This window comes from Neltuma alba, unplaced genomic scaffold (assembly GCF_004799145.2).
Source record: "Neltuma alba isolate B1F8T4 unplaced genomic scaffold, ASM479914v2 tig00005612_pilon, whole genome shotgun sequence".
Classification (NCBI taxonomy): Eukaryota; Viridiplantae; Streptophyta; class Magnoliopsida; order Fabales; family Fabaceae; genus Neltuma; species Neltuma alba.
Window position 1 is genome coordinate 18308 of NW_021634173.1, and position 72089 is coordinate 90396.

Genomic DNA, 72089 nt, shown 5'->3' on the forward strand with positions numbered 1-72089 from the left:
ATGCCTCACAAAATATTTCAGGGTGCTGGATGCACCTCAAAAAACACTTTGGGGTACTGGATACATATGAACCCTTTGTTTTTCAATATTTACACAATTCTTAAAGTCTCTTTTTTCGTACAATATAATGTAATTTTCCTAAAGGAACATGATGCTACTTTAGTTTACAATTATTCAAAGAGTAACCATCAAATAAGGTAACTTCATTGTAAGACATCACCAACTCTATAGTAGGGAGTTATTCACTGCCAAAAAAAAAATGAAATTAGTGACCAAAATTTGGAGACGAAATTTTATTCCATTACTAATCTATCCTAATCCGTCGCTAATTTTGTTGTTAAAATTGTGACAGAATTTAGTGATAAAAATTTTTTTCACTAAATTAACAATGAAGTAGTGACAAAATTTTCTAAATTAGCTACAGATTAGTGGCTCTTTTCCTAATCTATTATTGATTTTATTGTAAAAAAATTAGTGACGGAATTTTTTTATCATTAATTTTTGTCGCTAATCCATCCCTAATGCTCTTCACAAAACATTTCGTGATAGAATTAGTGATAGAACAATTCTGTCACTATTTTCTGTCGCTATTCATCACAAAAATTGTAATATAGATATATAAAAATTATTTTTGAATATTTATTATTAAAGTTAAAGCATAATATATTATAAATACAAATATATTATTTTTCAATAATATATTATATATAAATAAAAATAAAATATTATAAATACAAATAAACAATGAAATATGTTATATGCTTATTACTTTATTAATTTTTGAATAAAAATATTAATTGTTAATATTTTTTTACTTTTTTTTACCAGCCATAAATTTTTACTTAAAAAATATATTGAAATATATAATACTATATTAAATTATATATAATATTTTATTTGAAATATAATTTACATTTAATTTTGCACTAATAGATTGCAAGTGCTTTTGAGCTTAACTAACAAAGGTTTTAGTACATGTGCACGAGGTCAAGGGTTCAAAGTTCGAACTACCACTCCCTCACAAACACTACTAGAAAAAAAACCATTTAAGGGTGTCACATCCCAAAAATTTTCACCTGGCTATAAGAGATTAAAAATTGGGATGAGGGTTAGTACAGGGACTAGACAGGGAGATGAAACAACTTTTGATGTGAGACCCCGAAAAAGTTCGGATTGACATTTTCGTAATGATTGGTTTAGGAAGGGCAAAACAGAAAAATTTGAAAAAAAAATTCTAAAAAATTCCTGAAAAGTGAGAAAAGTATAAATTGGAATTTTTGGAAACTCGATTAAGGACCAAAAGGTGAATTTTTGGTGAAAGCAAATTATTACATAATTTCTCGTAAACAGAGGTTTTTCGGGAAAATATTAGAAAATCGGAGGAAAATAATTATTTTAAATATTTGGAGGCCTCAATAAATTTTTGAGAAATATGAATAATTCATCTAAATATTTATTTAAATTTATAAAATTGGTTTCAGGCTTTGGAAGCTCAGGAACTAATTTTAGGGAATTTATTTTCCCTCAAATTTACCGATAAAGGCCTAATTGGAGAAAATTTAAAATAAATATCTAGAGTTGACAAAAAATTATGAAAATTTTCATATCCTATTACCATATTAAAAGGTGAATTATCATGGAGAGAAATGAATTTTTGGAAGTCTGAAAAAATTATACAATATTACTAGTGAATAGTAACTCATAAAGTTTCAAATTGGTTTAAGATAGTGATTTGGTTTGTGAGCTATCTTTTTGGACCAACCCAAACCATTTGTGGGGCCCACATTGAGCCCAATAAGGGCCAATTTAGTGCAGCTTCCGGATCTCTCTATTTTTATTAAATAAAATGTGAAATTAAGGGATATTTGTGTGGAAAAATCTAAAGAAAAGCTACATGGTGAGATTTGAAAGTTTGAGACACTTGATGGCTGCCAACTCATCCCATTTTCTTGCCATTTGGTTGTCCTAAATCAGAGGGGGAGGCAGCTTAATTTTTTCTATAAATACCCCCTTGGAAAATACAAAAAATATTGGAAAAATGGAAAAACAAGGGGAGGTTCTGTCATTTTGTTTTCAGCCCCCATCAACCGAAATTTCTACGTATTTTGGGAAAGGAATTACTCATTTTTTATTAAGAGAACATCAAGGTATGTATGAGCCTCCTTATCCCTAAGTGTTACACTATTTTGGTTGGAGTTTTGAGTTGTAAAATAAAAGGTTTGATGCTATCAAATTTTGGTCCATTCATAGAAGGTTTAGGGAAGGATAGAAACCTTAATAATCAAGTAGAATAAGGAAGATTAAGTGGTGTATGGATTGATTTTTGGATGAAATCAAAGTTAGGGTTGAGGGGAGGAGTTTCGGCTAGCTACTATTCATGTAGGATCTGATTGTTTTGGCTTGATTTGGTGATTCCAATAGTTTTAAGACATGTTTTTATGTAGGGATATATTATTGGAAATTGTTTAAAATCATTGGAATCAAAAATAGAATTTTTGGAGATATATAACCCCCTATTCGGCCAATCACTGTTCATGGAAGAGGAGTTTGAATTTCAAAAATCTGATTGCACCATTAGATTCCTCATGAAAAATTGTGTAGGATTGAACCATGAAGTTATAGATTCTAAAGGAGGAATCATATGGTTAAAAATCAAAGAAAAAGAGGGGAATTATTGAGTTAAAGTTTAAAGTGTTGTGTTTAAGTGTTTAGGGATTAATGTGGCCTATGCTTATGCTTGGTTTAATAGGCATTGTGAGGAGGAACCAAGAGGAAGCTTTGTTCTTGAAGTAACCAATTGGACAAGTATTAAAAAGGTAGCTTTGGATTATAATTTGATTGTTTATCTTGCTCGTTTAATGTGATTTGTTGTTTGTTTGGATTGAGGAACTTGTGTTATGATATTGGTTGGTTAGATAACCTTGGTTTATGCTTTTGCCAAATGCATTGAATTGTGTTAATATGGAAGTGTCAATGTTCCTCTTCTAGCATGGCATTAAGCCTGATTTTATGTGGTTTAATTAAGCCTTCAGGTTTGATAACATAACACATGTGAACTTGCTTGATTTATATGACAATTATAATTCATATGCTACTGGGATTTCTTTGAAATCTCATTCCTCCTATGTTAAATTATGTTTCAATAGGGAATGATTCATCCGATAGCAAGGGCAAGGAAATGATTTTGGGATAGAGGAGCATTATGGAATCGATGCTATTATGTTATGCTATGAAATGTAATGAATTATGAATGACATGTAATGTGAATTATGTTCGTATGACATGCCCTCATGCTAAAATTATGAATGATGCAATGTTAAAAGAGTGTAGGAAAAAGAAAAATGGGAGATAAATGAAAGAAAGTGGCATTAGGGAATAAAATCTCCCTAAATAGTGCTAATTTTGTGACACATGAAATAATAAGCAATTGTTGGAATTTGGCCATGAAATTTTACAAGCTTATATATCTCATTTTTAGCTTTAAAGTGGTAAATCATAAAATTTAGAATTTTTTGCTAAGAGTTATATCCTTCCAAACTTGGACAAAAATACTGAAAATTCGAAGATTTGCCATATAAACAGTGTATTTTGTTGATTTTTCTGGTACTGTTTTGGATGGAATTGAGTCCAATAAATATTTTTTATCTATAGAAATCTTAGCAATCTTCATGTGGAAATTGGAACCACCTTGTTTTGATTTTTCTAGAATTAGTTATGAATTTTCAAAATTGGCCCATTTTCGGATGAACAGTGTACGGACAGAATTAAAGGCAAAATTTTAAGGTTGAAATTTTTCATCCGGAAATGCTGTGAAACATGTTATAATGGTTCCAATTGACATATTATGAGTTATAAAGAGAGGTGTGACAAAAGACGGTTAAAATAGGCTTTCCGCGGTGGTCTTGAAGCCGCAGTGTATTCCGTTGACGTTGTAAAGCAAAATTTCACGGTGGTTTTTCCACGGTGATTTTTATTAAAAAAAAGTCATGGAAAGTATGATTTCAATGGCTATTATAGTAAGTAACCATAGCTCAAAAATCATTTCACAGTGGTTATCCAAATAACCACCAAGAAATGGTTTGTGAATTTTTTTTTTTTTACAACTTGCAATCGATTTCTTACACAACTTCCTTGCAATGCCAATTACAGACCAATTCCAACTAGTATAGTAGAAGAATGCAAAACCATTTCAAGACATAAACTCAATCCTAACACTAACATAACTAATATTTCTAATTCTTATTCAATCAACTACACTTAGTAATCAACAACTTAACTAGTTAATAATAAAACAATGAATTTAAATGTGAATGACTTAACTGTTTCACATTTTCAAAACTCTCAAGCAATATTGTTAACAAAGTATCCCTTATTATATTGATTTCTTCGGGGTTAAATGGCACACTATCTCGGAATGCTTGTAAATTAAAAATAACATAATTATTAATCAGCTTGATCAAAAATATGAAAAGAATTGAAGAATTACAATGTAACTTATACTTATCTCGTCTAACCTCTCAGTAACCCCTATCTCAATGATGTCATTCATATGGCGGATGACATAATGTTCGTATTCAATACTCTGGGGTTGATAACGGTACTAACAAAATGAAATATAAAATTGAAAATCTAGCTTTGATCATCTAAAAAAATTTATTAACATTAACTTTGATTATTTAAAAAATTTATAAACATATACTTAGCTCAAAACAACATACTTGTGGGAGAATCCATGTTGGTGGTGGCTTATTTTTCTGCTTGGCCATAATGTTGAAACTATGAAAAGCCCTATCAGCAATCAGAAAAAAATAATATTAGAGCATGTTTTTGTAAACTTTACATGTAATAAATATATAAACATAAACTCACATGTCAATGACATCTTCGGTTTCATCTTGTGGAGTTCCAAGGAGGGAATCAAACCAGTAGACATTGTTATCAAGGGGAGCAAAAACAACGAGGATCCAATGATAACTGCAAAATATAGACCATATTAATTATAATCATATATATAATTTGTGTCTCAAGTACAATAATATACTTATTCTTCAACGTAAGGTGCAAAATATATTTTTTTGTTGTTTGAGTCATTATGGTCATCATATAGATCAATCTTGCTTCTGCAGTATTTATTACTTTCTGCACCTTTTGAGGGCACATAAAGCCATATGTGCCCTCAAATCCTCTATCCTGGCAGACGAGGGTAAAATGTCTGTTGTTCAAATAAGAAACATTAGGACATGCATAAGTATAACATGAAATAAGAAAATGATATTGTAACTTACAAAATAGTCAAGTGGATGAAGGCTATATCTAGCTCCTCAAAGTTGAGAAACTGAATGAGGTTCTTCTTGTTAATGGTGAAGTCATATTTAAATCTAAACCCACAACCCCAAGTAGCATTTTGAAAGTAAGTGGCTGCTCTATATTTTGCACCATAGAATAAAGAATCGTCAAACTTCCATACATAACCTTAATATTGGTAGTAAGAGGCTTGAGGACAAGAACTGCACTCTTTGTTACCTTCTTCGCTGTCTCTTTCTTTGCCGTTACTACTACCTTTGCAACAAGTCTTCTTAGCCACAAAATAAAATTTCCTTTAGCCTGGGCCACTAGTCAAACCTCATCAATAGGGTTGATCACTGATGTACCACCTTGACCGTTACAAACTTTATCTACTGTTACCCTCACTTGATCGTTCGAAACTTTCTTGCCATGGATTGTTATGCCCAAGAATGCTCGACCACTAGCGACATGGCGACATGGCGAGATGAACTTTCAAGGTCCACATAAAGAGCATATGGTAGTCCATTGTCTTGGACAGGATCAGGGCTAGGGTCAAAGTCAGACACTATCAGCTATTGCATCTGATTATTACTACCCTTCCTACTTTTAATCTTAGATAAACCCTGAAACATAAGAAATTATTTAAGGCACATTAAATAAACGTAAATGGACAAAATAAACCTTCAAAAGCTTTGAGAAGATGTGTGATTATTAGTTGCAACGGTCCAGACACTCGAGGCATCTGGAATCTGATTGTGCTCATCATCATCATAGCCTGTTAAAACTTGGTATCGAACTCCTCACGCATCTTTTGCATCTTTGCCTTATGTTCTTGACTGAGTTGAGCTTGAACTCTCTGTTTCTTCTTGTAGTCAATGGTCAAGCTCCTTTTTAGATACTATATCAGTAGAAAATAAACCAGTGCTTCTTCATGAACCAGGCTAAAGAACTGTTTAATACCAATCCCTTTAGGGGCCGCTCTAACTCTACTGGGATGGTCAGTCTTTCTAATTGCAGTCGCTAAGATATCTATTCGTCTATAAGAAATGAATGTACCTTACGATACTTGCTCCTTAAATGTATCCTGTAACATAAAAGCAACAAATTCAATTTAAGATAAATGAAAAAGCACTTAATGAAGCATAGTGTTTGATATTACTTACAATCCTCTTAGCAACAGCAAGGGCCTTTAAAGTGATATATTGACCCTCCTTAACCCTCATCACCTTCTATTTTTCTTGGTGAGTAGGACATTGGATGGGTGGAATGACTCTAGTAGGGTCTAAAACAACAGCCATCTGTGTAGCCTGTAACTGCTCCTCCATCATACTTCTTTCCAACCCACTGTATCCTCCGTGAGACATGATATGGGGATACACATTTAGCTCAGATATTTGCTTATTCTTCATACTTAATGCCTATGACAATGAAACAAATTCAACAAAATTAGTTTAGTTAAATAAAATATAAATTCATTAATAACCAAGTTTGAAGAAATCAAACCTGAAATACAAGGTCTTCCTGTTGCTTGACAAACTTCTCCCATGCCTCGTCACCAATAAAAGAGAATTGATTCTCAGGATGCTCGTCCTTTCTTTTCTCATGAAAATACTCTCTTGTAAGTATGAATTAGAAATCTCTCCATAGTTCATCAAGTTACTTTAATATACAATATTTCATCTCTTTTGTTACAGGAATATCAAATGTGAGCTGCAACATAATATAATAAAGTTAGAAGTAAATAATCAATTATAATTGAAACAAGTATAGGAAAGATAAAATTCATAATGTACCAAAACATCATCCTAAAACTGTCCTTCACATTTTCTCTATCATCCTCTAATTAGGAATGTCAATTACAATCTTACTACGTGCTAGATAACCTACATAACTGTTAAACTTAGTCCCTTCAGGACCTATTCCCTTCAAATAATCATCGAACTATACTGTTATCCTTATAGACCATGTGGTGTCATCACACAAAGCTAATTCTTCATACGGGTCGACTCTTTACCCCTTTTCTTGCTAGTAAGGGAGCTATTGTCACCAGAACCTTGTTGACCATAACCTTACTAACCAGATTTGTCCATTTCCTGGTCAAAAAACAACCAACAAATATAAGAATAAGAAACATCAAGTAAATTTAATAAGAAATATCACATTATGAATAAATAATAGAAAGAGAATAAATGATAAATGTCAAATAAATCTAATAAGAAACATGAAATAATTTATTTAGGCCTTACAATGATTATCCTCCCGAATTCCTTCATAATGATTATCCCTAACAACATAGTCATCATCTAACAAATCTAATTCAACTGTTTTAAGTCGAGTAGCTGTGAAAGGCGGGGTTTCATCAAGATTGACCTCTGAGTCACCATCATCTCCACCAACTACTTGCCTCTTACCTTAGAGCATGATAGATAGTTTTTTCTTTGTTAGATTAGTAACATAAAAAAACATTTGTTTCGCTTGATTTGCTAAAATATATGGCTTATCTCTATAACTAACCTCCCATATCTCTTCTATTACTCTATAATAGGACATAGATGCCAACATTGGGTTTTTATCTTTTGAACTAACAAAATGTATGGTTTCGGCTACTATCATCATCCCACTATTATGCATAATACTCTTATTATCTTGGACTTTTGTGTAAAAATAAATAATCATTTATGTCATATCTGCCCCAACACACAACCTCAAAATGAGGCCCTGCAGCTAGTATTTGTATTGTCTTAGAAAGATTACCATCCTTTAACACTTATAGCTTGAACCACTCTGGAAATGACTTGTTATGCTCATTAGCTAGTTACATATCGTTCTTTCTTAGATTCATGTTCTTCAGCATGTTCTTTTGAGTATCCAAGTAAGGCAATACTTCATCCATGTTGTTTAAAATGTATGGATGTGCCTGCATTACAACTTCTTGAGACATAGACTTTACTATGACACCCCGTGTTTCCTTGCTTCTCCCTTGATCATGTCAAGATTGAGGAAGTCCAACTGCCTTTACTCTATCAAGATATGTGTTATAAAACTCACCTACCTCTTTAACTATATATCTCTCAACAATAGATGACTTAGGTCAATAAGGATTCTTAGAGTACTCTTTTAGGATTTTCATGTATCTGTCCAATGGGTACATCTACCTTAAACACACAAGATCACAAAGTATTATCTCTTGTACAAGATGAGTTATCAAATGCACCATAATGTCAAAAAATAATGGAGGAAAGTGCATTTCCAATTAGGAGAGGATAATATAACCTTTATTTTCTTATTCATCTAACTCAACAGGATTAATGACTTTGCTGCCAATAATATTGAAAAACATACAAAGTTTCATAATAGTGCTTCTCACATCATTTTTCATAATACCTCGAATATTAACTGGAAGTAATTATTGTATCAACATGTGATAATCATGAGACTTCATCTCCGTTATCTCCAAATCTTGCATTGAAACAAGTTTTCTCAAATTAGAAGAATAACCTTGTAGCACCTTAATACCATTTAAAAAACTCTATAAGCTCGTTTTCTCTTCCTTTGATAAGTATGCACAGTTAGATGCAATAAGCCCTCTTACCCTCTCTTTCTTGTGGGTGAAAGAGTTTTCTTATTCCAATTTCAACTAAATCCTGTCTCATATTGATTCAATTCTTAGTCTTTTCATTTATGTGTAAAAGTGTACTAATAAGGCTCTCACACACATTTTTCTCCATATGCATCACATCTAGACTGTGCCTCACATCAAAACTCCACCAATATGGAAGATCAAAGAAGATAGATCTTTTCTTCTATATATTCCTCTCACCTGCAATCTTCTTCTTTTTTTTTAATCAAAGATCATATTAACTCCTTCCACCTGTTGATAAACTTTTTCTCTAATTAATAGTATTAGAGCCATTTGATATTCTTGTGAGCTGTTAAATGCCTTCTTCAACCTACGGTAAGGGTATTGTCGACTAAGAAATCTTCTGTGACCAAGATGGACCGTCTTACTTTCATGTTTGAGTTGCATGTAGTGAGTGCCTTCTTCGCATATCGAACATGCTTTATGCCCCTTAACACTGTATCTTGACAAATTTTCATATGTCGAAAATTAATTTATCATGGTAAAGATCATAGCACGTAAATTGATGGTCTCTTGTTTATATGCATCAAACACTTCAACACCTTCCTCCTATAATTTCTTCAAGTCCTTAATCAAAGTAGCTAAATACACATCGATATCATTTCCTGGCTATTTTGGTATTGAGATCACTAAAGATAACATGATATACTTTTTTTTTCCATACATAACCAAGGAGGCAAGTTGTAAATTACTAGAAGAACCGACCAAGCACTGTGTACTACTAAGATTACCGTATGGATTAATTATGTCCGTAAGAGCTCAAGCCAAAGTTTTCTTGGCTTACCACTGAATTGAGAAAATTTTTTATCTATTGCTTTCTATTGAGGAGAATCCAAGGGGTGATGAAGTTTTTTATCACATATGTTCTTATCGGATTGCCATCTCAAGTTTTTTGCTTCTGTTGCATTAGCAAATAAATGCTTAAATCGTGGTATTATTAGAAGATGCCACAATACCTTTAAAGAAAAACCTTTGGTTATCTCATCATAATCACCACCGCCTTTCTTCACTTTGTATCTTGAAATGCCACATTTAGGACACTTATTCTACCCTTTATACTTATTTCTAAACAATATGTAGTCATTAGGGCATGCATGAATCTTCTTATATTCCCAACCTATTAGACACAAAATTTTCTTTGCCTCATACATTCCTTTTGAAAGTGAATTCCCTTTTGGAAGAATATCACTCAATAATTTGAGCAATTTTGTGAAACTAGCATCGGTCCAACCATTTCTTGCCTTCAAGTTCATCGACTTCAACACGGTTATCAATCTTGTGTAATCATCTTTACACCCCAGGTACAAAGGCATCTATGCATCACCACACAAGTTTCCACATATGGGAGAGAACCATGCAAAGGACTCAAACCTTACGTCACAAAACATATATAAAATTCTATCACCAAAGTTATCATTCACAATCTTTTCCTTTCTAGACAACATAGTCTTTCTAATTTTGCTATGTCATATCCAATTTGTATACATCAAATTTATCCCATCATAGATAAGATGCTCTCTTATCTCAAGAATATTCCGTCAACTATTATTTAAATATTTGACATAAGGATAACAATACAAGCTATCTCTTTTACTAGGGGCATCTCTCTGAGCAAACTCAAAGAACTTTTCAATCCCATCCTCATATTCTTTGCTAATTCTCTTAGTTTTCATCCAACTACAATCCATTGTTCTATAGAGTTAATGAGCATAGTTGTGAAGCTCAATTCTAACGGCTTAATAATTAAAATATTTAAATAAATCAAATAATTAAATGTTAGTCAATAAATTAACATTAACTAATACTTAATTACAAATTAAAGGGAATGTATTTTTTATTTTATAAAAATTTTGATAGAATTTCTCTTTAAATATAATGAATCCCAAATTATTTAAACAATGGACAAATCAATCAATCAACCAACTAACTAATAATATAGGAAACAAACACAAGATAAATTTGAATAAATATAACTAACAAAACAAAAGCAACTATCTCAAACTAATTTAATGAATAAAAATTTTTAAAGCTAAAACTTCTGAATGCAAAACAGGAATATAAATGATATCCGTTTGTCATAAAATTTTAAATAACACTTTATTATCAAGCAAAGTTCATAACAAATAAAAAAATTGGCCAAAACACTTAACAGATTATTTATTGATAAATTCTCAAAGTTTATTACAAAAATTTGACAAAAATTCAAAATAGAATATCAAAAAATTATAAAAAATTACAAACTTAAGAACTAATCAACTTTGAAGATTTAAACATATTTTTAATACCATGTATAGGAAGTAATTACAATTTTCTAATTCCAAATATCACCAACCAACTCTCCAAACATAAAAGATATTTTCTTAAAGCTAAAACTTATGAATCCAAAAAGGAAAAACAAATGATATTCATTTCTCATGAAATTTTAAAGACCACTTTATCATCAATCAAAATTCATAACAAAAAGAAAATTGCCAAAACACTTAACAGATTATTTATTGATAAATTCTCAAAGTTCATTACAAAAATTTGACAAAAATTCAAAATAAAATATCAAAAAATTATAAAAATTTACAAACTTAAAAACTAATCAACTTTGAACATTTAAACATGTTACTGATGCTGTGTACAGAAAGTAATTGCAGTTTTCTAACTCCAAATGTCACTAACCAAGCTCTCAAACACATAAGATACTCAAAATAAACAAGGCAAAACATCCAACTATAAAACAATCAACCCATTTAATATATATAATAGATTTATATCATCAAAACATCCAAGACAACATGAAAAAAGGAAAAGAATGAATGAAGAGGAAATCCACACAGTGGGAGATGAGTAAAACAAGAGAAGAGGCGAGAATGATCGGCAAAAGACGACGGTAAGCAAAAAGGCAGCGAATAGAGGACTAAAAATGATAGTAAAAGGTGGGGATTTGCCGAAAAATGCAGTTTGGGTGGTGGGACAGACTAGGGGACTGTGGCTTGTGAAACTACGAAATTATAAAAATGAAAAGGCACAAGGAGGGTTTATTTTAAAACTTTCCATAGTGATTACACAAATAACCACCGTGGAAAGATCTTTTAATGGCTGTTGGAGGTTATATTAATAACCGCTGTTAAAAAACTTTTTGATGGCGGTTATATTAATAATTGCCTTGGAAAGTCAATCGTCACACCCTATAACTTCAAAAATGCCATTGCCTTTTTTTATGGCGTTTTTATGTTTAACCATTATAAAATGAAACAACTTTCCTAAATAAACCGATAAACTTAACTTTTTCATAGTAACTATAAGAAATAAATTTTTATAACCAAACCATGTTAAATACAGACTCAAATTTTATCACAATCATATACACTAACTAATTATAAAATAATGTTATCCGTGATAGAAAAGAGCAGCACCCAATCATACATCCTATCATGGATAAAAGAACTTTTTTTAACTCATTCAAATACAAACTTTGTAAGAAAGGAGCAATCTCGTCTAATATGGTTATAAGACAACATACAATATAGCTCATAAATTGAAACAGTAAGAATTAAATCTTAATTCATATTTTATAATAAATTCATAAACAAATCACACGCAATCCTAGGCCTCTGGCTAACTACTAGCACTCATACCACAACAGTACAAATCAAAGTGCATAAAACATAATAATGCATGAATCAATTAAATATAGTTTATCTTAAGGTGACAATATATAGAAAACAATATAACTCATAAATCGAGGAGACACTATGAGTTTACTCCTCTTGAGCCTTCCCTGATATTCCTCCTCTAAAGCTTTCAATTGAAAAATATTAAACAATAAGGATGAAACAACATCTCAGTAACTAAATTCCTACCTATCACACACACTAGCATGGGCTAGCAAGGTGTCATGTGGGATACAGAGAGTCAGTAATAGTCAATAGACATTTATTTAACAATTAAACTCACAATAACATATATGTCAAATATTTTTGCTAATCTCATGTAGCTGATAATTTCAAAAGAGATAACATAATTTTTATTTATTCAAAAGATATAAATATCAAATGAAGATTTCATGTCATATGCAATCTATAGACCCTAAATCCATCCTTATATCCTTTTTATTTCTGCCGACTGGACCCATAGGCTAAATTCTTTCCATTTGACTAGCTACTTTGACAAGCTCACGACATGAATAATATGGACCGGCCAAAGACCACAAAGCACTCAGTAGACCATGAGTCCCCCCTCAAAGAACTAGTAGGGTGTTATAGTCCCTTGAAAAACCAGTGCGACAATAATAGTGGCCAACCATAGAGCTTTGTATGGAGGCCAATACCACGTGACATGTATATATCTGTATACTTCATCATCTCCTCCCCCAACCAAACCAAATGCATAGGGTTCACAATAACAAATTTATATGCATAATCAAATGAATTCCAGAATAATATCTCATAGTCATAGTCATTAATTTCTAACAATACAAAGATTTCAATGCTTTTCAAAATAGCATCTCACAAGACAGCTCATACAAAACATAATATACTTATACAAAAATTGGTTATAAAACTATTCACCAACTTCATACCAGAGCATACAATAGATAGAAATTTAGATACCTAAGCTCCTAACTAGCAGTCAAGTACAAATGAGGGTCGTACTCAAAAATACCACAATAGTATTTATATCTAGAATTGAAATTAAAACATTGTCTCTACGGTAGTAGAGTAAACTATTCACAAATTTCTATCCTTTAACTCTCCCTTTAATACCTTCAATTGTTACTCTAAATTCTAGCTCGAAAGGCTTTTGTCTAAAGTTTGGGATAAGAACATATATATGAGGATTTATATTCAATTCCTAGGTTCCCTTAACTTATATTATCTTTAATTATTGAATTATATCATTTGAATCACCAAATTCATAACCTAGATAGAGAACCCTCAATTTATAGCTTATGTTCTATCTTCAAAAAATTTAGGCAAACAACCTCAAAATGAGTCAATTTATTCTTGCTGTAGAAGTCTAATTATTAATCCAATCGCTGAATTTAATATCTTACATGTCACAAGTCTACTCTCTAAATTTCAATTTCAGGTTAATCCAACAATGAACGAATTTAAAAACGCTAATGTATTATCTAGTATTCTATCTACCAAATCTAAAAAAATAAATTAATTAAAAATGTAATAATAACCTATAACTCAGAGATTGAATTGTTGATCCAACCATTGAAATTGACGAGTATGAGGTCCAGGACCAGCTAACCAAATTGCAGCCTGATCTAACAGTTCACGAACTCATAAACAGCACTTTATCGAGACTATCGCAGTTTTGTGTGAAAATTATTTGACTTACTCTTAACTCTCCTCTACTACCACCTATATATAGCCCCCAAGAGTTCCATTTACCCATCATTTAATCAATGTGGGACTTTTCAACATTGTTATTTTATCTATCTTCCTATCATTTAGTCAATATAGGACTTCTTAACACTGTTATTTTATTCATTTTCTCATACACACACACACATATGATCATAATTAATTTAAGAGTAAAATACCCTGGCTACATTCCTAATTTGCATCAATTACACAGACCTCCCTTTTATTTTAAAAATATATAGTTTAATCCAATAAGTTAACACCATTAGGAATATTCTAAAAAGATTATAAAAACATTCTTTTTAACTGAAATTTATATTAAAATAAATTTTACTTACTATTTTACCCTTCCTTCTACTAAATTTCAAAATTATATTTTTACAGTTACATAAATTTCATTCATTTAAGGTAAACATAAAATACATGATTAAAAATTTAACTAATTTTTTAAATAAATATATATATACTTTGAATAAACATGTTTATGAATTTTTGTAATAAAGATGTGTTTAAAAATTTTGAATTCTAAATTTAAATAATTTATAAAATCTTTTAAACTTATATTATTTAAACTCTACGATAAACAAAAACTATGTATTTGAAATATGTTTTTACAATTTAAAAGAAATCAAAGTAAATAATTTCTAATGAATGTGATAAAATATTAAAATTTAAAAATTTTATGATTTAGATCAAAATTAATAAATTTTATAAGATATTAGAAATTTTAAAAATATATGCATTAGAATTATTTTTGATTTTATAAAAAAAAAATTTTTAAGAAAATATAAATTTCTAAATAATTATTAAGTTAAAAAGGGGCATTTTGATAAAAAAAATAATTTAAATTTAAACTTAATGGTTAACTAATGGTTTGGGTGGATAGAAATTGAATATTAAATATAGGAGGAAGGTATGTGTAACATACATTTTAATTGTAAGGGAGACTTATATATGTTTTCAAAATAGAGGGAAGATTTTTATAATTGAGATAAAATAGAAAGATGGTCGATGCATTTTACTCTTAATTTAATTGCTTATATATATATTCAATCTTTTTTTCAATTGGATCATAATAAATATTTACTTAAACCTAGGGATAACAAAATTAGGATGTTACATAAAATGGCGTCGTTGAATGTATTTTTTGTAGTAGTGAAAATCGGAACCAATTTGTGAAAGGGTAATGACGTAGATGAGGAGATGATGTGACGACATGGCCAATAGGAAATAGGGACACGTGGTAGCAGCTGGTGGTGGTTGCCATCCAGGTTTTAAATTTACAAAATAAAAATTAATTGATGAAAATTTTCTACTAACTCAATTCTGTCACTAATTTGTCGCTAATTTTGATTAGCGATATAAATTTTATTGTTAATTTGATTTTTTTTTTTGGTGGTGACTGTCACATTGACTTCCTCATCATGTATTCTTGTACCATTATATTGACATTATCATTACCTTACAACATTTACATGTCCTCTTGATTCTTTGATGCATGTGTTAGTAGTGGAGAAGTATAAAACTATCAGATGTTATGGTAGAGCGATTAAGCAATTGAAATTGAGTGTGAAAAAAGACCACAAACAAGCTTGTGTGGTTATGTTGGTTTGATTCACTTTTTCCAAGCATTTGCACCATGGTACAAGCCTCTTTAAGTAATTGATGAATCGGAATGCTGCCTAGATGCTAGTTTACATTTCTTTGGGACTTTGTAACCTTGTCTTTGCATCCCTTTGCAACCTTTCTCTTTCACCTCTCTCTACTTGAGTTCTCTTTTAGATTTGCTCGAGAAAGTACAAAAATCTAAATATGAGGGTTTGATGTTTCTCATTTTTAAATGTTAAGACACTTATTATATTGAAAAAAAAAGCAGTTATTTTTGTTCCAGTAATGCATTTAAAATTGATTATACTACGATTTGACATGACTAAACCAATGAATACTAAACTATTGTCTTTCTCAAATAAATTGCAAATATATTCTTCAAAGTAAGTTAAAATTAATTAAGGACAATACATATATTAAAAATATAATTTATTTTATAAAAAGCACCTCAAGGGAAAGAATGAGCGAGTTATAATAATTAATGCAGTGAACAAAACAAATAATTAATATGGGCAAAAGAATAGAAAAATTATACTCAATCTCAAAATTTAAAGATAATGTGCCTCCTCTCCATTTCCATCAGCTTCTCATTTCAATTAGAAGATTAAAATTTTAACAGTCCAGATTTCATATTTATCAAATGATAAATAAAGTGTTAAATTTTTTTAAAAACTTGTTGGCAATTTTTTTTCAAAAAAAAAAAAATAAAACTACTAAACTTCAGCCAGGATGACTCAAAAAAATTATTTTAAAAAATATGAAATCTAAACGGTTAAAATTTTTAAAATTTTAATCTTAATAGTTGAGATGGGAAGTGAATAAAAATAGAAAGAAAGGAAAGTGGAGACACGCCTTTCCTGAAAGAGACATCTTAAAACAATCCTCTATATATAAGGGACCCCAGGAATCATATGGCCTCAATATATGCCACAGCCAAATCAAATCTAGAAAAGCATTTAAAAAAAAAACACCCAGAGAATTAAAAGTATGAGACATAAGTTTCCCACCACTCGTTGGATGTAATTGTTTACACCCAAAAAGATGGAATTTAATACTTTAAATGAACAGCAATTAGATTCATAGAATATAAAGCAATTACCTTATAACTACTTTTCTAGAAATTCAACAGAGAAAGACATTTTTATAATCTATATATATACGCGCGCACGCGCACACATATATATCTCAAAATCCTACTACAAACCTGTAAACTAAGCTTAATTCTGGCTAAGTAAACCTGTTATAATCACAATGATTAAAGCAGTATCCTCCAGATTCTTATTATTCTTCGGAATAGACGATGGATCAGCACTAGGTGGCTTCGAATCACATTCTTGAGCATCCACGATGACATAATTCGCGCCAGAGTTCATGCCACTGTAATCTCCAGAATCCAAGGCCTTTGAAGCATCTTGGAGACGAGTAAGAACATCATCGTACGCTATGGCACACGTTATATAACGTTGTCTCATCTGAGGATCAGTTGTGTTGGCGATGAGAGAGTGAAGATCAGTGATGGTTTGGAAGGCATGGAGGTGAGCTACGTCCATGGTGGCGTAATGGCCTAGGGTTTGCAGGTCTGAACCAGATTTAGGATTTAGGGTTTCAGTACAGAAAGCAGGGTTTGTGTGTTTCGAACAGATTTCTTGTACTGGGACAGTTCTTGTGGAGTAGGAGGGCAGTGGGAGGCACAGAAAGGTTAGAAGAAAAAGGAGAGCGATGATAACTGCCATGGGGAAAGAAGAAGAAGAATGGAGTTTAATAATGGAGGAAAGAGTCGCCATAGCTTTGAGATATCTTTGTTTCTCTCATGAATCATCTACCTTTATAGAGAGAGATATTAGTACGATGCAGATACGGTATATATGCAAATTTAATTGGAAGATTTGGACAGTAATTAGGACAAATTTTTTTTTTTTAATGGTAATTTCTTCTGATCTACTGTAATTTCTTGTGCCTCAAGGAATAAGACTGAATTTCTTCCTAGTAGTTATTGCATTCTCATATAGCATTTATTACAAGGAGAAGTAAATGTTCTTAAATGCTAGTCCATTTGAATTATCTATTATTGTTGCAAGCAATGTTGACAACATTAGACAATTTACTAAGATAGTTAAGACACTATGTAACAATTCAATGCTTCCTCTGACCTTTATTATAAGTCAAATAACTGATTTGTGCATAACAAAAATTTAGTTAAAATTCATTAAAAAGAATATATAAGTAAGTAAGAAATATATTTTTGTTTACATATATACTCTGAGAAAAAAAAGATGAAAAAGAATATATGAAAAATAAATGTAATGAGAGAGATTGTGACATAAGAAAGAGAATACTATCTTAATGAGAGAGATTGTGACAAAAGAAAGAGAATACTATCTCTGGTTCTTAGTATAAGAGTTAATTTGATATTTAATTTGATTCTAAATATAAGATACCAATCTACTTTATCTCTCATATTTATTTATTTTTTTAAAGTAGTTTTTGTAGTAGTTTCATATGTTAAATATTCTATCAAGTGGTAGTTCTAATTAATATACATGATTAGTAAGAGTGTTCTAAGGAAAATAACATATATTTATTATAAATAACTAACTTAACAAACTTTCTTAATCTACTCAAATTAGTCAACTAACTCTTATATTGAGGACCGGAGGGAGTAGATAATTAAGAGTGAAATTGAAAAAAAAAATTAAATATTGAGACTAATCCAAATTGAAGTTTATAAAATGAATCACATGCCCTAAATCTAAAGGTTATAAATAAGATTGGAGGAAGTATTGAAAATGGTTCTCCTATATTTATAAGCCACATGTACCCGAGGCTCCCAAATCAACAAAATGCATTAAATTGATAATTTTTTTAAAATTTGCCCTTTTTAAAGAAAGGATATTAAAAATGTTTTTTACATTTTCTCTCACTGATTTACTTTATCTCTCTCTCTCTCTCTACATTTACTAAGTTAATAGGATAAAACCGAAAAAAGCTCATTAATTACCCTACAAGAAACTTATATTTAAAAACAAATATTTTTCTTACAAGTGACTTATAATATATAAATAGGAACAAAGTGATAATTGTTAAACTAATTAATGTATTGTAAAGTCTTATCTTTCTTAGATAAACAATAAAATTAAAATTAAAAATCTAAAGAATAATTAAAGTAAAATAGTAACAACAAAAAAGATGAGTATTTGAGAAATTAAAAGGTAAATAAAATGATATTGTTAATTTTTTTTACCTTGAAATAATATTGTTAATTTAACGCATAAAAGGAACACATTACACTGCATCAAAATTGCCTTTAAGATTTTAATGGCGCTTTTAATACTTTATATAGTAAATTGCTGCGTATTGATGACGAAGCATATCAAGATATCATTTATATATATTTATTAATTCCTTAATTTTCGTGCAATAATCATTAAAAAACAAGTATAATGTAATGAAGGGAACAATTATACCACATCACTTTTTATCATCATTATATCATAATCAATCCACGGATCCTATTTATAAGTCAGAAAAATAAGATTTTTTTGGTTCTATTTATTAAAAAAAATCTTTAATTTTTTTTATATAAATACATAATTTTACCCTTCATTTATAAATAACACCAATGAGGCAATTGAATTTAGAAAATGGAATGGAGATATAATCATTCTCATGCAAATTAAATTGATTCGTATGGATTTGAAATCATAAATGTCCGATTTGTACACATTTTATTTAAACATATAAATAATGTGTACAAGACTTTAAATCTGACATAAAAGTTTTGCATATTTGTTTTTCATTACTCACATAAAAGTTTTCTTTACCAAAATATGCAATTTGTTTTTCGCCATCCACTCTTCAATTTCTAAATCTGACGAGACTTTAAATGTTATAAATTTTTTTGTTTAATTAATTTTATTCTATTTGTCTACTCTACTTTATAACATATCTAAATTTTTATATTAGATATTATCATATTCTAAATATTTTTCAGTTTTATAATTAAGTACTAAAATAATTTGAGTGTGAGAGAGGCAAATTTAGTTAAAAAAATTTGAACATTAATGGCAATAGATTCAACGGATTTTTATTTTTTCTGAGTTAACTTGTGCTTCAAGTGAGACTAAAATTTCTTCCTCTTCAACAAGATTTCAATTGAATGAATAGTCAACAAAAATATACTTCCTTATTTTCATTTATAAGATGGAGAGAAAATATTTTTTTTGTTCCATTTATAAATCATATAATTAAATTTCTTACACAAATGTATCATTTTATTCTTTATTTATTATGGTTATGCATTAAAGCTAAGAAATATTGAAGCGAAAAAAGAAGAAGAAAGAAGAAATTAACTAGAGGCTATCAGTCAAAATTTATATTAATATATTCTAATTATGTAGTAAATATCTTAGTAAAATATAAGAATCACAGTTATAATATAAAGATAAATTTTTAATAAAATTAATAATAAGACTAAAGACTTAAAGTGGCAAAATATAACTGATTTTGAATATTCAATTCATTTTTCACGCTTGTCACTAAATCTACAGAGATCATTTAGCTCGATTAAAGTTTCCTCTATGTCCCATGCAATTAGATGAGATTTCTTTTGGTCATTATATCCATTTCAAAGATAGAATCGAGAAGTCCTTTCAATTTGTCATTAATAAAAATTTTTGGGAAAAAAACTGTGAGAGAATGGCCAATAAGAAAAATATTTAATTAAGACTAATGCACACCTAATTACCTAGCCGAAATACAAGAAAAGGATGATTAAATCATTTATTTTGTTTAAAAATGAAATAATTTTTCAAATTTGCTTTTATTGGATTAAGATACTTCCTCTAGTCCGAGAAGAACGTTTCCATTTTTTTATGAAGTTTCTATTTCCATGCTTCCTCCATAAACTTTACTGTGTCTAAAAATGAATGCCAGAACTTGTGACATATTACCTTTGTACTATAAGCTTGAAGTGTACAGACTACCTCCCCTCTCAATTGGATTTATTTGAATTAATATTCGTAAAACTGACTTTTTGTAAATTAAAGTTATTTAAATAAAAAGTTAATTAGTGCATGCTATTTATATTTGGATAGAATTTTATAAAAAAGTCCTATTAGCCAAAAATTGTTTGTATGAATCAGTTTTAGAAGGTTCAAATTTAAAAAAAAAAAAACACTCAAAGTCAAAAAGTTAAAAAAGTTAATCAGCTCTAACTTCACTTTTGGTCTAAAAAGCTTAAGCCATGTTTCTTTTTTCTTTTTTTTTTTGGTTTTGAAAACAGTTTTTTTTCCAAAAAAAAACAGCATAAAAAACTGTTTCGTAATTTTTTTAGTCAAGTGTTTTTTTTTAAAAAAAAACAGAAATATGTTTTTAAAAACTAAAACAGTTTTTACTTTTTTTTATTTTTGTTTTTTTAAAAATGGGAACTCTTTCTTTTCTGCTCGATGGATTTTTATCTATCAAGTTTTTATCAAAGATTTACCCTCAAGTATCAGTATGTTTATTTTTAATTGTAGTTTTTTAGAACAATTACCAAATAAATTTTTCTTGTTTTTTGTTTCCAAAACTTATTTTAAAAAACAATTTTAGAAAATTCTTTTAATAATTAAAAAACAAAAATAGAAACAAATATACCCTTATTTTGTAACAAGTTGGGCTAAAGCAATTTTTTAAGGTAGAGAAGTCAGTTTGCCAAATGGAGCATAAAAGACAGAGCAGCTTATGGCCTTATCCAATCCCCTAGTCTAGTGCGGTCGAAAATTTCATATTGATTTATTATACTGGCTTTGTGCCTAATTATAAGGAGCAACTGTTAAAGATGCGGAGTCCCTGTTCACAAGGCACGCTATAAAGTTATAGGATCGGAATCAATTGAAGAAATTTTCCTAAAGTTCCTATAATGTATTGTTAAAATGACATTTAGTTGAACAACACTTGAAAGTTTAAGACATCATATATGTCACATCCAGTAATATGGCAATTAGGAATAAGAATATTTCTAAATATTTAAAGGCAAAAAATGACAAGGAGAAATAGAAGAATTTTGGTGGAAAATAATTATTATAATTTTTCAAGCCAATTATGAAAAGTTTGACTAATTAAGGAAAATTGGTCAAGAATAATTATGGAAAAATAATTCTGAGTCTCAGAAAATTAAGAAAAAATAAGAAAAATGTTTCTTGAGAATTATATGGGATTATAAAATTGGTTTTATGACCAATTTGCCCCTAGAGAGATTACAAAGGAATTTAAGGGCAATTTAAGCCAATTTAAGGTCTTTATTTGGAAAATTCCAAATAAATATATTTAAGGGGAATAAAATTCCAAGAAAATTTCTATGATATCCCAAGGAATTATAAGAGATTATGAAATTAAAAGAAGACTCTCAAGTATCCAAGATTTTTTCCAATTCCTCAGAAAAGTGGAAAAATCACTAAAGAGAAGGAAATTAGTTTTCCATTTTATTTAATTATTGAAAAATTTAATTTGAGACGAAGAGGGAAATTTGGGAAGATAAAAATGAGGAGAATAATTTATAGATCTGATAGAAAATAATTACAAGGGCCAGAGTACTGTAATTATAGAAAAGAAGTTAAACCCAGAGTAAAAGTGCACTGATAAAGCAAGAAGCAGAGTCTTGCACTTTACTTGGCCTACAAGTTGCCACTTGTCAAGCCTTTAATGGATAGTAATTAAAGCTTTCCAAGTGTCAAACTACCAATGGAGAGGATCTTGACTTTTGAAATTAATTTCAATTGTCATTAAGTTAATTAAAGGGAAAATGCAAGACTAAGTAGGCACTTGACCCTTGGCTCCTCATTAATGATGGTTGGTGGGATATTTTGTGTGGATTGAATGAGCTTCTCCTCCCCTAAATCTGATCCAAGTTTCGGCCAAGCAAGAAGAAAGGGGAAAAAGAGAGAGCTTGAAGGAGAACCAAGGAAAAGCCACCAACTTTGGTCATTCAATCAAGATTTCAAGGTGAGTTCTTAGTTCTAGATATGTTCTTGCCTTGTTTTCCTTCTCTTTTATGGTTGAAAAATCTGTCCCCTCTCTCTATAATGGTTGGCCGAACTGAATAATAAAAGGGGAAGGGAGTTTGGTTGTTAGATCTTGCTAAGACACAACAACACAAGTTAGATCCTAATGTTTGCAAGTGATTATAGTTGGTTTTGAACCATTTTTCATGGTTATTTCCTTGAGTGTTATTTTCGGCCAAAGCAAGATCTGAACCCTAGGATATGTTTTTCAAAGTTTTGAGGCTTCCTTTGTGCTCAAAATGAAGAATAGTGTAGGGTAAACCTAAAGAACAAGTGTTGGAAGCCATAGAAGCAAAGTTGCAATTTTTGAGTTTTAAACCCTAAGGGTTCGGTCAAGCTGAAACTGGAAGAGGAAAATTTATTTTGTTAAATCCAAGTAGATATTTAGAATCTACATGAAAAATCATGTGGGGTTGAGTCAAGAGGGAATTTTTAGGGTTTATGGAAACCAACTTTAAAAATTCAAGAACAAAGATGGAAGCTTTAAGGGGCTTAGGAGTTACTTGAGTTATGCTATTAATTTTATGAGGAATGGTTGATGATTCTTGCTACCCTTTTTATGGATTGCCATGTTAGGGTTTGGCACTTGTGGAAGCAAGAAGGAACAACAAGAAAAACGAAAAGCATTGGATTAAGGTAGTGGGATCTAATTAGCCATTAATGTTAACTTTGCATTGTTATTTATGGCACGTATGCTTGCTATTATATGGTTGAACTATGATGTTGTGATATGGTTGCTCCTTGCATTTGTTGCCATGGCCTTGCATGTTGAGGTTGCCTATTTATAAAAGATTAGTTCTCCTATGATAGCTAATGTTGAAATGCTTTATAATGATGCATGTTAATGTTTGGTTGATTGATCTTGCTACTAGGATTTCTTAAAATCTTATCCCCCAAATATAATCTAACATTTTAGGGCCTGAAACTACTATGATCAAGCTACAGATTGGAGGCTAAAGTATGGTGTTTTGCCATAAAATTCGTGGACCCTTTTCGGTTATGTATATATTAAGCTAACAGTGTTGTAAGCACACTGACACTGTCATGTTCGTGCAACTTTTTGATTTTTCTCTCGAATGCGTTTAATCACAAAATTTGGTATGATGAAAGACAACGTCCTGAGCTTCAATTTGATAGCCAATACGTTAGAAATGGCCAAGTATACGAATTTTAATGATTTTTCAAAATTAAAGGTCAGAATCTGGGAAAAAGGGTTTTTGGCAAATGGACAGTGTTGCATTTCACAAAAACCTGACACTTTTTCATAAGGAATTGGGTCATGAGATTATTTTTCCTTGAAAGAGGACTTAAAGAGCTTTAAGTAAAATTTTGAACCACCCCATTTGGATTTTTGTGGAATAAGTTATGAATTTTTGAAGTTGGGCCAGAAAAACTGGATTTTTACCCAATGAACAATAAAAATTCGAAATTTAGCATTTTTAAGGTAAAAAGTTAACCCAAAACCATCCAATGTGGTTTAAGGTGGTTTTAAATGAAACCTAAGTGGATATAATAGTAAGGTGTGACAATATACATATGTGTATGTGTGTTGGGTAAAAGTTGTGCTTTAATTTAGTCACTCCGGTACCATATATAATACTATCTCTGATCCTTAATATAAGACCTCATTTGACTTTTATTTTGGTCCTAATTACAAGATCCCAATCTATTTTGTCTTTCATATTTATGTATTTTTTTCTCAAAGTAGTCCCTCTAATAATGATAGTTCTAACCAATAAACTTGGTTAGTAAGAATATTTTAGGAAAGACAATACATATTTATTACAAATAATTAACTTAACTTACTTTTTTAATCTTTTCAAATTAGTCAACTAGCTCTTATAACTAGGACTGGAGGTAGTACTACATTTAGCCTTTGATATAAGAGCTGAACAACTAATTTGTGGATATTAAAAGATTATAATTAATTAAGCTAGTTATATGTAATAAATGGATGTTGCCTTTCGTAAAATACCCCTATTAATCATGTATTGAAATTGCCCCCTAATAATAACTCCTTAAATTGTGTAATCACTATAAGTATTACTTAGAGAAAATTGGATATTAGAGATAAAATGAATTAGAGTCTTATATCTAAAATTAAATTAAATCTCTAACTCACTTTTATATTAAGGATTGTAGGCAATAGAACTTTTAGGGATGGTTGGTTTTTTGTTTATAAGAGACAGAATATTTGAAATTTTTAGTATCTTTTTCGATTGTTGGCTCCACTTATTGTCAGTCAGCCTCACTGCAATTATTAACTATTCACTCATGCGTTCCCTATATGTAAATAAGAATGTCTTTGAATCGAGGTCTTCTAGCCTAACTGATACTAACCTCCGTTAAAGATTTTTCTTGTGTGAGGTTGTGATCGGTTTGAAGTCTCTGTGAAGGATCTAATTGGTGCATGAGACCATGAGTTATGGCTAAAAGAAAGCACTTTATGAAAAATTAAATTCACTTTTTACATATTACTCCTTTAGTCATATTTATGAGTCACTTTCAACATGTTTTATATAAACCAAGGAAAACCTTAAACTCAATAACTTTTATTTAAAATTTAACAACATTCCAACTTTATTCCTATTTAATATACATTAGATCTCATCTAAATAAAATCAACACAATAATAAATAAAGGGTAAAATTGTACATCCATACAAAAATTTCTTTCAGTGCTCTATAAAAAAAGACAAAAAATATCTTTTCTCTTTACCCTATAAATAGGATCAGAGAAGTAGTTTATTATTTTTAACTAAGTTTACCTGACTTTTTATTTATGTAATTCAGTTATATCTATCTATAACAAGAACCAGAGAGTATAATGTGTAGAGAGTATCAAAAGACAAATAATTAGCAGGAGGAATCAAAGGTTCCTTCATCTTGTCTCAAGTATCTAGCCATGAAAGTATGTTATTAGCACATTTTCCCATTTCCCTTTTAAAATCCTTAGTTAGGCCTTAATTTGTTGTGCCAAATATTATGCAGTACCTAATTTTCTTTCAGACTTATTCATCATCTATCTATCTATATATCTATCTATCTATTTTGTTCTTAAAATCTCGTAATACCTGTTTGGAGCATATGGGCCGGGTGCTTACCCGATCCTCGATTAACTGATCCTTATAAGTTTTTTTTTCCAATTTCTTCTGTTAATGTGTTGTGGTTACTCTTTCCTCTTCATTCTTCTGTTGTCATCTACTTTCCAGTGCCGTCAGTGTCCATCATTTTATAAAGGAAATGTGATAATGACAACGAACTTACTTAATAAACATTTAACATTAGAGTTCCAAGATAAAGCGGATGAGAAAAATGAAGTGGATGGACAGTAATTAAAAATATTATTGAAGATTCAACAAATTACATTTGTGATTCTTCATTCCCTACCAGATAGGATGATTATGGGAAATAGCTACAAGATCACCGCATCGTTTATGCAGAAGTAGAATCTGACTTTTATAAATAGTATCTGTTTTATGCTAAAGATAGTCGAATCTCATTTGAATTTGAACAATATCACACATTATCTTGTTGGGCACTTCCTATAAGAGAACAATTATATTTTTTAAAGGCTTAAACATATATTTGGTCTTGCAACTTTATATGAAGTTTCAATTTTTTCCCTTAATTTTAAAAAGTATATTTTTAATCATTTAACCCTAAAACCATTAGATTGAAGGGTTAATTAATCCGCAAGTCCTTATAGTTTCAATAAATTTTGAATCAGGTCCTTATAGTTTTTTTTCTTTTTATCAGGTCCTTATACTTTTATCTTTTTTTAATTGGGTCCTTGTATTTATTTTTCTTTTAATTAAGTCCTTATAATTTCACTAAATTTTTAATCAGGTCCATGTAGTTTTAATTTTTATTTATTAATTAAATATAAGCTTAATTAAATAGATTAATACTGAAATATAAAATATTAATAATTAAATTAAATTAATAATTATGTAATAAAAAAGTAATAGAATTAATTAATTCAGGAAACTTTTTTAGAACAATTAATTTTTTTACTGAAAAAATTAAAATCATTATGATAATTCAATATCTTTAGAATATTATTGTTTATAAACTAATATTAAATAATATATACTATTTTATGTTTATATAATAGTACTATTAGAATTTATAAAATAAAGAATAAAAAATTCAGGGACTTAATTGAAAATAAGGTGAACTTATAAGGACTTGATAAAAAGAAAAATAAATACAAAGACCTAATTAAAAACAGGTAAAAGTATAAGGACCTGATAAAAAGAAAAAAAAACTATAAGGACCTGATTCAAAATTAGTTAAAACTACAAGGAGCTGTGGATTAATTATCCCTAGATTAAATGATGACTTTTTTCTTTGTAATAATCATAATTGTTTTTAAAATTAAACTTAATGTGTTAACATTTGAAAATGTTTTATTAGCAATGAAAATCTCAATATTATCATTTTTTGTTAACGATTTTAAAGTTAAAAAGTTAAAAATATATTTTTTAAAGTTAAAGTATCGAATTAAAATGTTACGTAAAGTTAAAAGATTAAAAATATATTTTAGCTTTTTTAAAAATATATGATAATAGATGAATTTCTCTGGTGAGGGGAAAATGAAATATTCTTGAAATAGAAGGGACAAGGAATATAATAAAACATTTTTAATACCATGTCCTCCCTCTATAAATGTCGCAACAAGTTGTGACGTTGGGTATTTTGTAACGGTTTTCTCCGCTTAACTGCTGCAAATAATTGCTACTATGTGGTGCTGACTTGGTGCCACATCGATTATAGTGGTTTAGTCAGCCGGTACTGAGCTCTACCACTTTTTTTCCCCTTTCAAGAAACCGCTGCAAATAATGGTTATTAAGCGTCCCACCTTTTGTTACCAATCAAAGCACTGCAAATTAGTCGTGTTTTGGCCTGTAACCGCTACTAACTTCATACTTTGCAGCGTTTTTCTCAAACTGCTATGAAACCATATTTTTACATGTTAATTTATTATTTTTAAATAATTTTAGGGTTAATATAATTTTTAGTGCTTTAAATTTGTTCTCATTTTGGTTTTGGCTCCTCAAATTTCAAACTATAGGTCTTGGTCTCTCAAATTCCTTTGCAGTCATATGCTGCTGGCTATGGAGGAGACGCAGCCTCCATGTCTTTGAAGGCAAGAAGATTTCTAACGAAGCTGTGATAAGCAACGCGAGAGTGATGGTGACCCAGATTCAAGAAGCCCAACAACTACTAAAGGCTGTCAATATCCAAGGCGTGAGCCGCACTGAGGGTAAGATCTAGTGGGAACCTCCCGAACACGGTTGGATTAAGATCAACACAGATGGAGCCTACTCTTACACTAGAAACGCGAGTGCTTGTGGCGGACTAATACGTGGTTCTTCAGGGGAGTTCATGAAAGGCTTTATCCACCGTATGCATGAAGGAGAACGATGCTCTGTCTACTAAACGATGGGCATGCCTCCTTGGCTTGAAAATGGCATGGGATGAAGGCCACAAGCAAGTCATACCGGAGACTGACGCCACTGATGCTATTGATGCCATTGATCTATTAAGTGGTGAACCAGACGAACAACATGAAGACTACGCTGTCATCAAAGAAGTGAAAGCCCTCTTCAGTAGAGATTGGGATGTCAGAATTACCTTTGTACACAGAACTGGTAATGAAGCCGTGGACTTCCTCGCCAAACAAGGACTTACTGCAATGGGTGGTTTCCATGCTGTCTCTGAAGCCCCTCCTCATCAGCTTGCTGCTATTTTGAATAAAGACTGCGCTGATGCAAAGCAGCAAAGTTTTAAAAGCCAGATCGGAAGTCGAACCGGAAAGATCAACGGGTCATGGTTCAATCAGTCGGACCGTTTGGTCAGACCGGTGACGCAATAATTAATTTAAAACAATATTATATACATATAATTAGTATATATGAAAAATATCAAATTATAAAATAATTTAGAAATGCATTTAAATAATCTAAAATTATAATGAAATCATTAAAAATGGACTAAAACCTTATATATTTAAATTTATGTATGTTTAAAATATTTAATGATATTACAAATTATCAATTCATTCAAATCAAAATATTTTTTTAAAAGATAGACCAAATATCGAAACAAAAAGACTAGCGACTCACGATTATAACACCACAATATATGAAATTTTCAATGAAATAATACTATATGGTCATAAATAGTCTAAAAATATATTAGCATATTTAAGGGGATCAATTTTTTTTATTTTTCTTCTATTTTTTTAAAATTTTTTAGTATTTTTCAGTCAGGTTAAAAAACTGTCCGGTTTTCTGAAAACCGTTCCGGTTCCCGATCCAACTCCGGTTTCCGGCTTAATAACGGCTCAACTCCGGTCCAATCCGGCTCAATTATGTGAACGGTTTTTTGGTCCAAACCGAGCCGTTAACGAGTCCGGGTGACGGTTCAACCGGTCTGACCGTCCGGTCCGGTTCTTTAATCATTGCACAGCAAAGCAGTCACGTAGGACTTAAGCTTTGGTTTCTTTTGCTATTAAAAAAAATAGTCCCCATAATCCAATAAAATATGGATCATTTTGTCTTTTTAGAAACCAAAAATTATAGTTTAAAACTTGAAGGACTAAAACCAAAATGAAAGTAAACTTGAAAGATCAAAAATTATATTAACCCTTAATTTTATCTAACATTTTATTTATGTATTTTGGCTATTTGTATCTTAAATAAAAAGATGCGTTGTAATGAAATCTGAATATCCAACATTCAACAAGGATGGTTAATATTTACAATTTTTAATCTGTAAATTTTTCAATAACAAATTTATTTTTAAATAAATATTAGTTATGAGATTGCTTTTATTTTAAATTATGTGCCTATTTAAATAAAAAAATCATTTAAAATATGTAAAAATTTATATTAAATCTGAACGACGTACATAAAGATGAGCACCCTATGCTCTTTGTGATTAGCATGGAATATGCTCTATTATTGATCTTTTGTGCACTTCTTATAAGCGAATATTATATTTTTTAAAAATACATGGTACTACCTCAGGTTCTTAATAAAAATCTTATTTGACTTTTGTTTTGATCCTAAATATAAGATCCCAATCCACTTTGTCTCTCATATTTATGTTTTTTTTTCTAAAATAGTCCTTCTACTAATAATAGTTTTAGCCAATACACTTGATTAGTAAGAATATTTTAGGAAAGATAACACCTATTTATTATAAATAACTAACTTCTTTTTTTAATTACCTCAAATTAGTCAACTAACTCTTATAAATAAGACGGAAGGTTGTAACAAATGAATTTTCTTGGGTAAGGAGAGAATGAAATATTTTTAAAACAAGAGGGACGAGGAATATTAAAACATTTTTAATAGAACACTTTAAGCCCCACTAGGGGTGTTAAACTTATGGCATCCCAATCCTGGTCAATTCGAGAGAGGACGGATGGGACAAAAAAATTTCAGGATAGGATGACTACAGGACACGACACGGGCTCTCGAAGTATTTTTTTAAAAACTGTTTATTAATAATTATTATTAGATTATTCAATTCACTTATGAGTAATAATTGTTATTATTTTTATATAGTGATTTTTAGCTCTTAAGTTGCAGTGTTATCTCAATAAAATCTCCTTCTTCAATAAAATAATTCATAAAGCCATTATACAATGTTTCTTTTATGGTATTTTTTTTTGTAATATTGTTTTTACATCTTTTTTATATTATATAATTGAGCTTTTTACATAATATTTTTTTATAATGTTTTTATCTTTAGAAGCCTAATGAAAAACAAACATAATAACATAAAAAAATACATACAAAAAATTATACTATCTTTTTTTTTAAAAGGGAAATGGGACGAGAAGGGATTTTTGTCTTGTATCCTATCGTGTGAATAGCCCTAATACCCACCACCAACTATCGCTCATGGGATATGATTCTAGTTGCATATTAAAAAAAGAGGGGGAAAATCATGTAGTAGACACAAAAATAAAGTTAAGCACGAAATCGAAAATAAAACATGAATTTTGATGGGAAAAAAATTCTGTCACTTTATCAAAACCGTAATAAAAATGATATAGATGTGCTGAATAACGGTGAATAATATTGCATGAATTTTTTTCACTCTAATAGTATTCTTCCAAGGAGGGATGAGTAAGAAACCCGTAATCCTCCAACCCGCTTGTAGCCCAATAAATTTTTGCCCTTTTAAGCCTACTTAATTAACCCAAATAGAAGACAATAAACAGGTAAGCTTAAATAGGTAGGGTAGCTTATTAAACAGGACGGGTTATGAGCAAGGCATCATGCTGCCCATATCTGCTCGTTTAAGTTTTATTTTTTTAAAAAAAATGTTTTTATTCTTTATTAAATGATTTTCAGTTCACCGTTTTGCTTTACCTTTTAGTTTCTGCCTTTCATTATTTGACAATCCAATCCATAATCCTTATCCGTTTCTTTCGACTGTGTCACTCTGCCGCCCTGCATCTGTGAGTTGTGACTTGCCCTATTCAACTTTGAGGCTTCGAGATCTAGTGATCTGTGAACTGTGATCGTCTGCGAGAGAGTGAGGTAGCTACTCTGCATCTTCAGCTTCAAGCTCCAGTGAATCAATGATTGTCTGCGAGACTGTGATGCTTGGTGCTTGGGTAGCTGCATCTTTAACTTCAAGCTCGGAGCTCCAATGATCATTTGCGAGACTGCACTGCATCTTCGAGACTTCGACTTTGACTCTTCTCTTTCCATTCTTTACCTTCTCGGCAGCTTCTCGCCGTGGCTTTCCTAAATCTGTCAAACAATTGAAGCAAAGACTGCTGAGTTGTTGGTGCCTAGTAGCTCACGATTCGTGAAGTCGAATGATTGAAGCAAAGGTCCCAGATCTGTCTTCATCCCTCAACAACGACAGTAAATTTTTGTTTTTGACTTCTCCCTGTTCCTCCATTGCTGGTCGCTCAGTTGCTAGTGGCTAGTTACTGGTAGGCAGTAGCTCATTAACTTGTAGCTTATATTATTTGAATTTAAGTTAATTGAGAACTAAGTAGAAGTATAGAATTAAGCACTCTTATAAATTATAATATTACAAGTTACTGTTGGGAGGGGTTCTGGTCTTTTGGATTTGCTCGTATAATTACATATTGGAGCATCTTCATAATCGTGTTCCTACTGCATTAAAATTTTCCCTAATTAGGCCCTTATTTTTGTCTTGATTTCGTGATTTCTAAATGTTGGGATCCATTATTCTGTTTATAACGTACTGTACATATAATTGTAGTTCTCTTTTTTTTCTATTCGCTTGGTATGATGCATTAATTTTCTTATATAAATATAATTTTAGTTCTCTTGGTCATTTCTCATTGTCATTGTCATTGATTTGGAATATGGAAGAAATGAGTAACTCAAAAATAAACAATGGCATGAATGATGTGAAAATGATTGATGGGGACACTAATAATGTTAAAACCATTGCCACTATCACATCCACTACAAAAAAACATGCTTTTAGCGACGGATTAGGATTAGTGACGGAATTTGTTCGGTCGCTAATTCTTTTGTCGCTAATTGATTAGCGACAGAATTTCAATTCCGTCGCTAATTACTGACAAAAATTTTTCGTTGCTAATCCGTAGCTAATTCTTGATAGAAATTTTCTTTACAAATTAGTGACGAAAAAATTTTATCGCTAACCCGATTTTTGAAAAAAAAAAAGAAGCCATGTGGCACCTCTACCAATCGCCACATCATCACTGGTTACTACCTCCATGTGTGCTGCCACCTCACCTCTGCTTGCCATGTGTCGCTATCATATAATTTTCTCCTCAAAGTGACTTCTTCATGGCTCGAACCCAAAACCTCCTCTATGCGCGCGTGCGATTTCACCAGTTAAGCTACAATGAACCTATTAACTTATTATGTAAAATTAAATATATATATATATAATATTATTTTACACAAACAATTATATATATTATTAAAAACTAAAAATATACTATATGATAATTTTGATAATCACTATTTTAATAAAAAATAATTTTTAAATATTTGTTTTACTATTGTTTTATAATGTTTTATTTTTTAAAAAATATTTTTAATATAATTTTAATTTCTAACAACACTAATCTTGAATTTTAAATCATAAATAATTTTTTATAAATATTTTTTAAATTTATTTTTTTAATTAACATTGATAAGATATACAATTTAATTATATATGTATTATATTACATTATATTATATTATATATATGTACTTTATATATTTGAAGAAAATCATTTACAATTAGTCAAAAATTCTTGTTATTGAAAAAATAACTACTATAATAAAATCTAATAAACTATTCTATATAAAAAATTAAATGATTTGAATAGATTATGACAAACAATATTCTCCTACTTGTATATATATCCTGTGTAATTTATTTTCTTAAAATTTTTTGTATATACCATTTGTTTTTGTATTGAAGACCAAAATCAATCTATATTATGGGTATTAATCATATCATAATTAAATTTTATTGTTTAATGATTAAAATTCAAAATTCACTTCAATATTGGTTTGTGTTCATATAAATTTATTTTTTGGTTTTGAATTTCTATCATATATTATATATTTCAATATATTGTACATATGATAAAATTATTTCTTTCTTATATCAGTTTGCATAAGAAAGTTATTAATATTCTTATTATATTTTTTAATTATTATTAATAATTAAGAGGAATTTATTTTAACAAAATATAAGCAAGTTTTCTAAGAAATTGTCTTTCTATTTTCAGTATATACATAATGATGACATGAATGATGACAATATCTTTATTAACACCAACTCTACAAATATATCAATTTATTTATAAATAAAATTTTTTTAAAATCATTATATTCTTAATTGTTATTATATAAATTTTTGTAAGATTATAATTTAAAATAATAAAATTAAAATTAATAACGGATTAGCAACAGAATTAGTGACAAAAACTTCCGTGACAAACAATTTAGTGACGAAATTAGCGACAAAAATTTGCGATGAAAAAAATTCTGTCACTAAATATTTAGCAACAGATTTTCTGATCCGTTGCTAATATTAGCGATAGAAAAATTTCATTACTAATCCATTGAAAAAATTAGTGACAGAATTTTCGTCACAATTTTGTCAGAAATTAGCGACAGAATTTGTTTCCGTCACAAATTCAATCAGAAATTAGCGACGGAATTTGTTTCCGTCACAAATTCTGTTGCTAATCAAATTTTTTTTTTTTGTAGTGATTTCCTCTTGCTACTAGACAACATAATGTAACAATGTCAACAACTAATGTGGGAGGAGGAGGAGGATCACTTCTGCTACCTAGGAAAAAAAAGGAGGCAAACATTTGAAGCATGGAAACATTCCACAAAGGTTGCCACTAACTGAAACAAAAGGTAAACATCATACATGTTGTAACTATTGTGGGATGGATTATGCAAGCCATCGAACTAATTGTGGGATAGAACAATTGTTGTAGCATTATGCAAAGAGTCCAAAAATTCCAAATAAAGCAAGCAAGCAATAGTCAATCTTCTCAATTAATTCTAGTAAATCATTGACTCATCAAGTATATAATGAAGAGGAATGTAGAAAAGCTATTACACATTTCGTCATAAAGGATGAGATGCCTTTTCGGACTATTGAAAGAGAGGGCTTCAAAGACATGATACAACAATTTGAACCAAGATTCAAAATCCCCTCATGATGAACTGTTGCTAGGGATTGCCACCAAATGTATCTTGAAGAGGCCCAAAAATTGAAAAAATATTTTAAACGATCTAAAGTCTGTGTGTCTCTCACCACAGATTATTGGACTTCAATCTAAAAAACCAACTATATATGTTTGACTACTCATTGGATTGATGATGACTGGAATTTACAGAAACAGATTTTGAATTTTTGTGTGATTGAAAACCATAAAGGAGATACAATTGGTGCAAAACTTTAAGACATGTTTATTGAATTAGGCATTGATAAGTTCTAACTGTCATTATTGACAATGCTTCTTCTAATGATACAACACTTGCTTATTTGAGAAAGCGTTTAAGGAGTTGGAATGGTCTCATACTTGATGGTGAGTTTATGCATATATGATGTGCGGCATATATTTTGAATCTGATTGTTTCTGAATGGTTAAAAGATGTGAATAGATCAATTGAGCTCATTCAACATGCAATTAAATTTTTTAGATCTTCTCCATCAAGGTTGAATTAAATTCAAGGAGCTTATTGTTAAAGAGAGAATTGATTCCAAGAGTCTACTATGCTTGGATTATCCCACTAGGCAGGTAATTTAGATAATTATTCAATTATGTTTTGTTTTCAATACACTTCATGGTGTGATTTTGTTTCATTAATAAAACTGTAATAAAAATGATATAGATGATGTTGAATATCGACGAATGATATTGGATGAATTTTTTCCGCTCTAGCAATATTCTTCCAAGTAAATAACCTCAAATGTTACCACATGATTTTCACTTTATATGTTACATAGCATATTATCAATATTTAAAAAAATTGGATACTGTTATGAATATAATAATATCTTTGTGGATGTCTATATATCTTTCATTATTTCCTATAACCTCCAATATCTCCCATTATCTCTATATCCTTTAATTATCTCCTATTATTATGTAATCTGTAGATTTTATTAAAGATGTAAAGCTGTGGCTATAAATAGAGGTCATGTATAATGTACTAAGCAATCTTGAATAGAATGAGAAATACTCTCTCTTGTTGATTCTCTCTTTTTCTCTATTATTCTTCTCTATTTTTTTTTATTTATAATAGATACATGTACAAATGAAACATGAAAACTATGAATGATAGGTTGCCTAAAAAAAGTATTAGACACCAAAAACACAGATTATTCTAATCATTTCATGAATCAAACTAACTCTTTTTTTAAAATCAAATTTCATCCCTCTTCCAATATATCTAATATTAAGAACAAAAATATACCTTATGTAATTTCTAGATAAGGATATACTTCAAGAAACTGCAGAAAATTCTTATTTCTATAATATTATTTTTGTTCATAAAATTTTATAAAGAGAAAAATGCTAGGTATGAGAATAGTTTCCCAAAAATATGGAAGTTATTACATGCATTTTCCCAACATAGAAAAACCAAAATTTTGGTTTGTAGTTCTACAAATTGATAATATTATCCAAAATAGCCAAAATTTTGGGAATACCAATCACTTTAATATAGCCATCCTAAGAGGTGTTTTTTTGCCAAATAAAGGGTATTCTGTGCCTAATGGCATTAGTTGTTTGGGTTTGAAATTAGAGCAGACCATGATCCATTTCAAAGGTCATGCCTCAATACACAAATATTTGCTTCCTATACTAAGATTGCTTATCTATAATTTTTTCTAATAAAAGAGAATTTAAAAATCCACACTAACAAAACCCGAGATTTTTGATATTTCAACTCAAGGTTTCCAATCATATATAAAACCAATCATATCATAACAGTGACATCACAAAGTTGAAGAATATCATACAACGGGTTGTTCTTTCTTGTGGGATAAGATAATCATTTTCATAATTTTTTTTTTCTAGTTCCAGGCTTATGCTCCGCCATAGAGGTGTCATATGATGGAAAATCTCTCATCGTCGATGGAGAAAGACGTATCATTTTCTCTGGGTCAATTCACTATCCACGAAGTACAGTGGAAATATGGCCTGACATTATCCAAAAAGCCAAGGATGGAGGTCTTGATGCCATTAAAACTTATGTCTTTTGGGATTGCCATGGACCAGTTTGACGAAAGTATGACTTCTCATGAAACTTGGATTTTGTCAAATTTTGCAAGCTGATCCAACAAGCAGGACTATATGCCATTTTAAGGATTGGTCCTTATATTTGCTTAGAGTGGAACTATGGAGGCTTCCCACTATGGTTCCATCAATTGCCAAGAATTGAATTGAGAACTGATAACCAAGTTTTCAAGAATGAAATGCAGATTTTCACTTCAAAAATTGTGAACATGGCTAAAGAGGCTAAGCTCTTTGCATCACAAGGAGGACCTATTATCCTTGCACAGATTGAGAATGAGTATGGAAATATCGTGTGGGGTATGGAGATGCAGGGAAGGTATATGTAAAATGGTGCGCTCAAATGGCTCTAGCACAAAACATTGGTGTTCCCTGGTTCATGTGTTAGCAAAATGATGCTCCTGAGGGTATAATCAATGCATTCAATGGATACTATTGTGATACCTTTCAACCCAGTAACCCGAAAGCCCAAAAATGTGGACCAAAAATTGGATTGGATGGTTTCAAGAATGGGGTGAGAGGAATCCCCATAAGACTGCTGAAGATGTTGCTTACTCAGTGGCTTGTTCTTTCCAAAATGGTGGGTTGCTCAATAATTATTACATGTACCATGGAGGAACAAACTTTGGACTAAGTATAGGGGGTCCATATATTACAACATCTTACGATTATGATGCACCGATTGATGAGTATGGAAATTTGAATCAGCCAAAATAGGGCATCTTAAGCACCTTCACGCTACAAGAAAATTAGGGGAGAAGATTCTCACTGACGGCACAAGAAGTGGTAGGAATTTTGGAAATTCAGTCATATTGACCGGATACACTAGTAACGCCACTGGAGGAAGATTTTGCTTCTTGAGCAATGCTAATGAACACCAAGATGTATACATAGATTTACAAGATGGTAATGATAAGTACTTTGTGCCTGCTTGGTCTGTGACCATTCTTGATAATTGCAATAAAGAGGTTTTCAATACTGCAAAGGTCAATGCTCAAACTTCAATAATGGTGAAGAAAAGTGATACAATGAACCACTTACTAATAAGCTTACTTGGGTATGGAGACTAGAGCCTGTGAAAGACACCATGAAAAGAAATGGAAAATTCAAGGCAAACCAACTTCTTGAGCAAAAAAGACTTGACTTAGATGTTAGTGACTACTTATGGTATATGACTACTATTGAGATCAAAGACAAATCTACTTGGAAAAATGCAACCCTTCAAGTTGACACTAAGGGTCCTCTTCTTCACAGTTTTGTCAACAAAAAATTTGTCGGGTCGAAATTTAGCCAATGGCGGAATGGATTCATATTTGAAACAAAAAATCTGGCTTGTATATTCCTTTATAGTCACATTCCTCATCACATCCATTTCAGCTCATAATTAAAGAAGGCCAATAGCGACCAATGCTTTGCCCACTGACCCAAGCTTGTCCTTTACCCATGCCTTGCAAATCCACAACCACTTGGTCTATTCCAGAAGGAGTTTTAAAATGGGTTGCATACCAAGTCATTCTTCTTCCAACATGTGTGTTAGTTTTTGAACTATTGCACACTGATGGGTCATTGCGACGTTTAGCCTCACCATTCAATCCAATTTTGTAAGACCAAGTATTGTTTGACAAGTCCATTGTGACATTATCCCTGCTGATTCGCTGAACTGGCCCACCTGCTATCCCAGTCTTTGGTAACCCATCACAAAGATGGCACCATGTGCCATGGTCATTCTTGAACAATGAAGAAAATACATTGGTTTTATTTGAAGGAATAGGTGGCAATCCTCAAAATGTTAGATTCTAAACTGTCACGACTGGAACTATTTGTGCCGCATATGAAGGTGCAATATTAGAGCTATCATGCCAAGGTGGGATGACCATCTCACAAATTCAATTTGCTAGTTTTGGTGACCCCACAGGAAAGTGTGGATCTTTCCAAAAAGGCTCATGGGAAGCTAGTAATAGCAAATCTATAGTGGAAGCCACGTGTCTTGGGAAAGAAAAGTGTGAATTATCAGTGACGAGAGAAACATTCAGCAGAAGTGACACTGGCAATAGTACTACTATAATTAGATTAGCTGTGTAAGCTCTATACTAACTCAATGCCGCCTTATGGCTTCCCACAAGGAATAGTCTGTGATATCCATATGGTAGGCATCAACATTTGAAATCTCAAGGCCTATCATATGTGGTTGTATAAGAAATACAAAACTGGAGAGAGCTAGTTTGATCTGTATTATCAGGATTTTTCTAACCATGTTCGCGGCGATACTTGTGTGAAACCAGACCGAGAAATTAGATGGCAATGAAAGGACGAAAGCCTTTAGGAGGAAGTTTTTAAATTTCATTCGTTATGCTTGTGTCTTTATAATTCATGGCCTTGTAAGCTGAAAAATAAAAAGCAGGGAATCATCGTACAATTTATTTCAACAATATATATTTTGCTGATGATATAATAAATAAAATTGAAGACATGTAGTATAATTATGTCAAATGGCAAGGGATGAGTAAAGGTCGTGAAGGAATAAATTTTATGGAATAGTTTGATGGCTTGATTCACTTAATTGTTTATTGATATGGATCAAGCAACGATGGTTGGATTGAGTGAAAGGGATTTAATGCCTCTTAAAATAATGGATTTGATCCCTCTTAATAGAACAATCATATTAAAAACTACTAGAAAAATTTTTTTTATTAAATTCCTAGCATCAATGTTAGTAGAGATTTCATAATCCTTACAAATGATTTTCATATTTTTCATGGAGAGTAAGTGCCTATTTTTGATTGATTTGTCACTAAATTTAATTTAATATTTTTTAAAATTAAAATGTTTAAATTATTATTTTGAATATTTAAATTACTTATATGACATAAAATAAATAATTACTTAGTAAAAGTAAACTATAAATAAAATTAAATAATTTATTAGCTTAATATTTCTTTTCTTTTTACCAATAAAGATTAATAAATTATAATAATAGAAAATTAAGCTTAAATGAAAAATTGTGATAGTAAATTTCATGCTGGGTGGTCTAAATTATGTAGATTATTGTGGGAAGCGATTAATTAAAAATAAGATCAAATTAGATAGTCAAATGGGTCTAGCTGGCGACTAGAACACTCTTCAATTCGTTTGCGTGATTTACCTTTTTTTGTTGGTCAGGTCGTTTCTGGCCAGCCATTAGACCGAAAGCTAAAGTAAAGCCAAAATTTGGGATAACATTATGAAGACTGGACGGTCCAAATTTGTCTCACACTCAATCACTTGGTTGGAAAAAAGGAAGAAGAAAGTCATAATCTTCATATCGAGCAAGCTAGAGTAGAAGAAAGGTGAAGATGGAGGAAGACAACATGAAGGGAAGGAATAAAGAAATACAATCTTAAACACCCAAATCTACCAGCATTTATATGATACATCCATGAAAGGGGACCTATTGAAGCTTTAGACATAAAAATGGAGAGAGTATGAAATGTTGAGTATGTTCTTTTAAAATCGTAGTGAGGGAAAAGGTTTTTTGAGTACCGTAAAGCCACCAATTTATTACTTGTCACTATTACACGCATTCACTAAGGAGATTAGTTTTTTCAATCTTTTTCTTGGATAACAAAGTCAAATTACTTCAATAAGCAAATGCAAAACACCCATTATTTTTTCTCATTTTTTATTTATTAATTCTTTTTATATTTTCAATTTTCTTCTTTTATGAAATTTATTACATAATTTTATATAAAATCATTTTTTTTGACAAAATATAAAATGATGAATATAAGTTTATATGTGCGGTCAGCAAAAATGACAAGTATATAATTATATGCCAATAGTTGTAATTATATTATAATTATTATTCATGAATGATTATTTAATCAACCTAATACTAGGGCAAATGAATGAGTTGAGCCCTATAAGTTATAACAGGTTAAATATGGTTTACAGAATGGTTCAAATTAGTTTAATTTAAACCTAGGTCTTATATTATATCCTGAGTGTTAATGAGGGTTTTCACTATGAAGCTAAACATAACTTGATTCTGTAAATAGATTTGGGTTTTGTAATGCTTTTCAAAAAATCCCATTCTTTGAAAAGTGTAACACCCCACTTAACTAACCCATATATTTTAGGGAGAATTACAATCAAGTTCTAAGGAAGGAAAATAATTACTAAAAAATCCTAATAACACTCTAAACAGCCTGTAGTGATAAGTTCTAGAGTAGGAAATGACATCCTGTGGGACTTGTTTTGTAAATTATTTTCCTTTCTTAGGACCTTATTATAATTCTTCCTATATTTTAGTTTTTAATAAATCAAGCAAATCATAGGGCCTAGAAACTCCATCCTAACTGTGCAAGGCCCAAACCACTATTAGCTAACAAACTTCATTTAAAGGTGTATCATCGATATTAAAACCATGATATTTTACACAAATGATCCTAATGTCACGTGAATTAAATACCGTGAGCACAAGAACCAGAGGCTCGCTCCTTTGGTACCTTCCCTTGTCTTCTATTTGATCCTTTGCCTACAAAAATGTTGAAGAGTGGTATGAACACTAACATCACATTAACCTGGAATTTTATCTTGTATATACAAACTAACAAACACAATCAATCATAAAATAAACATACAAGCATTTGTATCATAAAATAGGCATTCATAACATTTGCATTGAATATCACGTTACAATTCATAACAATTATATGTAAATTACGCAATATATGCAATACATGCACCTCCCTTATTCCTTCGCCTAGCCTTATTTTGCTGACTTGAAACCATAGGTTTGTTCATGGTCTAGTCCATAGATTATATTTTGCTAATAAAAGGTAAATAGACTAAGAATTGGCCCGTTTATATATGGGCATATATTATAGGATTTGATATTTGTCTAAGCCCTACCAAGAAAGCAAGTAAAGAAGGAATCAAGAGAAGGAAATTTAGGAGAAGGGACTTCAGGTAGTGACTCTTTCCCTCTCATATATTTATGCAATAATTTTGCATGTCTATTTTTGCCATAGTGCCTATATTCTTTAATTAATATATGGTGGATATGTTACTATACTGAGGTAAGAGTATGTGAAATTTGCTTTGCGTTAAGCCTGTAGAGTTGTAATTTGGGAAGAGTATGTAGATTTTGTTTTGCATTGAACTCGTAGAGCTGTACTCAAGTATGAGTATATAGTGGTTGCTTTGCATTGATTTAATTTCCATGCCATGTGTATTGCAAAGTATGAGATGAATGAGCATCATTGATTATATTTGTTTGCAAAGATTATGATGTTTGAGCATTATTGTTGATGCTTGTTTGCAAGTGCTATTATTGTGGCTTATTTTGCATGTGTTTCTGAACTTTGTATAACTAGATGTGTTAGTGGCAGCTTCACCCAGGGGGTGTATTAGGTGAGGTATAAAAATTTGACATAATAAAACAGTAAACCAAATTAAACAGAGGAGATTGAGTTAGCAAGATTTCACCGAGGAATGAAGACGCGGAGTTTATATTGGTTCGGTCTTAACCACTTGACCTACATCGAGTTCTCAGAAAGCCTCTAAAGTTTCTACTATGTTTCTAAGATTAAACGGGTTCTTGGTGCCTCAGTATAGTAATTGATTTTCTCAATCACTCCCTCTTACTACCCGTAAGGCTACAATCCCCTTAAGAGTTCACACTCTTGAGTTACTCTTAGAAAATGAGTAAAGAAAGGTGTATCAAACTCTCTTAGAGAGTAAATGAATATTAAACACTAAAGCTAAAAAAAATACAGAGTATTGAATGCAACAGTAATTTCTCGATAGATGGTAGCTTGCATATTCAATACTTCATTCAATGCCTTTCGTGCCTTTTATAGTTGAAGAAGTTTAATTATCTGTTAGATTGAAGAGCTTCTAGTTGTTGGAAGATCACTTTCGTGGGTTCGGCAGTTACAATGGTAGTTTGCCATTAATGCCTCTGACACAGTAGGTTAAAGGCTACCAAATAACTGTTGAGCTTTGTAATCTGTAAAAAAAAAACTTTGATACAAGTAAGTCTTCTTTTTGAAGAAATTTTGTAAAGATAACAGAGTAAGTGATGATCATTGATACTGATATAACAGTTTGCAGAGCATAGAATCAATCATCATATATTTCAAATGTATCTGAACTTACTTGATTGATGTCTTGATCGATGAATGGTTGACCAATCAAGTTATCAATTAAATACCAAGAAAAAGAACTGAAATAGGTATATACATTTATCGAGTAGATTATGGATCAACAGATGATCGAACACATGATCGATAAATGATGAAACATGAATACAGTGAGCTCTAAATAGATTGTGCAAGAATAAACTCTTTAAGTTATGTTTGCCTTCGAATCCTTTCAATAGAGATTTAAGTCTAAAAGGAAGGCTGAGAAAAGCTTGAAAATAAAGAGATAAAAGATTTTGAAAGAACATTGTGAAAGGTTGTTATGAAATGAATTGGTTCAATAATCAAACAAATGATTGAAAATTACTTGATCGATCATATTATCAATAAAGCTAAGTATGAGAGAAATATAGTTTTAAAGTGTGTTGATAGAATAATTTATCGATAAACGGTTGATAGAAAAAATGATCGATAAAAGATTTTAAAGAAATTTTCACAGTGAACTCACAGAATAGACGATGATCAAGTAAGTGATCGATTAATGATTAATTGATTAAGTGATCGATTAATGGTAATTGAAATTTGTTTTTAGAAAAGATCAGGAAAAAGACTTTGATCGATCATGTTATGCGAAAAGAAGATGCAGAGGTCAGAATGATCGATCGTTTTATCAATAAATGAATGATCAAATATGTGATCTGAAAATAGCTCAAAACAGATATATGTAGTGAATGTAGTTGATGATTGATAAATGATTGATTGATTAATTGATCGATTAAAGATCTTAACAGAATACTTAACCAGAACATATTATTGATAAACTAGTAAGCTATCATGCTATGTTTGAACAGGTTATCGATTGAGGTCTGATCGATAAAGTGATTGATAAATGGTGAATTAAACAAAATGTAAAATGAGTCGGAAGACTTTACCATTTATTTGTGTTCTCATTGATAACTAGTTGATTGATCAGGTGATTGATAAACGCTTACCAAGATTCTGTGGCTTTGTTTGTTAGTTGATCAAACACTAAATTATCGATCAATTGATCAATAATTTTCTATAAGCTTTTACATTAAACAGTGTTATTAATGATCGATCAATTGATCGATCAACTCATAAATTATGAATTAGCTATCATGTTATCGATCAAACTTAATGCTAAGTTACTAAAATACAGAGACAGTTTATCTGATAAATGATCGATTAACCTTTGATCGATTAGGTGATCGATCAACTTACTAAACTAGAAATAACTTAACTTTTTATCATCAAAATCTTAAATCTAAGATTCTCCCCTTTTTTGATGATGACAAAACATAGGTGTAAAGTTAACAAAGAACATCATAGTCCACCAGATAAAAGTTCAATTAAGCAAAATTGGATAGAACCAGAATTTAGTAGAAATACACAAGTTAGAGAAGAGATTGCCAAGTAGAGAAAAACTTAAAGCGTCAACATTCATTCAATAAACTCAGAAAAATAGCAAATTGTCAGAATACATAAGCAGTTCAGCAATTTTACATGACCATAAACATAGACAAATAGTAAAGAACAAAAAAACTAAACAAAACTTTTCTTCTCCCCCTTTTTGTCAGCAACTGAGGAAGGGGAAGGAGAAAGGAGAGTAGGCAAGGTGAAGGGGATAGGGAGAGGAGGAAGCTGGGATATGGGAGAGAGAGCTTAAGAAATAGGGTTTTGAAAACTGACAGGGTTTTTCAAATTCTAAATGTTATAAACTCAAAAATGATCGATCAAGTTATTGATCAATACATGATCAATCACGTGTTCGATAAATATGAAGAACAAACAAGAATACTGAGAGCAATTATCGATCAAGTTATCGAACAATGAATAATCGATCACATTATCGATAAATATCAATTAAAAGTCATACCTGATTTGGTTTATCGATCTATAATTTATCGATCAATATATTGATAATTCTTACGCATTTGACTAATTTGACCATTAGTTTTATTTTGTTGTTGATCGATGTGTTGATCGATAATTGAGTGATCGATCAGCTTATTGATAATTCTCCTCCCATCATCTCTGGTTAGTTCTATATGCCTTGTTTACCAATCAACTAATCCATAATTTGGGTTTATCAATCAGGTGATCAATAAATTATGCCATCTTCAATACATAATTATCGATACCTTCATTGATCACACCATACTCTGTTCACCTCTATTTTCCAGTGTCTAAATAGAGCATCCTGTAAAACAAATTTCTATCCACTCTAATGCTTAAGTTAGTCTTCTAATAATCAAAACTTTAAATCTAAATACTCAAACTAAAGAGGTAATATGATATCTGTTACAACTCATAGGAATTTACTATTCCCAATTCTCTTTTGAAGTAATTGAATTTCTATTGATCGAGAGGCTTCATGAATATGTCTACTATCTAATATTCAGTAGGAATGAATTCTACCTTCACATCTTTCTTTTGAATATGGTCCTGAATGAAGTGATGTCGAACATCAATATGCTTGGTTTAGGCATAATGAACTGGATTCTTGGACAAACTTATTGTGCTCGTATTGTCACACAAGATTGGGATTTCCTTTGAGTTGATTCCTAAATCTTGTAGTTGTTGCTTTAACCATAAGATTTGAACACAACAGCTAGTAGTAGCAACATATTCTGATTTTGTCAAGGATATCGCCACAATGTTTTGCATTTTGCTCGACCATGAGACAAGACATCCTCCCAGAAATTGACATTGTCCACTGGTAGTTTTCCTATCTGTTTTATAACCTCCATGATCAGTATCTGAGTATCCCATTAGATATTCTGCTCCTTTCTTTGGATACCAAATTCCCAGATTTGGTGTTCTGACAAGATATCTAAGGATTCTCTTAACAGTTTCTTCATGTGATTCTTTGGGAGCTGAATGGTATCTTGCATACATTCCCACATTAAATTGAATGTCTATTCTGCTTGCCGTGAGATAGATTAGTGACCCAATCGTTCCTCTATATTTGGTTAGATTCACATCTTTGCCTTTCTCGTTTGCATCCAATGAGATGGTTGAACTCATAGGAGTCTTTACACTTTTTGCATTTTCCAAACCATATTTCGTTAGCAGCTCTTTAAGATAAATTGTCTGGGATATAAATATTCTGTTTTTCTTCTGCTTGATTTGCAATCCTAGGAAGAAGTTCAATTCTCCCATTATTGACATCTTGAATTTACCCTATATTAGCTTAGCAAATTCTTGGCACAGATTCTCATTAGTAGCTCTGAATATAATATCATCCACATAAATTTGAACAATTAATAGTTCTTTTCTATTTCTTTTGATAAAAAGTGTAGTGTCCACTTCGCCTCTTTCAAAACCTTTTTCTATTAGAAAATTGCTAATTCGTTCATACCATGCTTTAGGTGTTTGTTTTAAACCACATAAAGCCTTTTTCAGTTTGTAAACATGATCAGGAAAATTTGAATCTTCAAAACTAGGAGGTTGTTCAATGAAAACTTCTTCCATAATATAACCATTCAAAAATACAATTTTAACATCCATTTGATATAGTTTAAAATCTTCTATGCAAACGAAGGCTAAGAATACTCGTATGGCTTCTAATCTAGCTACTGGAGCAAATGTTTCCTCATAATCAATACCTTCTTCCTGATTATAGCCCTTAGCCACTAATTTGGCTTTGTTTTTAAAGATTTGTGCAGATTTATAGAGCTTATTTTTGAATACCCATTTGGTGCCTATGACTGGATGGTCATTAGGTCAGGGTACCAAATCCCAAATTTGATTCCTCTCAAATTGGTTCAACTCTTCCTGCATTGCTACTATGCCGAATTCATTAGGCAATACTTCATTAATATTGGTTGGTTTGATGTGTGAAATAAATACAGAGAAACTCACTTCATTAAACACTTGTCTCCGGGTTTTGACTCCTTTATTGACTTCACAAATGACTTGTTCTAGAGGATGGTTCCTGTTATACCTCCAAGCCTTAAGTTGTTCTAGATTTTCTTGAGATGGAGGTTCATTTGAATCATCTTTATTTTCAAAAGTTTCTTCTGAAGATACTTTGTTTCAAGATTTGTTCAGATTTAGTTTTTCAAAGCTTTGAACGATCTCAACATCATTATCTAGAGGTTTTGAAATCAACTCAGTTTCAGTAAACCCAACATGTATTGGCTCTTTAATAGTAAAAGTTCTTTTATTGAAAACTCTATAGGCCTTACTACGGTTAGAGTAACCGAGAAATAAACTTTTATCAGCTTTAAGATCGAATTTATTGAGATTTTTTTTTGTTGTCGTTGTGAATATAGCATTTGCTTCCAAAGATCTTTAGATGAGCTAGGTTAGGCTTCCTTCCCTTGTATACCTCATACATAGTTTTCCCAAGTAGCATTCTGATGTAAGCTCTGTTGGAGATATAGCAAGCCGTGCTCATTGCTTCAGCCCAGAACACTTGAGAAATCCCTTTTTCATTTAGCATTGCTCTTGCCATCTCTGTGAGTACTCTGTTCTTTCTTTCCACAACTCTATTCTGTTGAGGAGTTCTCAGTACTGAGAAGTTGTGGTCAATTTCATGCTCATCATAATAGCCTGCGAACTCATTGTTCTTGAATTCTCCTCCATGATCAGTCTTGATTGACACAATGGAAATACCTTTCTCATTTTAGATCTTTTTAGCAAAAATGATAAATGCACTAAATGTCTAATCTTTGGAGGAAAGAAACAGAGTCTAGGTAAATCTCGAATAGTCATCAACTATCACAAGAGTATATAGGTTTCCACCAAAACTCTTAACTCTTGATGGACCAACCAAATCCATGTGAAGCATTTGGAGTGGTCTTTAGTTGAGACTGTCTTTTTTGATTTAAACGAGGACTTTGTTTGTTTACCCTTCTAACAAGCATTGCAAACAATATCATGTTTAAATTGAATTTTGGGTAAACTAATAACTAAATCCCTTTTCGTTAATTTTGAAAGCTGATTCATATTAACATGAACAAGACATTTATTCCAAAGCCAACTTTTCTCATTTTTGCTAACAAAACAATTTTTTGAAAGTTTGGAATCAATTTGAATAGTATAGCAGTTACCGTCCTTTAGAGCTTTCAACTTTACTTTCAATTCTTTCTTCTTTAATGGCAAATCATCTTTGCTGATGATTAGGCATTTCTTTGAATCGAAGATCACCCAATTGTTTCTGTCAATACTCTGAATGACACTAAGTAGTTTGTGACATAGGCCTTCGATGTAGCAAACGTCTTAAACTTTTATTCCCTTGTCACTTCCTATTTCTCCTATTCCAGCAATTCTCCCAGACTGATTTCCACCAAAGCTCACTTTACCTCCTTCTTTCGGTTTACATGATGAGAACTTCTCAGTATCACTTGTCGTGTGTCTGGAGCATCCAGTGTTGATGTACCAGTTATTTGTTCTGGATGCTTTAAGACATATCAACAGAAGAATCACGTTTTAGGTACCTATACCTTCTTGGGTCCTTTTTGGTTAGTATGGTTTGTCCGAGGTATATAAGTATCTTTAGGCACCTATTTTAATGTCCCATAAGTCCCTTTCTTCTTGTGATGACAAGAAGAGGTTATATGACCTTTACGGTTGCAATAAGAACATAATACAAAAGGATTAGAAGAATGAATAGCATTTCTAAAGAATGTCAGATACGACCGACCACCACTTTTCTTCTTTCCTTTCCTCTTATCTTGAGTAGGATCATATCTTTTTCCTAATTTATCCATTGAGCACCGTTGGGCTCCCAGAATCACTTTGAGCATTTCACTGCCCCTAGTGAATTTCTCCAGAGTTTTAGTGAGCTCCTCGGCTTTCTTTTTGTTCTACTCACATTCTATGCAAACTGGAAGTGTGGTGTCTATCTGCTTTGCTTGTTGTTCCTCCAGAAGTTTTATCTTCTTTTTGGAGCTTACCAACTCCTTTACAATTTTTACTAGTTCTAAATGTAACGCATTATATTCAAATTGTAATTCATCATAAGAGGGTTCAGAAGTGATTACCTCATCCATCTCTGAATCTTCGTTTTCTTGCGCCACGAGACAGATGTTAGATGTTTCTTTATCATTGCCGTCTTCTTCTTCTGAAGAGTTGTCTCCCTAGATTGACGTTACAAAGGTCTTCTTCTTTTTGAACTTTTCTTTCTTTTTGTCTTTATCCGTCGTCTTGGACAGTTGAGGACACTCTGCTTTGATGTGTCCTGAATTCTTACATTCAAAGCAGATGATCAGATCTTTACGCTCATTTTGAGATACAGAGGCTTTGCGTTTTGATTGAAATCTCGTTCTGGCTTTGTTCTTATAGAACTTTTTGAATCTTCTGACTATGAGACCTATTTCATCATCCTCCAAGTTCTCTTCATCGTCATCTTCACTCTCCTGCGTCTTAAGAGTGACGCCCTTAAGATTTTTCTCGTTCATCTCCTTCTTATACTTCTGTTTGCTCTCATATTCTGCTAAGCTCTTAAATACCAGGAAAAAGAACTGAAACAGGTATATACATTTATCGAATAGATTATGGATTAACAGATGATTGAACACATTAATTGATAAATGATGAAACATGGCTCTAAATAGATTATGCAAGAATAAACTATTTAAGTTATGTTTGCCTTCGAATCATTTCAATAGAGATTTAAGTCTAAAAGGAAGGTTGAGAAAAGCTTAAAGATAAAGAGATAGAAGATTTTGAAAGAACATCGTGAAAGGTTGTTATGAAATGAATTAGTTTAATGTTCGAACAAATGATCAAAAACTGTTTAATCAATTATATTATCGATAAAGCCGAGTATGAGAGAAATATATTTTCAAAGTGTGTTGATCGAATACTTTATCGATAAACAGTTGATAGAAAAAATGATCAATAAAAGATTTCAAAGAAATTTTCACAGTGAAGTCACAAAATAGATGATGATTGAGTAACTGATCGATTAATGATTAATCGATTAAGTGATCGATTCATGGTCATTGAAATTTGTTTTTAGAAAAGATTAGGAAAAAGACTTCAATCAATCATGTTATGCGAAAAGAAGATGCAGAGGTCAGAATGATCGATCATTTTATCAATAAATGAATGATCAAATATGTGATCTGAAAATAGCTCAAAACAGATATATGCAGTGAATGTAATTAATGATCGATCTTTTGATCGATAAATGATTGATCGATTAAAGATCTTAACAAAATACTTAACCAGAACATATGATCGATAAACCAGTAAGTTATCATGTAATGTTTGAACAAGTTATCGATTAAGGTCTAATCGATAAAGTGATCAATAAATGGTGAATTAAACAGAATATAAAATGAGGAGGAAGACTTTACCTTTTATCTGTGTTTTCATTGACAACTAGTTGATTGATCAGGTGATCGATAAATGCTTACCAAGATTCTGTGGCTTTTTCTGTCAGTTGATTGAACACTAAATTATCGATCAATTGATTGATAATTTTCTACAAGCTTTTACATTATACAGTGTTATGGATGATCGATCAATTGATCAATCAACTCATAAATTATGAATTATCTATCATGTTATCGATCAAACTTAGTGCTAAGTCACTAAAATATAGAGAGTATTTATCTGATACATGATCGATTAACCTTTGATTGATCCAGTGATCAATCAACTTACTAAACCAAAAATAACTTGTTACCATCAAAACCTTAAGTTTAGCATGATGATGGACCGTTGTTACTACTGAGATTCTTAGGGTCTTACCGCTTTCTTCTGTAAAATACAGTGAAAGAAACAGGGCTTAAAGGGCAAAGGAGTTTTTATTGAAGAGGTTTAGCAGGTTGGAAGCTAAAGTAACCAAATAGTTGGTCATCAGCCCTTATTTTGGTGTCTTTGGTTATGTTTTTGTAGCCATGTGTGGCTAAGTACTTGTATATATTTTATATGTAATTATGTAAACTATTTATGGGTTGTAAATACCTCTATAAAGAGGAAGATGATAGCTTTTGTAGCCAGCAGCTAAGTGCTATCGGCTCCGATGGCTGTATGATAGTTGATAGATACTTAGCTACTGCAGTTATGTATAAAACTAACTTGTTAGACTGAAGTAGCTATCAATGTTTAAGTCAGGGGTTAATTAGATGCTTGAACCATTGAATAGGTCATTTTAAAATAGATGTTAAAAGTTCTAAAATTTTTCAGAAAATCCCATCTCTTATACAAGATTGAACCCTGTGTCTAAGAGAAGTTTTAATAAAGAGTTTAATAAAAGTATTCTTCTCTCCCAAAATTAAACCTAGCTTAGCGGTTTAATAGCTAATTAATTAACCCTTCTAGTGTAGTTATTATAGGTATTGCATTATTAGTTTAATATTTCTTTTCTTTTACCAACAAATATTAATAAACTATAATGATATGAAATGAAGCTTAAATGAATAATTTGATAATAAATTTCATGTTGGGTGCTCCAAATTATGTAGATTATTGTAGGAAGTAATGAATTAAAAATCGAATCAAGTTAAACAGTCAAATGGGTCCAATTGGTGAATAGAACACTCTCCGACTCATTTGCACAAGTTACTTATTTTGTTGGTTAAGTCGTTTCTGGCTAGCCTCTGGACTGGAAGCCAGAGTTAAGCCAAAAATTGAGATAACTTTATAAAGACTAGACGGTCCAAATTTGTCTTACACTCTCAATCGCTTGGTCAAAAAATAGAAGAAGAAAGTCATAATCTTCATATTGAGCAAGCTACAGTAGAAGAAAGGTCATCAAAGAAGAAAATGGAAGAAGATAGCATGAAAGGAAGGAAAAAAAGACAACCTTGAACACAAAAATCTATGCTACATCTATGAAAGGGGATTGTTGTTGACCACTTAATTAATTGTTAACTAATATATAGTGATTGTGTAGATTGTTTGTGATTAGTGTTGTTATATAATGGGCAACTTGATTTGGGATAATTGATTCTTGCTTAGGTGAGAGGTAACCACTTTTCACTCATTATATATGATAATATGTTGTTTGGGAGTAGTTTTATTACTTTAGAACTACGAAAAGGTATTTTAGCATAACACTTGGGATTATGTTGACATATTGGAATCTCATAAGTCTTGTGGGACTGGATTTTGAAAATGTAATCCTTGAAATTTATGATATTATGTTATCACTATGGGTTTTGACTTGAAAATGGATAATGGAATTTGAAATTAACCACTTGTTGAGTTCTTGAGCATGATGCATATGATAGGAATTAGTGAGTAATCTATGTCTGTTACTGTTACATGATAAGTGTCTCCATTAATACACGATAGTGGGCTTTTATGTTCCCCCATAGTGAGGGAACAACCTCTTTGGCTCTTATCCCCTAAAAAGATGGATAGGTGTTGAGGTTTTCTTATGTCGCCTATAGTGAGGGATTGGCCTCTTAACTCTTTTCCCAAGAGTGAGGGATTAGTCTTTTAGGCTTTTACTTCCCCCATAATGAGGGATTGTGATCATTGGGATTGTATATACATAATGACATTGAAGTATTTTTTATGAGATCATAATGGCATTAAAGTATGTTTTATGAGACCTGAAAATTGAGTTATGAACTTTCAGAACTATTGTTATATGAGATGTGTGTGTGTGTGTGTGTATTTATGCTTTTATAACCATCCCACTTGACACTTCATGATCAAGTATTGGTATGTATGATTAACTAGACTATTGATTACTGAGACTTATGTCTCATCCTGCAGTTACTTATGTTTTTCAAGCGATAGCTTCAGGGTTAATCCATTAGGAAAGATGTGAGAGGTTGAGCTATCAAGTTAAGCTTATATAACATCCTTTTTTTATGCAATGTGTATTTGTATATTGTCACATGCGACTCATTTTGCATACTTTGCTACAAATCTTCAATAAAATGTTACGAGATTGCATGCTAGTTGAAGGCCAGAAGCCTTTAGTTATTGGCATGTGTTGTAAATTGTGGATCCACAATTACTTTTGAAAGTATTAGAATGTTGCTGGTTTGGAAAGTTATGAAAGAATTTTATTCCATAAATGTTCCGTTGTGGACTTGTGATTAAATGTGACATTTTGGGCTTTAAAATGCCTAAAGGCCAGGTATTGTAAAACATTGTTAATCTTAGTTAGCATGCTACTTTTTGTAGTAAAATTTTAATATCTATGATAACTTTTAAATATTTTATTTTGATTCTTTTTTATCGTGGATAAGGATTGAAAGATGATTTTATCTTTTTTAACCATGATAGACATTTTTAAGGATTAGTTTAATTCTTTCCTATCGTGGTTAACATTTTTTTGTGATTCAAGTTTCTGTTATAGCCATGGTAGCTCCTTCAAATATTTTACTAAATTTCTTTTCTACCATGGTTAGTATTGTTAGAATTATTAAGTTGTGGTTAAGAGGATTAGTAACTAGTTTAGAAGAACTGTTGTTACATTACATGAAGAGACAGTTTCAGAAATATGACCTATAGCATTTTTGAAAATACTGATAACTTATTTAAACAGATTCTACATACAACCAATGTAAAATCTGTGTTTATGCTATCGGTCTAAAAAGTATTAAAAATATTCTTTGAAAAGAACAATATTTCCAAGCTTTCACATTGGTTCCACTTACAATCGATTTAAAATATATTTTCTAAAGCAAATACTTTTACAATCAGTCTAAAAATTATTAAAAATATCCTTTTCAAATATAATATTTATAATCTTTTAGAAGTACGTGATTTAAAACCTAAAGATTTAACATATATACTTTATTTTGGGGCCACCTCTCACTTCATTCGTTCATCATTAAACCCAAAAACATATTGTTGTAGCAGCAACTCTGTGGGGTTTTTAGTAGTTTAGGAAACCAGTACTAAATCAGTCGTAACAAAATTATTTTGCAGCGGTTATTAAAAACTATTACTCACGCAGTGAAACTATTACTACGTGAGCAACGGTCATCTAAACTGCTTTAAAAGATAAGATTAGTTGTTGTTAAGAACTGCTACGAAAAGTGGGGGAAAGTAAAATTTAAATTCTTAGTATCAATATTAGTGGAGATTTCATAATTGCTACAAACGATTTTCAAATTTTTCATGGAAAGTTAGTGCCTATTTTTTGATCGGTTTATCACTACTAAATTAAATTTAAATTTTCTAAAAAAAAGGAAAAATCGTGAAAAAAAAACAGTAGAAATTATAAAATTACAAATTGGGACCCATTACAACATTTTCATAGGTTTTCACAACAATTAGATTGTGAATGATAACACAATTTTTGACAAAATAACTAATTTTTGCTCTTTTGCAATGTCCACTGTCTTTTTTTTTTTGTGATTTTGTCTTTAAAAAGATTAAAATGTTTAACTTATTATTTGAATATTTAAATTATTTATATGTTATAAAATACATAATTACTAAATAAAAGTAAATAATAAATAAAATTAATTAATTTATTAGTTTAATATTTCTTTTCTCTGTACCAACAAAGATTAATAAATTATAACAATATAAAATTAAGCTTAAATGAATAATGTAATAATAAATTTCATGTTAGGTGGTCCAAATTATGTAGATTATTGTAGGAAGCAATGAATTAAAAATCTAACCAAACCAGATAGTCAAATATAGGTTATCATTAGTTAAGCTGTTTATGGCCAGCCTTTGAACCAGAAGTCAGAGTTAAGCCAAAAATCAGGAAAATTTTATAATGACTAGACAGTACAAATTGGTCTCACATTCTTAATTGCTTGGTCAGAAAATGGAAGAATAAAGTCATAATCTTTATATTGAGCAAACTAGTGCAGAAGAAAAGTGATCAAAAAAGAAGATAGAAGAAGATAGCATGAAAGAAAGGAAAAAAAGACAACCTTAAACACCAAAATCTATGCTACATCCAGAAAAAGGGGAAGCGTTGATGCTTTAGAAGTAAAGGTGGAGAGTGCGTGAAATGTTGAGTATATTGTTGTAAAATTATTTTAAAGGGGGGGGGGGAGTTTTGGCTACTATAAAAGCAACCAATTTATCACTTGTCACTAAAGAGATCACTTTTTTTAAAAATTTTTTTTTATAACAAAGTCAAATTGCTTCAATAAGCAATGTACACCCATTCTTTTTCTCTTTTTTCATTTCTTAATCTTTTTTATATTTTTATTTTTATTCTTTTATAAAATTTATTACATAATTTATATAAAATGTTTTTGTTGGACAAAATATAAAAATGATCAATGTAAGTTTTTATGTGTGCGCATATATTTAGACTATCATTGCTAGAAAAACACCCTTTTACACTACTTAATCTATGCTGGTTATTGCACCAATGGTGTAATAAATGAGGCGTTGATATTACACCTTGCTTCTAGTATATCTTAGAATCCATTTAGAACTAATTCTGACTACTTTGGATGGTCTTAAACTCAAAACTACATAACTTGGATGCTGTTTACGGAAAAAAAATTGTTCACTTGGTAAATCCAGATTTTCTATCTAACTTTGAAAATTCGTAACTAATTCTAGAAAATCAAAATAGAGTGCTTCTAAGTTCTATAGAAAGCTCTTTGAATACTCTTTCTAGAAAAAATAATCTCCTAAACCAATTCATTATGGACCAGTGCCAGATTTTTATGGAACTTACCACTGTTCTATTGGTTAAAAACTTTTTCCCAGATTTCAAACCTTAACTTTGAAAAATCACTATAATTCATACCGATGTCCAATTTTAACATTCTACTTATTGATTTGAAGCTCAGGACATGAATTATAAGTATGCCAATTTTTTTTTGATTTAATTCATCTAGTAACTTAGTCAAAACATAGATCCAAGTCAACGATCAAAATAGGGTTACAGCATATAAGCATACATAATTATACATAGCCAAAAGTCAAGTATTTTCATGGTTTAACACCACATTCACCCTTGAATTTGCAGCTTCTTCTTGGATGGTTCAGCCCCTCAAATATTGGATTACATTTGGAAGGAATGAGATTTCATTGAAATCCCAATAGTAAGAATAATCAACAATAACACCAAGCATGCATCATCATTATGCATTTCAATATTAGCTACTATTAGATAACTAATTCTCTTATAATTAGGGAATCTCAAACATGCAATAGCCAAGGCAATAAAATGTAAGGAGCAGCCATATCACAATCAGAGTTTAACCATATAATAGCAATCATCCATGCAATAATAAACAATGCAATGTCAATATTAGTAGTTAATTAAATCTTGCTACCTTGATCCAAAAGCTCCTTGATTCTTTGATCTTCTTCCCTTCCTCCACAAATATCAAATCCTAAACATCACATTGCACAAAAAGGGGCACCCACATTACAATCCAAACCACACAAGATTTGATGGCAAAACTTAAGTAACCCTTTAACCGTTAATTCTTTGAATTTTGGAGCTTTGTTTTCTTTAAGTTAAAAATTCCTTTCTTAGGTCAATCCTACATGATTTTCCATGTAGAATCTAAATATGAACTTTGATTCATGAAAATAAACTTCCTTCCCCATGAACCAGTGTTACACCTTACTTCTATAACGACTTAGAGTTCATTTAGAACTATTTCTAACCACATTGGATGGTCTTAAGCTAGAAAATTTCGATTAGGATGTTACTTTTCAGAAATTTACTGTTCATTGGACAAGTTTCAGATTTTCTGTTCCAACTTTGAAAAATCATAACTTAATCTAGAAACATCAAAACAGAGTGGTTCAAAATTTTGTGGAAAGCTCTTTAAAAGCTATTTCAAGGAAAAAATAATCTTGTGAACCAATTCCTCTTGAGAAAGTGCCAGATTTTTGTGAAAGTTATCACTGTTGCTTTGGTAAAAATCCTTTTTCCAGATTTTGAAAATTAACTTTGAAAAATCACTTAAAATCGCACAGTTGTCCATTTTTAATGTACTACCTATCAAATTGAAGCTCAGGACGTGATCTATATGCATACCAAATTTTGTCATAAAATTCTTTCACAAAATTAATCAAAATGCAGCTCCAAATTGATGTCCTACTTAGGGTTACAGCATCCCAACATTCATAAATATACATAACCAAAAGCCAAAAGATCTTTATGGTTTAACACCATAATCACTCTTGAATTTGCAGCTTCCCTTTGGATGATTGAGCTGTTAAAATGTTGGATTACTTTTGGGAGGGTGAGATTTCAATGAAATCCCGTTAACAAGAATAATCAACCATAACATCAACATGCATCATCATTAAAGCATTACAATATTAGTTATCATAGGAGAACTAATCTTCTTATAATTAGGCAACCTTAACATGCAAGGCCAAGGAAACAAATACAAAGAGCAACCATATTACAATCATCATAGTTCATCCACATGATAGCAAGCATTCATACCACAATAAATAATGCAAAGTTAACATTAATAGTTAATTAAATCCTACTACGTTGATCCAAAAGGTCTTTGATTCTTTGATCTTCTTCCTCTCGTCCACAAATATCAAATCCTAATATCATAATCCATAAAAGGGGCAGCAACATTACAAACCAAACCACACAAAAATCAATAGCAAAACTTAAGTAACCTCTTTTCCCTTTAATCTTTAATCTTTAATCTTTGATTTTGCAACTTCGTTTCTGTAAATCCTAAAAATTCTTTTTTAGTTCATTCCTACTTGGTTTTTCATATAGAATCCAAATATGGGCTTGAATTCATGAAAAGAAATTTCCTTCCTCAAGAACCAAGTTGGCCAAAACTGGGGTTTTATTTTCTAAAAGTCACAACTTTGATTCCAAAGCTTCCAACACTTGTTCTTTAGGTTTATCTTACACCATTTTCCATTTTGAACACAATGAAAACATCAAAACTTTGAAAATCTCATCCTAGGATAGAGTTCTCAACTTGGTTGAACCATGCCCCTTAAGATTCAACCATGAATTCTTTTCAAAAAAACAACATAAAATCACTTGAAACAACCTTGAATCCAAGTGTTCTAACCATGTTTAACAACAAAACTTACTTCCCCTAAATCTTAATTAATTCAGCCAGCACCAAAGAAAGAGGAGAACCAAAAATTTCATCCATTAAACTCAATAGAATAAAGCAACAAATAACATAGGATCATCCATTAACCTCAAATCCAAGCTGCTTGACCAAAGGTAGTGTCTTTCTTCTTGCTGGAGCTTCAAAAAAATGGACAGCAATGTTCTTCTTCCTCTTGGTCGAAATGAAGGGTCTTGAAAGAGGGAGGAGTGTGTTTATTTAAAGCCAAAATATCTCAACTACCATCATAAATGCCATGCTAGGTGTTAAGAGCTTAATCCTCCTTCTAATCTCTCTTTTAATTAAGTAATTTCAAATGTAATTAATTTTCAAAAGTCAAAATCCTTTCCATTTAAGACTTGACACTTGGAAACTTTAAATACTCTCCATTAGGGGCTTGACAAGTGGCAAATTGCGGGCTAAAGAAAGTGCAAGACTTTAGTCTTCACTTTATTGGTGCACTTTTACTTCGGGTTTAATTTCTTTTCTCTAATTACAGTACTCTGGCCTCTGTAATTATTTTTTGTAAGATCCATAATTTATTCTCCTTATTTCTCTCTTCCTAAAATGTCATCTTTAACTATATTTCAATTTCCCATTAATTAAATAAAAAGAAAAACTATTTTCCTTCTTATTAGTATTTTTTTCACTTGTCAAAAGAATTAGGAAAAATCTTGGTATTTGAAGGTCTCCTTTTAATCCCATAATCTCTTATAATTCCTTGGGACATTATAAAATTTTTTTAGAATTTTATTCTCCTTAAAAATATTTATTTGGAATTTTTCAAATAAAAGGCCTCAAATTAGCCTAAATCATCCTTAAATTCCTTTGTAATTTTTCTAAGGGCAATTTGGTCATAAAACCACTTATACATCCTCATATAAATCTCAAGGAATATTATCCTTATTATTTTTTAATTTTCTTAGGCTTGAAAATATTTCTTCATAATTATTTTTGACTAAATTCTCTTAATTAGTCAAACTTTCATAATTGACTTGAAAAATCATACCAATTATTTTCTATCAAAATTATTTTATTTCTTCTTATCCTTTTTGGCCTTTAACTTTTTAGGAATATGCTTACTCCTAAATACCAAATTACTAGATGTGACAACTAGTGTTGACTAAAACATAGGGGTCTTGAACTCCAAAAATTTTAACTTTAATTCTAATGCTTCTAATGCTTGTTTTTTAGGTGTACCTACACCATTTTCCATTTTAAACACAATGGAAGCATCAAAACTATGAAAAACTCATCCTAGGGTACAGATCTCAAAGTGGTTGAACAGTAGCCCTCTTTAACCAATCATGAAGTCTTTCAAAGACTAACATAAAACCACTTGAAACAACCTTGAATCAATGTGTTTTATCTAAGTTTAACATCAAAACCACCTTCCCCTAACCCTAACACATTTTAGCTAGCAACATTCAAGAGGAAGAATAGATTTTTCAACCATAAAATTCAACGAAACCAAGCAAGAAACAACATGAAACAACCTATTAACCTTGAATCTTAGCTTGAATAATCGAAGTAGCTTGCTTTCCTCTTGCTTGGAATTTAAGAAATGAATTTGCAAGAACTTCCCTATAGTGGCCAAAAATTATGGTCTTGCAAGAGGGGAGGAAGTGTTTATTTATAGGTAAAATATCTCAACAACCATAATAAATGCAAGTGTGAGGTGTCATTAGCCTAAACCATCTTACAACTTTTCACTTTTTATTTAATTCCAATTGAAATTAAATTTACAAAGTCAAGATCCTCTCCATACTTGGCTTGACACTTGGCACTCCAAATCCTCTCTACTGATGGCTTGACAAGTGGCAACTTGTGGGCCAATTAGAGGACAAGACTTTACTTTCTATGTTATCAGTGCACTTTTGCTCTAGGTGTACTTCCTTTTCTATAATTATAGTACTCTGACCTCTGTAATTATTTTCTATCATATCCATAATCCATTCTTCTCCTTTTTATTTTCCCAAAATGCCCTCTTTTGTTACAATCTCAAATTTCTACTAATTATAAAAAGAAAAGCTATTTTCCCTTTTTATAGGGATTTCTCTACTTGTCATGAGAATTAGAGAAACCTTGAATATTTAAGGGCCTTTTTTTAATCCCATAATCTCTTATAATGTCTTGATATGTCATATAAATTTTCTTGGAATTTTATTTTTCTTAAAAATATTTATTTGGAATTTTCCAAATAAAAGGCCTCAATTTAACCAAACTCAACCTTAAATTCCTTTGTAATTTTTCTAGGGGTAGTTTCGGTATAAAAGCACTTATACCCTATCATATAATTCTCAAGGCACATTATCTCTATCTTTTTTAAATTTTTTGAGGCTCAGAAATAATTTTTCATAATTAATTTTGACCAATTTTTTTTAATTAGTCAAACTTTCATAATTGACTGGAAAATTATAATAACTATTTCCCATCAATATTCTTCCTTTTAAAAATTAATAGTGTCCAAGGGCCATTTCTCTATTTTTCATAATTATTCCATAATTATTGGGAATTTTTAACATATTTTCCAAAATTACGTATGCTTGGCCGTAACTTTTGAAAATTATTCTTTTGCCCTGACACTAACATAAATTTGGGAATTATTTCCTTCTATTTCTTCCTATCATTTTGGCCCTTAATTGCTTAGGAATATTCTTACTCCTAAATACCAAATTACTGGATGTGACATTTCTCCCTCTTAAATAAATTTTGCCCTCGAAATTTAAAGCGTACCTTGTGCGAAAAGTTCATGATGCTTTTCCTTCATTTCAGTTTTCATCTCTCATGTAGCTTCTTCCGGTGAAAGACCTTTCCAAACAACTTTGACCAGTGAAATTTGCTTGCTCCTCAACTCTTTGACCTTTTGATCAATGATTCGCTCTGGTTTGACCTTGAAAGATAGATTGTCTCTGAGCATAATGTCATCATACCTTTTGACATGAGTCGGGTCCGGCTAGTACTTTTTTAGTTGGGAGACATAGAAAACATCATGAATTTGACTCAAATTTGACGAAAGGGCCAACTTGTAAGCTAATGGTCCAGCTTTGGAAGGAATTTGAAATAGTCCAACGTATTTTGTGCTCAACTTTTTAGTCTTTAATGATCACCAACTCCCGTCATTGTTGACACCTTGAGGAATATGTGATCCCCAACTTCAAACTCTAACGTTCTCCTTCTAGTGTCCATGTAACTCTTCTGTTTACTTTGAGCCATTAGAAGCCTTTGCTGAATCACCTTAATTTGCTAGGAGGTTTGATCCACTAAATTAGGACCATATATGCTTCTTTCACTAAGCTCTATCCAGCATAAGGGAGATCTACATTTCCTCCCATAAAATGTTTTGTATGGTTCCATTTGAATACTTGAATGAAAACTATTATTGTAGACAAATTTGGCTAACAGTAAGTGCGTATGCCAATTACTGCCAAACTCGAGCACATATGCCTGTAGCATATCCTCTAACATTTGAATCGTTCTTTCTATCTGTCCATCATTTTACGGATGGTAGGCTATGCTGAATCTGAGAGTAGTGTCCATTTCTTTTTGTAAGGACCTTAAAAACTTAGAAGTCAACCTCGTGTCTCAGTCCGAAACAATACTGCTTGGGACACCATATAGCCTAATTATCTATTTGATGTAAAGTCTTGCTAACTTATCTGGAGGATCTTTAATGTTTGCCATGAGAAAATGTGCTGACTTGGTTAAACGGTCCATTATGACCCATACCGCATCGTGTTTAGTCGATGTCATCAGTTATGTACTATAAAATCTATCAATATACTATCCCATTTCTATTAAGGGATATCTAGGGGTTGTAACTCTCTGACAGGTTTCTGATGTTCTATCTTCACTTTCTGGTAAGTAAGACACTTTACTACATATTCTGTTCTTCATTCCAAGCCACCAAAAGAGTTCTTTGACGTCATGGTACATCTTGGTCATTCCTAAATAAAGATTATATCGACTCTTATGGGCCTCTGCTAATATTCTTTCCCTAAGATCAGCTACTTGAGGAATGTAAGTTCTCCTTCTAAACTTCAATAGTCCCTCCTCAGAAATCTTAAAGTTTCGGGGTCTCGCTTTAAACAACTTCTCCTTGAAGATTCCTGCTAATTGAACCTGCAACTGCACTTCTTTGATCTAATCCTCGAGCAAAGCTGTAAACTGTGTTCTACCTCCTTTCTCCTCTACTAGTTGCATCTGATATAGAGGACCTTAATCTTTGAAATCCTCTACTAGCTTCTACTCCTTAATCATTAGTGATGCTACCTGCATTGCTTTTCTACTCAAGGCATTTGCAACCACATTTGCTTTGCTCATATGGCAATTAATTTGAAAATCATAATCCTTAAGCAAATTCATCCATCTACATTGCCTCATATTCAACTCTTTTTGGTCTTCAAGGTACTTAAGGCTCTTATGGTCGCAAAATAACTCTATCATTGCTCCGTACAGGTAATGTCTCCATATCTTTAACATGTAAACTATCACTACCAATTCCAGGCATGGGTCGAGTAATTCTCCTTATGAGATTTTAGCTAGCATGAGGCATAAGCTACTACCTGCTCTTACTGCATAAGCACACATCCCAGTCCTTGCTTACTAGCGTCTGTGTAGACTATGTAGGTTTGCATAGGATCTGGGAGTACGAGTACAGGAGTAGAAGTGAGCTTCCTCTTTAGGTCCTAAAAACTAGCCTCACTCTTCTCGTCCCACAAGAATGGCTGGTTCTTCCTGATCAACTTGGTTAGCATAAAAGCAACCCAAGAGAAGTCCTTAATGAATCTTCTGTAATACCCCACTAGTTTGAGAAAACTTCTATTCTCGGTCACTATCTTAAGTTGTTCCCCGTTGAGTACTGCCTCAATCTTGCTGGGGTCAACAGTCACTCCCTCTTGGAAAATCACATGGCTGAGAAAATAGACTTCCTGTAGCCAAAACTCACACTTACTAAGTTTGGCAACAAGTTGCTTCTCTTTCAGGGTATCTAGGACAATTCTCAAGTGTTCCTCATGCTCTTTAGGAGACTTGCAGTACACCAGGATGTCATTAATGAACACCACCACGAGCTGATCTAAGTTGAAAGATCGGGTTCATGTAGTCCATGAATATCGCAGGTGCATTCATCAATCCAAATGGCATCACTAAGAACTCATAGTGCCCATAACGAGTCCTAAACATAGTTTTAGGGACATTGTCAGCCTTAATCCTAAGTTAGTGGTAGCTAAACCTCAAATCAATCTTAGAAAATACATTGGTACTAGCTAACTAATCCAAAAAAGCATCTATTCTAGGGAGTGGATATTTATTCTTAACTATGACCTTACTTTAACTCTCTGTAGTCTATACACAATCTTAGACTATCGTCCTCCTTCTTGACAAATAAGACTGGAGTACCCTATGGTGAAATGCTCAGTCTAATGAAACCCTTCTCCAGTAATTCCTATATTTGCTTCTTTAGTTTTGCCATTTTATTAGGAGCCATTCTATGTGAGGCTTTGGAAATTGGTCTTGTTCCAGGTACAATGTCGATAGCGATTTCTATTTCTCTATTTGGAGGTAGCCGTGTGATCTCAGTCGGGAGTATTTTTGATAACTCCTTAACAACTGGGATTTCTTCTATTCCTTCTTCAACTTCTACTTGTATTGAGAAGAAAATGAGGAATCCTTGACAACCTTTCTATAGGCATCTGCCCTCTTGGGCTTCTGTTATGAAGTTTAACCTAACTTAATGATTCAACTCTATTTCTCTTGGGGATAAGACCAGGGTTTTGTTCTTATAGTCTAATAGGATGTTATGGAATGACAACCAATTTAACCCAATTATCACATCGATTTCATGGAAGGGCATGCATATCAAATCTAAGGTAATGCAATAGTGATCGTATCAAACTATGCAGTTTAAGCATACGTCTGATGTGACTACCCTAGAGTGTGTTAGTGTGGACACGTGTATGTCATAAGGCAATGTACAACTAACTAAGCCAAGTCTTTTAACATAAATATATGAGATTAAAGAATGACTAGCACTCGAATCAAACATTACAATCACTAGGGAGTTATTAATAATGATCGTACCTTGGATCATCTCCGACAACTTCCAGGCTTCTTCCCCTATAAGGGCAAAAACTTGTCCTTAAGTTCGCAGCCTTGACTTCTCTGCATTTTGTGGATATTCTCAAGAAAAGTGTCTGGGCTTGCCGTAGGTAAAGCAGACGTTCTGTCTTGCCATACACGGTCTATCACTGTGATTCCTATCGTAGGTTGCACACTCCTTGCCCTTCGGTGGTTTGCCTCCTTTTTTACCCTTTCAGTTGTCCCATGGCCTTTTCCTCTTCTTATTGGCATTAGACGAGATGCCACCCTCATCTCCCTTCTCTAGCTTGGGAGTAGACTTGGCCATTAGATGATGGTTTAGGAGCTTTAACTACCTTGTTGAACTACTTGAATTGCCTGGGGGCAATCATCTCCCTCAAGGATTGCTTTAGTCCTCTAACCATCTTCTCCGTCATCCACCTTTTATCCTCTTAGAAACAGAGGTAGCTAGAGTAATGAGAGAGGCAAATGAACTTGGCTAGGTACTCGTCAAACTGCTCATTATTCTTCTACCTTAAGGTCAGGAATTCTATTTTCCTTTCATCTCAAATTAATCTTGGGAAGTACTTCTCATAAAACTGCTTCTGGAACACTTCCCAAGTCACCCTTATGTTACAAGCTTCAAGAATTAGCTTGGTGTACTTCTACCAACGGTTGGCATCCTTCTTGAGCTTGTAGATCGCCATTTGGCCTTTCTATTCAGTCAGACAGTCCAATATTTAGAAAATCTTTTCGAAGCAATTAATCCAGTCCTTCGTCACCTGAACATCAAATACTCTGTCAAAGGATGGTGGGTTGTGCTTGCAGAAATGGGTCATCCACTATTGGATGCTATCAGGGTCTACTGATGGTGCTACTAGTCTAGGCAGCTATTCTGATTCGTGAACTGTGGATACTTCTTCTTTTGGCTACCTCTAGTTGAGGTTAGCCACCATCGCTGCTACCGCTATAGTAATCGCGGCATCCCGTTCTTGTTCCTAACAAGCTTGTGCTGCCCTCATATCCTCAATGGTCTTTTATTGCTACTCCAAGTGATGTAAAATCACTTGTAACGGATTTGGAGGGACCCTTGCATCATTTCTTAAGGGTCTCTCTGGCGAAACATTTCTTCTAGTTCTAACTATCACGATATCTAACCGAAGTACATAGTAAAGGAACAAGGAATAAATAAACATCATGCTTGGATTTCATTCAACAAATTAGGCATACATCAAACAATATTCATACATCACCCCAAAAGTAGCAAAGTTTAATACATACATGCTATCCAGTCAAACATAACATCCAAGCGTGTCAGTCTAACCTACTACGGTTAGCTATACCAAAATAAATCCTACGTCAATGCTATGAGGATCATAGCTGCCTATAGGAAGTGAATGATGACGAAACCCTCGAGGCTCCAGATCTAATCCTCTACATCATGTCTGAGTATTTGGTCTAAGCGGACAATCTCACATAACCAACAGGGGTATCTGGCAGTATATCTACCATTTGCTGTAGCCAGTCAACAAGCTCCAGATAAGGGTTATCTGGTCCGTGGGCCTGATACAACTCCCTCACATCTTGGAGGTAATTTAGGTGTACAATTAGATTAGCATGCACATATTTCTTAATGTGGCATCCCAGAAACATTAATCCCCCTCTCAACTAATCTACACTGCGGATCTCAAGCTCAAGTTGAACTGGGACAAGTAATACAGGTATTGCAGGTACTGGGGGTACAATAGGTCTGGTACTGGGCCTGGTGATATCACTTAGGTGTATACCTATACTTGGGGTCACAGGCTTCTTATGCTCAGGGAACCTATAATCCCTCAGTCGCTAAATCAAACCAGTCGTAGGATCCACCAAGTCTCCAAGTCTAGGGAGGTTCATTATTCCCAGGGAATCCCTGCTAACTCTGCCCAATGCTCTAGGTGTATGGTAGAACCTACTAATGAATGTCTTGGGCTAGCATCTCCCATGATCTACTCTACTAGATCCTCCTCCTCTATCACCTCAACAAAGTCAATATCTCCCTGGTTAACTGAAACATCCTACCTTTAGCCCCTCAAAGTACACGTTTGGAAGTGTTATGGTTCAAGCGGATCATGATACAAGCCCATGGATTAAAAATTTCAACATAATTACTCGGGTTACTATTCACTGTTTAAATTTCAGATTACAGGTCCAACTTCGAAAAATCATAACTAATTCTATAAAAATTGTATTGAGGTGTTCTAAAATTATACGAAAAGATCTTTGAAATCTATTTAAGAGAAAAATATCCAATTGGACTTATCCTTGCCCAATTCGTACAGTTTAATCAATAAATATTACTATTCATTTGGTAAAATCTTGAACTTTGAGATTCTGTGCCTCAAATTTGAAAATTCGTATCTCCTTGTGTACACATCCAATTGAGGTGATATACCTCTCATTTTAAATCTTGGGATGTGTACTATAAGTATGCCAAATCTTGTGGCTAAACTCATTCATTTGCTAGGTCAAACTGGAGCTACAAACTCACTACCCCAGGACCTATGTTTTGCCCCTTAACTACTCTTTACTTTAATTCTTTTTATTTCCTTGACATACATAACTTGGGATTACTCTTTCCCATTCATTCTCATACATTTCTATTCATGCCATAAACATTATAATTAAATACATGGCATCATTGGCATCCATAACATAGTTTACAAAATAGGAGAATTATACATTCATCAACAGTCTCATCCATTAACAAGAATAATTCTCCGCTTACTTCTTCTTGCTTCTCATGCCATTATTGCCTATCGTTGATTGACCTAAATGGTTGGTTACGAAGGGGTGAGATTCGGGGGAATCTCAGTAGCAAACATTACCACATACATGCACAAGATGGATGCTAGTGTATGGTATGTAGTTTTTCATAAACTTAAGTTAAATAGTGACATGCTATCATGCTTTATGCTTGGTATAAAAATGCATGGCCATGGGAAACATATTAAAAATAGCATTTCCAGCAACAATCATCATGTCACAACATCATTCAAACAACAAATACAAACCAACACATGAGCATACCACATCAAGCACATAAAGGGTAAGTTCACTACCTTGCACCTCAAGCTTTCCTCTTGCTTTTCTTTTGATTCCCTTGACTTCCCAACCACAAGGGCTTTCAGTCAACATCATCTAACATCCTCTTGGATGTTCCAAGGTCCTAAACATAATCATAATGATCATACAATCTATTAGAACCACTAGGTTACATAAAGTTCAAGACTAGCTCTCTTGAACCTCAACCCTTTCTCTTCCTTTTAGGGTTTTCTTTCTAGCTTTTCTAACATAAATATCATCATTTTCTATCCTTAAGATCCATTTCTTATCAATTAGGACCACTTTAGATGGCCTTAGATTCAAAAAGATCAAATCTGGAAATTATGCTTCGCGGGTACTGTTCACGCAGAATTTCCAGAATTTTTGCTCAACTTTGAAAATTCATAATTAATTCTATAAAAATCCAAATTGAGTGGTTCCAAGTCTCACTGAAAGCTCCTTAAGTTAAATTTACAAGAAAATTAGTTTCAGGAACCAATTCTACGCCAAACAGCACCGGAATTGTACGGAAATCGAAACTCTTCCAAAAGTTCAACACTGTTTCCAGATTTCAAACCCTAACTTTGAAAAATCACCATAAATCGTACACATATCCAAATGAAGTGTTATACCTATGGATTTAAAGATCACAGAGTGTACTTTAAGCATGGAAAATTTCAGAATCAGATACGCACAGTAACTAATCCGAAATAGGCATAAAATCAGGTGCTATAACCATCACATACCTTGATCTTGAAGCTTGAACTTAGGTGGACTTTCTCTCACTAAAAATGACTCTTTCTCTCTCTAGATTTGATTTTGCAAGATTTTCCCCTCTTAAGATGGGCTTGCACGAAAATGAACTATGGATGGGGGGTATTTATAGGCTTCATACTTTCCATAATTCCACATATGCCCTTCTTGCATTAGACTTGATCTTAGCCCTCCATTCAACCACCCTTTCCACGTGTACACATCTTAAGCAACATAGCCTAAGAAGATGACAAGTGTCTTGGTGAGTCATGACTTCAAGAAGCTTGTAGATGCTTCTAGAGATTTCTACTTCCCTCTAGGTTCTTCTATACTCTTCTTGATTACTCTAGATTCTTCTAACAACTTGAAGAATTCCTTTCATGCCCATTCATCAACTTGGCATTAAAATAGGGAGGAAATAAATGGAAAATTCATGCAAAAAATATTTCCTTAATTATTTCTCCACTTATCAAGCCAATCTTGCACCGTATCGGATATTTTTTAGGTCCTAACTTACCCTGTATCATGATTACGCTTGGTGACTCAGCATGATTACTCCTAGGTGTCATCATTACGCTTGGCGACTCAGCATGCTGACTCAGCATCGTCATGATGGCCCTTAGATATTTTCTTTGGTTTTGTCTCCTACTTAGGGGACAAAATTATTTAATATTTGACTGGAGCATTTTATTCAATCTAGAGCTCTGAAAATTCATCCAAAAATATCATAAAATTCCTCATATTCTAGAGAAAATCTGTGAATTTTCTCAGGTCATAAATCAACCTGTAGTCCCACTTAAAAATCATTCTTTAAAATGCCCTTTTTCGGCACAACTGGCTTTTAAGTATTCTTAAAGCCATTTTGCTGGTCTTCTGGGGATGAGACTAATTTTATCATTTTCTACAGTCTCTTAGATCATACATCCCCATTTTACCATAATTTCCTGAGGTTTCCTTATGACTCAAACAATTAAATCTACCTCTACATCTCAAACTGAGCCATAAACTTATAAATTCCTTTTAAGTTATCTCAGGGGTATTTTTATCATCTCTCTTCACAAAAGAGCCTTAGAATATTATTTCCCATTTTCTGAGATTTTCTTAGAATTTTCTAAGTACTTTCCATTTTTATCCCAGATGGCTCTAACTTTCTGAATTTACGGTTTTACCCCTGCTTAGGCTCAACCTTATAAAACCATCTCTTTGAGGCTTCTAACTTAACCTTTGGTTTGTATCTAGCCTCTTTTTTTCTTTCTGGGCCTTTGAGACTTTACTGGAGCCTCTAACTTTGATTACCCTTTAGCCCCTTAAAACTTTCACTTTGCAATTTAGTCCTTGAAACTACTTTAACTTCCTTTCTCATCTTTAGGACCTCTACTAAAAAGGGGTCTGGTAGCCTATCCCATTCAGGCTATTTCTAGTACTTCTAGGCCCAAAAATCGGGATGTTACATTAACAGACTGCTTAGACATAGCATCCCAATCCATAGTGTTTTCCATCCTGAATCCTACAAAATCCTATTAATATGTCAATTCCTCCTCAATTGACACATTATCTAACAGGCTAAACTAAGCAGAGCATTCTATCCTGTGCTGGGACCTCCGCTTTGATATCAAAAATGTTATACCTTACTTCTAGTATATCTTAGAGTCTATTTAGAACCAATTCTAACCACTTTGGATGTCACACCTCCTTTATCATCATATTATGCATCAATTGAAACCATTAGAAACCATTATCCGAGTCTTAAGTATGAGAAATTTTCAATTTCATAATTCCCATTTTCGGATTTCCGTACATTATTCATAGCAATTCAGGCCAATTTTGAAAATTCATAACTAATTGTAGAAAAATCCAAATGGGATGGTTCTAAGTTTTATAGAAAGCTCTTGACATTCTCTTTAGAAGAAAAATACTCATTAGTATCCAGATCTCATACATCATTCCCAGATTTCGTTCAAAGTGGTACTATTTATTTAGTCATTTTTTAATTTTACATGAATTACCACTTGTTTTAAAGCTAAAAACTCTGAATTTTGGATGACCAAATAGCAAAAAATGGTGTGATTTGGCAAACATCAAGTGTCACTTAACTTCATATTTGAACAAGTGTCCAATCTCTAGATTTTTTCACACAATTATCCCTTAATTTTACATTTTATTTAATAAAAATAGAGGGACCTAGAAGCAGCACGAAATTGGGCCCTTATTGGGCTCAATGTGGGCCCTACAAATGGTTTGGGCTGGTCCAAAAAGATGGCCCACAAGTCAAATCACTATCTCAAGCCAATTTGAAACTTTATCACTTACTATTCACTAATAACATTCCATAATTTTTTCAGACCTCCAAAAATTGATTTTTCTCCAAGATAATTCATCTTTTAATATGAGGACATGATCTGAAAATTTTCAGAATTTTTTCCACCTCTAGGTATTTATTTTGAATTTTCTCCGATTAGGCCTTTATCATTGTCACTGCAGGAAAATAAATTTTCTAAAATTAATTCCTGAGCTTTCAAGGCATAAAACCAATTTTATAAATTCAAATAAATATTTAGATGATTTATCCATCTTTTTTCTAAATTTATTGAGGGCTCCAACTACTTAAAACAATTATTTTCCTTTGATTTCCCAATATTTTCCCAAAAAACCTCTGTTTACGGGAAATTTCGTAATAATTTGCTTTCACTGTAATTCCACCTTTCGAGCTTCAACCAAGTTTCTAAAACCTCTAACTTATAATTTTGCCATTTTTAGGAATTTTCTAGAATGTTGCTCCAAATTTTCGATTTTGCCCTTCCTAGACTGATAACTGTGCAAATACCAGCCCGAACTTTATCGAGATTTTACCTCAAAAGTTATTTCGTCTCCCCGTCTAATTTCTACATTGGCCCTTATTCTAATTTTTAACTTCCTATGTCTAAATGAAATTTCTCGGATGTGACATCGGATGGTCTTAAACTCAAAAATACGTAACCTGGACGTTGTTTACGAAAAAACACTGTTCACTTGGTAAATCCAAATTTTCTATCCAAATTTGAAAATTTGTAACTAATTCTAAAAAAATTGAAATGGAGTACTTCCAAGTTCTATGTAAAGATATTTGAATGATCTTTCTAGGAAAAATAATCTCATAAACCAATTAGTTATGGATCAGTGCCAGATTTTTATAGAAGTTACCACTATTCCATTAGTTAAAAACTTTTTCCCATATTTCAAACCTTAAATTTGAAAAAACACCATAATTCATACTGATGTCCAATTTTAGCATTCTACCTATTGATTTGAAGCTCAGGATGTGAACTATAAGCATGCCAAATTTTGTAATTTAATTCGTCCAGTAACTTAGTCAAAACATAGCTCCAAGTCAATGATTTAAATAGGGTTACAGCATCTAAGCATGCATAATTATACATAGCCAAAAGTCAAGTATTTTTATGGTTTAGCACCTCATTCACCTTTGAATTTGCAGCTTATTCTTGGATGGTTCAGCCCTTAGAATATTGGATTACATTTGGAAGGAATGAGATTTCATTGAAATCCCAATAGCAAGAATAATCAACTATACTATCAAGCATACATCATTATTATGCATTTCAATATTAGCTACTATTGGAGAACTAATTATCTTATAATTTAGGCAATCTCAAACATACAATAGCCAAGGCAATAAAATGCAAGGTGTAGCCACATCACAATCATCATAGTTCAACCATATAATAGCAATCATCCATGTAATAATAAACAATGCAATGTCAATGTTAGTAATTAAGTAAATCTTACTACCTTAATCCAAAAGCTCCTTGGTTCTTTGATCTTCTTCTCTTCCTTCACAAATATCAAATCCTAAACATGACATTGCACAAAAAAGGGCAGCCACATTACAATCCAAACCACACAAGATTCAATGGCAAAACTTAAGTAACCCTTTAACCCTTAATTCTTTGAATTTTGGAGCTTTGTTTTCTTTAACCTAAAAATTCCTTTCTTAGGTCAATCCTACATGATTTTCCATGTAGAATCTAAATATGAACTTAGATTCATGAAAAGAAACTTCCTTCCCCATGAACCAGTGTTGACCGAACATAGGGGTCTTGAACTCCAAAAATTTCAACTTTAATTCTAATGTTTTTAATGCTTGTTCTTTAGGTTTACCCTATAACATTTTTCATTTTAGACACAATAGAAGCATCAAAACTATGGAACAGTACCCCTCCTTAACCAATCATGAAGTCTTTCAAATACTAACATAAAACCACTTGAAACAACCTTGAATCAATGTGTTTTATCTAGGTTTAATATCAAAACCTCCTTCCCCTAACCTTAACACA

General features: G+C 31.8%; 1 protein-coding gene and 1 pseudogene across 1 annotated transcript; one reads left to right on the forward strand and one right to left on the reverse strand.

The window, feature by feature from the left end:
- Positions 1-17117: 17117 nt before the first annotated feature.
- On the reverse strand, positions 17118-17684 carry LOC114748112 (pectinesterase inhibitor-like). The gene has a single exon (XM_028936467.1). It carries the CDS (start codon positions 17682-17684, stop codon positions 17118-17120), a length of 567 nt encoding a protein of 188 aa, XP_028792300.1.
- A 14103-nt stretch (positions 17685-31787) lies between these two features.
- On the forward strand, positions 31788-38819 carry LOC114748113 (beta-galactosidase 15-like; annotated as a pseudogene).
- Positions 38820-72089: the final 33270 nt, after the last annotated feature.

Coding starts and splice junctions, on each gene's coding strand:
- LOC114748112 (XM_028936467.1), bottom strand. CDS start 17,684: ATGGCGACTCTTTCCTCCATTATTAAACTCCATTCTTCTTCTTCTTTC.